Source organism: Oryza glaberrima, chromosome 10 (genome assembly GCF_000147395.1).
Source record: "Oryza glaberrima chromosome 10, OglaRS2, whole genome shotgun sequence".
In the NCBI taxonomy this organism is placed as follows: Eukaryota; Viridiplantae; Streptophyta; class Magnoliopsida; order Poales; family Poaceae; genus Oryza; species Oryza glaberrima.
In genome coordinates, this window is record NC_068335.1 from 11,107,598 (window position 1) to 11,179,437 (window position 71,840).

A 71,840-nucleotide genomic window follows, 5' to 3' on the forward strand; every position below is an offset into this window, starting at 1 on the left:
CCTTTTATGGTCTATAGTGGTTTTTGGGCCAAATTGGTTTTCAAATAACTTTTGAATGATTTGGTTTTTGAAAATGATTTGAATACCAAAAACATTTCAAATCCACCTCTCTACCAACTTTGTTTTGAAACTTTTCTCAAATTCCTCCTCAATCACATTTTGGCCAAAATTAAGAATCTAGTTTCTTCAAAAGATGGCCAAAAGGGCATTTTCATTCAAAATTCATTTTTCTTGCAATGTGTGGCTTGGAAAACACACCTTTTGAAATATTTTCCAAGAGATAGTTTTCAAATTACATTGATTTTGCAAAAGTTTTGACTTATGTTGACTTGGGCATTTTGAAAGAACTACTAGCACTTGTAGTTGATTTGCTCACACATAAAAGGAAGTAGAGCACATGAAAGAGTGCAAAACTCCCCCTTAATGTGACACGATCCATTTTTTGCAAAGAAGAACCAAATGGTAATAAATCCAATACATAAGAGCAAATGAGAGCAAATATACAATATGAACAAGAAACAACCATGGTGCACAATGTCAAGCCACATTAGAGAAATCTATGACATTTAACTCATTCCTCAATTTGCAAAAGCAGGTTTCATCAAGAGGCTTGGTAAATATGTCGGCTAGTTGATGCTCGGTTCTTATGTGGCTAATGACAATGTCACTCTTGGCAATATGGTCTCTTAGGAAGTGATAGTGGATGTCAATATGCTTGGTTCGAGAATGTTGGACCGGGTTATTGGCTATCTTTATGGCATTATCATTGTCACATAGAAGTGGGGTTTTCTTGAAGGTTATGCCATCGTCCAATAAAATTTGTTTCATCCAAAGCAATTGGGCACAACAACTACCCACCGAAACATATTTCTCCTCGGCGGTAGAGAGGGCTACGAAGTTTTGTTTCTTGGATGACCATGACACCAGGGATCTACCGAACATTTGGCAACTACCGGATGTGCTCTTTCTATCCACTTTGCAACCAGCATAACCCGAATCAGAATAGCCAACAAGCATCAACTTAGCACCTTTTGGGTACAACAAGCCAATAGTAGATGAATGCTTTAAATATCTTAGAATACTTTTCACGGCCACTAAGTGACACTCCTTAGGAGCGGCTTGAAACCGTGCACACATGCAAACACTAAACATGATATCTGGCCTAGATGTGGTAAGGTAAAGCAAGCTACCTATCATGGATCGATAAAGCTTTAAATCTACCGGTTTACCTTCCTCATCAAGGGCGAGATGCCCGTTGGTTGCCATAGGTGTCTTGATGGGCTTCGCATCCTCCAAGCCAAACCTCTTGAGTAGATCCTTGATGTACTTGGTTTGGCTCACGAACGTCCCATCCTTGAGTTGCTTGATTTGAAGTCCAAGGAAGAAGCTCAACTCTCCAATCAAGGACATATCAAATTCCCTAGATATCATATCACCAAATTCCTTGCAAAATACCTCATCAACATAAATTTGACACACAAAGAAATCATCACTAATGATTTTTGTGAAAAGGGTGGTGTCAACTTTTCCAATTTTGAAATCCTTTGATAAAAGAAAATCTCTCAATCTTTCATACCAAGCTCTAGGAGCTTGTTTTAAACCATAAAGAGCTTTTGACATTTCATAAACATGGTTAGGCTTTTTAGGATTTTCAAAAACGGGAGGTTGTTCAACAAAGACAAGTTCGGCAATTTCACCATTTAGAAAAGCACTTTTCACGTCCATTTGAAATAGTTTTATATCAAAGCATGATGCAAATGCTAGAAGAATGCGAATAGTTTAACCGAAGTCCAAACCTTCAACTTGTGTGAAATCTTGTGTCACCAATCTTGCCTTATTTCTCACCACCAACCCGTTCTCATCTTGTTTGTTCCTAAAGACCCACTTCATGCATAGCATTAATCCAATCTGGATCACAAAGAGTTTCATCTACATGTTTTGGCTCAAGACAAGAAGCAAACGAGTAATGTTCACAAATCGAAGCGACACGAGATCGAGTTTGAACACCCTTACTAATGTCACCCAAAACTTGGTCAATTGGGTGATCCTTGGAAAGAGCGGTGTGTATCCTTGGTGGCATAGGTGGATCTTGTGCCTTCTCCTTCTCCACTTCAACTTGTGCTTGACTTGGCGTAGCGGAAGTAGATGGCTCATCTTGAGTGGAGGTGGATGGCTTATCTTCCACTTCAATAGACTTGACATGTCCAATTGACATGTTCTTCATAGCTCTCATCAATCCTTCATCACCTGCATCATCCAAATTCTCGTGCCCCTCTTGGGTGCCATTAGTTTCACCAAATTGAACATCGGCGGTTTCTTCCACAATACCTCTGTTCTTGTTGTAGAACCGGTATGCCTTGCTATTTGAGGCACAACCTAGAAGAAACCCTTTATCACACCGACTTTCAAATTTGGTTAGTCTAACACCCTTTCGGTAAATATAGCACTTGCAACCAAAACCTCGAAAATAGGCAACATTTGGCTTTCTCCCAACAATTAGCTCATAGGAAGTCTTTTTTAAAAGACGATGCAAATAAAGCCTATTGGTTGCATGGCAAGCGGTGTTTATGGCTTCTGCCCAAAAGGAATCGGAAACACCATATTCATCAAGCATAGTTCTTGCCCAAATGTACGTTTTTTCCTCTCCACTACACCATTTTGTTGAGGTGAGTAGGTAGTGGAAATTTCGTGCTTAATACCAAGATCATCACAATAGTCCTCAATATTGGTATTTTTAAACTCGGAACCATTGTCACTTCTAATTTTCACAAGAGTGCAACTAAATTCATTTTGGGCCCTTTTTGCAAACTTCTTGAAAAACTCGGCAACAATAGACTTATCATGCAAAAAGAACACCCAAGTATAGCGAGAATAATCATCAACAATCACAAGACAATGACTATTACCACCAATGCTCTTGTAGGTTGTTGGGCTAAACAAGTCCATATGCAAAAGCTCCAATGGTCTAGATGTGGACATGATACTCTTAGTAGGATGAGAGCATGTAACTTGCTCGCCGGCATGACAAGCACCCTTCTCAAACTTCAATTCTTTCAAGCTCACAACTAGATCACGTTTTGAAAGTTTGCTCAATTGATTCATGCCAACATGGGCTAGCCTCCTATGCCAAAGCCAACCCATTGAAGTTTTTGCAACTAAATAAGTTTTCAAATTTGCTTCACTAGAGTTGAAATCAACCAAATAAAGATTTCCATATCTAAAACCTATGAACACACAAGACTTGTCATGAAGACTAGAAACAATAACCTCTTGCGGGAAGAAAGCACATGACAAGCCAAGATCACAAATTTGTGCAACCGAAAGTAAATTGAAATTTAGAGATTCAACAAGAGAGACATTTTCAATTGACAAATCATTGGAGATAGCAATTTTTACCTAACCCAATTACATTTCCTTTGCTATTGTCTCCAAATGTCACTTTCTCTTTTTCTTTCCCTCCTACTTCAAATGTGGTGAACATAGCCCTATCACCGGTCATGTGTTGAGTGCATCCACTATCAAGCACTCAATGGCTCCCACCGGTGTGGTAGTTCACCTACAAAAGAAGATCAAGCTCTTTTAGGCACCCAAACTTGTTTGGGTCCTTGGAGGTTAGAGACCAAAGCTTTGGGCACCCAAATGGCTTTTTTTTACCACCAAGTATAGGGGAACCCACATATCTAGCAACAATACTACCATCATGAGCCTTCCTAAGTATATAATGAGAATCAAACATGCATGTCTTAGAAGGCTTACCACCGGGGCAATCATTCACCAAATGCCCAACCTCACGACACTTGGAGCAATACTTACCATTGCTCTTGACAAAACGGGTGGCACGGTGAGAAGGTCTCTTACCCTTCTCTGGAATGAATCCAAGTCCCCCCTTGTTAAGTGTTGGTATTTCTTAACGACATTACTAGAAATATAATTCGCAGCAATGGTGCAGAAATACTTCTGGTATATTATGGTTACAGAGTTCATCCGCAAGCGCACGGATATACCATTGTAGCATTTCACTCGAGAGTATTCCAAGGGTATCGTTTTTATTTTATCCCGTGGGAAGATCAAGTAGAGAGAACTTGACTAATAATTTATATATTACTTCTGATAATCATATCCTAAGCAGGGGTTAAGATAATCCAAGGGTAGAGTGACCCACAAGCATTAACTACTCATTCTCATGATATATTATCTAAGCTAAGTGGAAAGAAAAGAGAGAGAAAATCTATTCCTATGCTTCTAATACACATAGTATACATACATTCTAGTTAACCGATATACTAGCTAATACCCTCTATCCGATGCCCTCCTGGTACTTTGAGAAGCCACCCCTGACTGCCGACTTCCTTACGACAGCCCGTCATGGCCATACAACCGGGGCTAAATACGGAGGAATACCCTCCCCAGGGAATTAACTTAGAATTATATACACGCGCGGAAGAATACCCGTACTGAGCTGTCACCATCAGTGACCCACCTCTCATCCGCTGCATATAACCCCAAATAATGATATCCTGTAATCTAGACACCACGTCTAAACTACCAGATACTACTCTAATATCATCGTCATGACATAGAGTAATTGCATAAGCAAACACTATACCCGCACCAAAGCATGTCCTAGATAAGCTAGCCGTATATTCAGTATAACATGAACATAAAGTAAAGTAGGCATTCATATACTCGGAAAGTATTCCAATACCATAAATGTATATAGAAGAGTATTCTAATAAAAGTACAAAGCTTACAAAACAGGAAAGGAAAGCTACTAGAGCCATACCCGAACTCTTCCGAAGACTTCCGGACTCCTGATTTCTACTCTATTCCTATTCCACCAGCTAGATACTATTAAACTAAACTTGAGAGAAATGAGAGAGTTCTTGCTTGAGGTGTGTGAGTGAAATGAGGATGAGAACTCCTTTTATAGCCTCCCAATGACGTTTGTGACGGTTGGAAAGGTCAGTAGTACCCACCAACTGTCATTGGGGAGCCATCTCAGCCGTCTAGGAGAACCTTGGATCAAACGGAGCTGCGGGGGGTTCGGCCGAACCTTGGGCTGGGACGACCTGGCCGAATTTTGGCAGGCAGCCTCCTCTTTTGCTCTCATACACAGACTTGTGAATTTTGGCCCAATTCATCATGTCAATTCTGAGTTCTTGGCCCATTCATGCATAAGTCTGATTCTCGACATCGTCCGATTGATTTATCGTCTATGTTGATGTCGATTCTTCTCCACTTTATGGTCATTCTCTGCAAAAGGTTAGTAAACCTAATACTAGTGGAATATTATTATTCTAACATATTTATGCATTGCAAGCATCACTAGTTCTCCTCTATTTTGGTAATATTGATGGTCGAAACTGATCGATAACGACCGTCAACAAAACCCCCCAAGCTTGAACCTTTGCTCGTCCCGAGTGAAGAACGAAAGGAAACAAAGACTTGGTTGTTGATCAGGAGTTGCTACTATGCTGCGTATCTCAAAGATATAGGTGCAAGGTATATGTACTCTCTCTCGGATTAAATAATCTTTGGCACGGTGGCTTACCCTTACCCCTGATCCCACGGGACACTGCTTCTTCTTGCCTTGGGCAGTTGAAAGACAGAACAGTAATTAGAGCACCAATCACCCAATATTTATTCAACTCTTATTCCAGAAGTTTTCAAATGATTTTTGCAAAAGAAACCCAAGTTCCTCAAATGATTCACTCAGTCTCTCCAAGTCTATCAATTTAATTCCTCACCTGTTTTCCCTTTTTGATTACTACTCTAAGGTTTGATATGTGGAGCTCGGTAGGGATCAAACATGGCATACTTGCATTCACATTTTTTACTAAGTTAAAAACTTAGACTAAAGCAGATGACTAATCATACTCAAGATCAAGATCGTGCAAAGTGTGTGTCTAGTATATGATGGAATGGCACATGAAGAAAAATAAAGAAAATGCTTCTCCTTTGTGCTTACTTTCTTCTCCCAAAAATCCTTCTTTTATTGATTAGGAGAGGGCATGGCTACATTTTTTTTTCAAAATCATGCTCATACTTCTGAGAGCATAACTTTCTTTTTTCATAACCATGCCTTTTCCGCCTTTTCTTTTTAGGAGAAGAAAGCTCATGAAAGCATGGAGAACTTATTTTGGTGGTAATATGGAAATGGAGTGGAATGGAATATTTGCTTAGCTCCCGGTGTAGGAGTTTAGCATGTGCATATATGTGGGTGTATGATCTTGATCATAGAGCATGAGAAGTATCTACACAAGTCTCAAGAGTTTGACAAAGTTCAATGGAATGGCAAGTAACCAAAATGTATATGGTTTAATCATGATGGCACATTTTTGGCTCTAGTAGGAATTTACATCAAATGAGGAACTCTCAATTTTATCATTTTGAAAAACAAAACATCCGGAATTCAAGTCAAACTAGTATCAGGATCTTAGTAACTCATATTTACTATCTCATATATTACCACAACTTAGACTCAGATTAGCAAGTGCAGCTCATTTACCTCAGGTTCCCACATAATTGTTGGCTACTTATAGTTAACCTTTGAGAGAGCACTTACCATGAACCCATATATAAGAGATATAAAACAGAGCAACTATTCATCATTTCAACAAAGAGAACTAGCTTGTCTTACCTAGCATGACTCAAACCTATCCTATCTTTTTGGTATTTTCTGTTTTGCAAATTTTTATGTTGTTTTCAAATTTTATAAGATGCAATTGGAAAGCAAATATGCAATTGGAAAGGGAAATATGCAATACGATACAAGTTACCTCAGTGGGGGGAGAGATGCCTCTCCCCCAAGCGTGGCTTTCGCTCAGGGTCCTTGATAGGGATTGAACCCCTAAAAGTGAAAGCGGAAGTACGCTTGAAGGTCATCGTGCTTTGCTGCATCATGTTGTTGATGTTGGTGAACTGAGCATCAGCAGATTGTTGCCATTCTTGCGTATGTGCTATGTGTTTCATGAGGTTTTACTGGATCTCTCTCGTCTGCATATCAAGGGTATCCATTGTCCTAGTGATTTCACCCAAGTCCCAACGAGAGGAACTTGAGCGCCATTCACTTGGAGATGGAGGCACACCACTTGATCTGTAAGGTTGGTTATCCCCCCAATGTATGTCATGAGGCGCACGCCATCGGTCCTCACTGGCACTCGCCTAGTCTGAGACTCCGATGCTGCGGGTGGAGCTTGGGTCCATCCGGGTGCATCCCCAGTTGGTTCCCAACCTACCTCATACATCTGCACGGGTGTTGAGGATGATGAACTTTTTCGTTCATTCCTTGTCATGTTGCACGTCTCCCTGTATGCTCCACCTGCATGAGATTCTTCTATGATCTGCTGGGGAATGGTTAGTTCACGACAGCTGTACAAATGATACCCCGCATTTGGCAACGGGATTTCATTTGTACAACCGGGGAAAAAGTAAATTAAAGATCCATCTTCTCCATGTTTCAGAATATGCCCTTGCACTAGATAAGTCTCATCAATACACAGACGAGCGGCTGAGATAAAAGAAATTTGATCGCTAACGACCCCTAGCCCTTTTGCTATCCGAGTAATTAGAGCAGTGCACTCAACAGGAGCAGAGAACTTTATACTTTCTAACCATTGTCTTATCATACATTTCACAGGAGCAATTTTTATCTTTCTAACCATGGCAAACATGATAATCAATTCATGCCCCCTAATGAGTCTAAGATCACCTGTAGGAAACAAAGTCATAGCAATCCATTTGTGCATGAGCGTAAGTGTAGGATTATGGATATCATTCGTCCTAGGTTTCTTGCAAATTGGAGCACCAGAAAAATCTTTCCAAAACCTATTTTTCTCGAACCCAGAAATTCCTTTCTGGAGATCGATTTTACAGGAATTGTGAAATCCAAGAAGTGTGCTTAAGCCTTTCCATGTAAGTGTAAACTCCTCACGAAAAAAGCGAAAGGAAATTCCATCTTCTATTTCTTTCAAAGTGCACAGAAATTGCAAAGTAAGCAAATGAGAACCAGGCTCATCTACCACAGCAAATCTCTGCCAACCAACAGCTTTCCAAATAGCACGAAATTCAACATCCATACCTATTTTTTTTAGCAGCTCCGGTGAGTATTCTCGCGTGTGAGCATACTCCCGGTCGCTCAGAATGTAGTAGGCTTGTCTCTCCCGATCACTGACAAGGTCGAGGTCGGTGTCGTTTAGGAGTCGTCGCGGAGCTTCGGCGTCTTCCATCGAGACATCGACTGATGAACGACTACTAAACTCGTCATGACGACTTGACGAAGAGTCGGACCCCTTGAACAGACGAGATAGTCGCCTCCTCATTCTGCACAATGGAGCAAGAACGAACTAACTCGGCGGGGGTTAGGAATGACAAGAATTTCACCCGCCGGTTAGTTTCACCAAAGCAACTTGTATATGTGCAACTAAGTGTTTGAATATTGAGGAAAAACTATCAACACTTGAATGAACTTGAGAGCAAACTTTGGAGAGGGAATGGAAATGTGTTGAAATGGGGTGGAATTTCCTCTCCTAGCCGGTTGGCTTAAGTAGTGCACCCACAACGGTCAAAACTGACCTATGGGGCCCACTAGCCGTTGCCTCAAAAAGGGAGGCAGCCGACCGTTAGCCTGGCTGGTTCGGCCGAACCAGGGTGTTCGGCCGAACCCCTGGTGGGCCCAACCAGCCCCACTTTCGGCCGTTGGATTCCAACAGTTACTGTGGTCGTGGTACAGTAAATTTTCGTTGAAAATTTTATTTTGGTTTGCTCTGAAAAATTTATTTGAAGGATTTCCTAAAAATTCAAAAATCCTAAATGCAATTTTGAAATTCAAACATGTGATGATGCAAAAATTCAAATTGTTGAAAACAAATATAAGGTTACATACCAATTTACCTGTTGGCGAAGGTCGCGTCATTTAAAGTCCGATGTGCAAGACTGTACCTCCTTGCAGTTTAGTGTATGGATTTTCTACTCGTCTCCGGAGGTGATGGAGCGGGCATCTTTGGCTTTTCCTTCCACACCTTCCTTGGCTTTGGTGCGGAAGATGGCTTCCTCTGAGTCGGCTGCAGTATGGTTGGTTTTACCGGCGTCCTCCAATAACGGTTCCTAGGCATCATTGTTTCCTTCTCCAGGAAATTCTGCATGAACTCCACCAGGCTGTCCATTTTGGATGAGTCAGGTTGCCCCGGAATTCTCCCAGTTTCATTTGCAGGGACTAAGGATGCCAACTGAACTAGCTGGGTTTCTATCATTTTATTAAAGCTCAGCTGGTTTTGAAAAGCAGAAGCAAAGCATCTAACTTGACGTTAATGTTCTCTAGGATATTGTCATTGGCAGCAAGCTTTTTGCTTAATGCATCAGTGGTTTTAGCTTGCGCAAAAACTAGATCCTTCAAGGAGGGCTGGTTAGAAATGTTATCGTTGTTGTTTCCTCCTTTATAAAATGGGCGTGGTCGGTTCCACCCTGACCTCCTTGTGGACGGTACCCGTTGTTGTTGTTGCCCATGTACATCGCCTCCTCACGGGTTTTCGGGCAGTCATTCCCAGAATGGCCCGTGTTGCGCAGACCTCACATGTAACGTGTGAGTCCAAGGCCTTGACGGTGCATTGTGGCCGTTTCTCCTGGTCATCCAATCGTTTCATGAGGAGGTCCAGCTTGGCAGCAAGCAGTTCCGTCTCCTTGACAGTGTGCATGCCTCGCTGACGGGTCTGGAGTCGTTCCTCGCTCCAACCCATGTTGGAGACCATCTTCTCTATTAAATGAACGGCACCTTGAACCGTTTTAGAGAAAAAAGCTCCTCCAGCTGCCGCATCCAGGTGATTGCGGGACATTGGAGTCAGCCTATTTTAAAAGTTCTGCAGGATTAGCCAGTCGTCCATCCCATGATGAGGACAGGCGGCCACATACTCCTGCAATTGTTCCCATTCTTCCGGAATTGACTCATCCCTTGTCTGCTGGAAACTGGAAATCCTTCCACAAAGGGCATTGGCTTTGTCCATTGAAAAGAATTTCGAGAGGAATGTCGTAGAGCATTTGTCCCAGGTAGCACGGTTGGCATAGAACCACTGCTTCGCTCTCCCTAGAAGGGAGAACGGAAACAGCCTTTGCCTGACAGCGTCTGGACTGACGCCCTTGATGGTGTACGTGCTACAGATCTCCAAGAACTGTTGCAGATGAGCGTTGGCATCCTCATTAGGCTTGCCACAGAACGGGCTAGCCTGCGCCATAGTGATGAGGCTGGACTTCAAGTCGAAATCCACGTCTCCCATGTTGATTTGCGGCCCAATGGCCACATTGTCAGCAGAGGGAGCAGCGAACTCGCGGAGAGTCTTGTTAGCCATAGTCTTGAAGGTCGGTGGCAATGGTACGGCTGGTTTCTTTGTCGGTAGAGTTTTCTGTGGAGCAACGACTCGCGGCCTGACGCTCCGGAAGAAAGCTTCTGGATTTTCTTTGAAGTTTTCCGGCAAGTTGAAACCAGTCATGCACTACCCTATTTCCACAACAAAAGTGAAAACAACCAAGGTTAGCCTGCAAAGGAAAATGATTATATAGAGGTAAATATAAAGTATTAGTTCAGGCAATCTCTATTATGAATCTTCCCTGGCAACGGCGCCAGAAATGCTTGTTGGTATTTCTTAACGACATTATTAGAAATATAATTCCCAACAATGGCGCAGAAATACCCCTGGTATATTATGGTTATAGAGTTTATCCGCAAGTGCACCGATATACTATTGTAGCATTTCACCCGAGAGTATTCCAAGGGTATCGTATTTATTTTATCCCGTGGAAAGATCATGTAGAGAGAACTTGACTAATAATTTATATATTACTTGTGATAATCATATCCTAAGCAGGGGCTAAGATAATCCAAGGGTAGAGTGACACACAAGCAGCAGCTACTCATTCTCATAATATAATATCTAAGCTAAGTAGAAAGAAAAGAGAAAGAAAATCTATTCCTATACTTCTAGTGTACATAGTATACATACATTCTAGTTATTTGATATACTAACTAATGCCCTCTATCTGATGCCCTCCTGGTACTTTGAGAAACCACCCCTGACTGTTGAGTTCCTAACGACAGCCCGTCATGACCATACAACCGGGGCTAAATACGGAGAAGTACCCTCCCTAGGGAATTAACTTAGGATTATAGACACGCGCGGAGGAATACTCGTACTAAGCTGTCACCATCAGCGGCCCACCTCTCATCCGCAACATATAACCCCAAATAATGATATCCCGTAATCTAGACACCATGTCTAAACTACCAGATACTACTCTAATATCATCGTCATGACATAGAGCAATTGCATAAGCAAACATTATACCCGTACCAAAGCATCTCCTAGATAAGCTAGCAGCTTATTTAGTATAACATGAACATAATGTAAAGTTGGCATTCATATACTCGAAAAGTATTTCAATACTATAAATGTATATAGAAGAGTATTCTAATGAGTATTCTAATAAAAGTACAAAGCTTACAAAACAGGAAATGAAAGCTACTAGAGCCCTACCCAAACTCTTCCGAAGGCTTCCAGACTCCTGATTTCTACACTAATTCTATTCTACTAGCTTGATATTACTAAACTAAACTTGAGAGAATATGAGAGAGCTTTGCTTGACGTGTGTGTGTGAAGTGAGAAGAGGAGCTCCTTTTATAGGCAGGTAATGACGGTTGTGACGGTTGGAATGGTCGGTAATTCCCTCCAACCGTCATTAGGGATCAATCCCGACCGTCCATCCAAACCCTGCATCCATCGGTACCACGGGAGGTTCGGCCGAACCTCCTGTTTCGGCCGAACCAGGGGCCGGCCCAACCAGCCCACCTTTCGGCTGGCGGCCTCCTCTATTGCTCCTTTATGTATACCTGTGAATTTTGGCCCAGCTTGTTGTGTCAATTCTGAGTTCTTGGCCCATTCATACATAAGTCTAATTCTCGACATCGTTTGTGTTGATGTCGATTCTCCTTCACTTTATGGTCATTCTCTGCAAAAGGTTAGTATACCTAATACTAGTGGAATATTATTTTTCTAACATATATATGCATTGCAAGCATTACTAGTTCTCCTCTATTTTGGTAATATTGATGGTCGAAACTGATTGATAACGACTGTCAACAGTTCCTCAAATGATTCACTCAGTCTCTCCAAGTGTATCAATATGAATTCCTCACCAATTTTGCCTTTTTGATTCCTACTCTATGGTTTTGATATGTGGAGCTTGGTAGAGATCAAACATAGCATACTTGCATTCATATTTATTACTAAGTCAAAAACTTAGACTAAAGCAGATAACTAAACATACTCAAGATCAAGATCGTGCAAAGTGTGTGTGATATATGGTGGAAATGGCATATGAAGGAAATAAAGAAGGTGCTTCTCCTTTGTGCTGACTTCCTTCTCCCAAAAATCCTTCTTTTATTGATCAGGAGAGGGCATGGCTACCTTTTATATATATATATATATATATATATATATATATATATATATTTCATGCTCATGCTTGTGAGAGCATAACTTATATTATTTTTTTTTCATAACAATGCCTTTCCCTCCTGCTCTCTTTTTTTTTTCAAAATGACTTTTCTTTTTAGGAGAAGAAAGAGCATGAAAACATGGAGAATTTATTTTGGTGGTAGTATGGGAATGGAATGGAATATTCACTTGGCTCCCAGTGTAGGAGTTTAGCATGTGTATATATGTGGGTGTATGATCTTGATCATAGAGCATGAGAAGTATCTACACAAATCAAAAGAATTTGATAAAGTTCAATGAAATGACAAGTAACCAAAATGTATATGGTTTAATCATGATAGCATATTTTTGGCTCTGGTGGGAATTTATATCAAATGAGGAACTCTCAATTTTATTATTTTGAAAAAAACAAGACATCCAGAATTCAAGTCAAACTAGTATCAAGATCATAGCAACTCTTATTTACCATCTCATATCTTGCAACAACTTAGACTCAAATCAGCAAGTGCAGCTCATTTACCTCAGGTTCCCAGATAATTATTGGCTACTAAGGTGGTGTTTGGTTAGATCGTGGCAATGCAAACGTTAATGGGAATGGTCCCGGCGATAACAGAAAACATTGTATCAGTTTACCTACTTTGTTTGCTTTGCTGCTGTAACGTACACGGATTCATTCACGTTGTTTGGATGTGACCTTACAGGAGATGGTTGTCTGGTGGTCACTGGAGTCGAATCCTAACCGCGAGTTTGCCGGTGACGCTCACCGGTGAGGAGATCGGGGGACAATGGGAAAGGAAGAGGCTCACAACGGCGTATCGCGCAGGGTGGAGCTGTCGAGAGAGGGATGGCGCTAGGAGGGGCTCGGGTGTCGAACTCCCCGTTTCGGTAGCTGTTACCGCTCGATTTGGGCCGTATCATCCTAACGCTATGCCAGAATTGGATCCCGCAGTATGCGATTACAGCCCATCTGAAACAAGCATGCTTAACGTTTTCAGTTTACACCGTGATCTGATACGGGCCAAAAGTGGCTGAACCAAACACCTCCTAATATTTAACCTTTGAAAGAGCACTTACCTGTGAACCCATATATAAGAGATATAAAACAGAGCAACTATTCATCATTTCAACAAAGAGAACTAGCTTGTCTTACCTAGCATGACTCAAACCTATCCTATCCTTTTGGTATTTTCTATTTTGCAAATTTTTATGTTGTTTTCAAGTTTATAGGATGCAATTGGAAAATAAATATGCAATTGGAAAGGGAAATATGCAATGTGATACAAGTTACCTCAGTGGGGGTGTTGGTATTTCTTAACGACATTACTAGAAATATAATTCCCAGCAATGGCACTGAAATACTCCTGGTATATTATGGTTACAGAGTTTATCCGGAAGCGCACGGATATACCATTGTAGCATTTCACCCGAGAGTATTCCAAGGATATCGTATTTATTTTATCCCGTGGGAAGATCATGTAGAGAGAACTTGACTAATAATTTATATATTACTTGTGATAATCATAGCCTAAGCAGGGGTTAAGATAATCCAGGGGTAGAGTTATCTAAGCTAAGTGGAAAGAAAATAGATAGGAAATCTATTCCTATAATTCTAGTATACATAGTATACAAACATTCTAGTTATCTGATATACTAGCTAAAACCCTCTATCTGAGGCCCTCCTAGTACTTCGAGAAGCCACCCCTGACTGCCGAGTTCCTTACGACAGCCCGTCACGACCATACAACCGGGGCTAAATACGGAGGAATACCCTTCCCAGGGAATTAAATTAGGATTATATACACGCGCGGAGGAATATCCATACTAAGCTGTCACCATAAGCGGCCCACCTATCATCCGCAGCATATAACCCCAAATAATGATATCCTGTAATCTAGACACCACGTCTAAACTACCAGATACTACTCTAATATCATTGTCATGACATAGAGTAATTGCATAAGCAAACATTACACCCGCACCAAAGCATCTCCCAGATAAGCTAGCAGTATATTCAGTATAACATGAATATAATGTAAAATAGGCATTCATATACTCGGAAAGTATTTCAATACCATACCCGAACTCTTCCGAAGGCTTCCGAACTCCTGATTTCTACTCTATTCCTATTCCATTAGGTTGATACTACTAAACTAAACTTGAGAGGATATGAGAGAGCTTTGCTTGAGGTGTGTGAGTGAAGTGAGGATGTGACCTCCTTTTATAGCCTCCCAATGACGGTTGTGACAGTTGGAAAGGTCGGTTATACCTACCAACCGTCATTGGGGAGCCATCTCAGCCGTTCAGGAGAAACCTAGATCAAACGGCGCTGCGAGGGGTTTGGCCGAACCCAATGGTTCGGCCGAACCATGGGCTGGGCCAACCTGGCCCAATTTCAGTAGGCAGCCTCCTCTTTTGCTCTCATACGCAAACTTGTGAATTTTGGCCCAGTTCATCGTGTCAATTCTGAGTTCTTGGCCCATTCATACATAAGTCTGATTCTCGACATCGTCCGATTGATTTATCGTCTGTGTTGATGTCGATTCTCCTCCACTTTATGGTTATTCTCTGCAAAAGGTTAGTAAACCTAATACTAGTGGAATATTATTATTCTAACATCTATATGCATTGCAAGCATCACTAGTTCTCCTCTATTTTGGTAATATTGATGGTCGAAACTGATCGATAATGACCGTCAACATTAAGGATGCACCGTTGCTCACTCAAAATCTTGTCAAGAGTGTTCTTACCCTTTAAGCACCTCTCCAAACTCTTGTTGAGCTTGGCCACTTGCCCCTTAAGCTCATTGTTCTGAACAACAAGTGAGGCATCACAAATAGAAACACAAGAGCTAGAGCTAGAGCTAGTCATATCCATAAAATCATCTATCACACCCTAAAAATCCTAAATATATAAATTGTTGTTTAATTGGAATTATTAGAAATGATTTTAAAAGCCTTGAAAAGAAGATCTAATTTTAAATAATAAATTCCAATATAAAATGGGGCCAGATAAAATTTCATTAAATACTTTGTTTGATTCTATAATTCCTAGATTTTTCTGGGATTTATTTGAGCCAAGGAAGTATTTTTAATAAATGGAATTGCATTTCATGAATAATTTAAATGGAAAAAGGTTTTTAAAAGTCTCTTTTGGCTTTGGGCCGAAAGTCGGCCCAATCCATCTCTCTCTCTCCCTCGGCCCAAGCCGGCCCGCAGCCGCCGCTCGCGCGCGTGTCCGCCCGCTGATAGGTGGGGCCCGCCTGTCAGGGTCGTCGTCTTCCTCCCGACGAAACCCTAGCCGCGCTGCACCGCCGCCGCCATTCCAAATCCGGCCGTCCCTTTCTGTTCCGGTGAAATTGATTGAGGGGAAAGGATCCCCGTGATCCACTCTACCTTTTCCCTTTTGGAATCATCGTCTAAATCGCTTTGGAAATTCGCGGATTCGATCTCGAATCGGATTCGTCTCTCTCTCGAACCCTAATCTTTCCTTCGCGCCGCCGGTCGCCATGGGCCTTCGCCGCCGCCTTCCAACCCCTATAAAAGGACCCCCAAGCCCGCCGCTACCCGTCGCCACCCTTGCCTTTGTCCGCCGTCGTCCGTAGCGCCCTAGCCCCGTGAGACCTCGCGCCGCCGTCGTCGCCGTCGCTCCAGCCGTGCGCCGCCGTCGCTCCAGTCGTCGCCGTCGCTCGGGAAGACCGCCGTCGTGGTCGCCGTCGCGTCGCCGTCGCGACGCCGTCCTCGTCCGCCCCTCCATCGTTGCTGTCAACCGCCGGAGCACCGTCGCCGTCGTCAAGCCGAAGAGTGCCGCCGCCTTTTCCTCGACGCCGTCGCTGTCCGTTGATCTTCCGCCGCCGTTTTGGTCACCGGTGAGTTCGCTGTGCCGTCCGCTACCCGTAGGTGCCCTCCGTTCGCGTCGTCGCGCCGTCGTTCGCCGGCGAGCATGCACGCCCGAGCCGCCGCCGGAGGTGACGTCACCATTGACGTCATCGTCGTCGTTCCCCGTGGCCCGGTCGTGGACTGATGGATCTTGGCCGTCCGTTTTTGATGGATGGATCTCGGCCGTCCAATCTCGTGAACCGCCGCCGTGCACCCGGTCCACCGCGAACCCTAGCCGCTGACGCAATAATTCCCTTTTCCTTTTCAAAAATAATTCATTATTGCGTCATAATTCAATTAAAATCCATATAAGTGTTTTAATCCGATTTAATCTTTAAAAATTCATAACTAATTCATCTTAGCTCGGATTTAGTTGGTTCAAGTCTCTAAATTTTTCTAAAATTGAGGTCTACATGTTAAAAATATCCACATGTACTGTTCATGCTTGTTTATGTGTTGTTTTGGTGTTTTTGCTCTTTATTGTTTAGGTTCCGACGTTTCCGTAGAGTCCGTTTTCGCAGGAGAAGAATTTGAGGAGTTCCAAGGCCAGCAAGACAAGTCACACATATCCCAAACAACCCTTTGAGCATGTTGATCCCGTTTAAAGCTATTGTTTCTTTTCAACTATTGCATTTATTTTCGAATGTCATTGGGTGGAATTAACCTATTGTTTGTTATAGCCCTTTTTGTTCTTGATTGCTTTATTCCTTGATACCTTGGGTTATTATAACTTGACTAGTTGGGCTTTATATATTGGTTCAGCTAGATATTAGATATGATTGCTTAGCCATGCTTAGAAACTTTAGCACACTATTGGGATAACTTATGACTCACTATTATTTAATGATGGCTCATGATGGTTAATCATGATTGGTTAATTAATTAAATTGCCAACTAAAACCTGATAGTGGTGGGTTGTGAGCACATGGTTTTGATGGTCGTGCTCATGACAATTAAGGACCGGTTCACGAGTTTCGGTTGTGAAACATTAACCGTGCCAACCATAAGCCAGCGTGGACAACGGCTTTACCTTTTGTATAGCATGGTTCATTGCGGAGCACCAGACTGAGAAGTGGCGGAGATAAGCCTACGGGGGTCGCTGGGGAGTCCATGCCTTGTTTATAAGGGGGTGATTATGATCCAGGAATGGTGCGCTGTGGTGGATTGTGTTGTGCGAGGGGTACTGTCACATCTCCTTTCCGAGGTACCGTGGTGGTATCGAGGCGCATGGTGACATGTCGTGGGGCTGTGTCTTGTGGGTACAGTGGTACACCTCTGGCCAGAGTAAAACTATTTGAATAGCCGTGCCCGCAGTTATGGGCGGGTCTAACAATGTCTTTCATGATTAGTTTCATCACTCTCACCATCAGTAAGAGATGTTATCTTAAAAGAGCCCTTTGCCATAAGACAAAGTGGAGCAAAGAGTGATGGAGCCTCCTTGATAGCAACCACGGCCATCTTCTTCTTCTTAGAGTTTGCATCATCATCACCTTCTTCTTCGGACCCGGATGAGGCGGAGCTCTCCTCATTTGAGTCCCACTGCCCAATGAAGGCCTCAATCTTCTTCCCTTCCTTCTTGAGCTTCTTCATAAGCTTGTAGCCCCCACTCTTCTTCTTGGATGACTTGTCTCCATTATCATCCTTGGAAGGGCACTTGTTTGCAAAGTGTCCCTTCTCACCACACTCAAAGCATCTCAAGTTGGAGAGAATCTTGTTGCGTCTTCTATTTCTTCTTCTATTTGAGTTGGAGCCTCTTCCTCTCTCCTTTCTTCTTCCCAAGAGATCATTGAACCTTCTAGCAAGAAGGGCAATCTCTTCCTCCAAGTGTTCATTGGCTTCATTCACCTTGCTCTTCCCCCTTGTCTTCAACTTCGGCTTGGAGAGCAATGCACTTCTTGGATGGTGAGGCTTCCTCCATCTCCTTCTTCAACTTGTATATGTCATTGGTGTTGATCTTCCCCAAGAGTCTTGCGGGTGTCATCCTTGACATGTCGGAGTTGATGAGCATGGTGACTAGGGTCTCATACTTCTCCGGTAGAGCCCTAAGCATCTTTTGAGCAACCTCAAGGTCAGTGTAGATTGCCCCAAGCCCCTTTATTCACAATGACATTGAGCCTCCCATACATGTCATTCACACTCTCATGAAGCAACAAGGAGAATATCTCATATTGGATCTTGAGGAAATGAAGCTTGGCATCCTTGTACTCACTTGTGCCCTCATGGATCTCCACAAACTTGTTCCAAATCTCATATGCGATCTCAAGGTTGCTCACTCTATCGAACTCCTCTTTGCTCAAAGAGTTGAACAAATCATTCATAGCTTGGGCATTGAGTTAGAGGTTGCGGTGATCAATCTCCGTCAAGGGCGTGCCGGTGATAGCAAAGCCTACATCCACAATACTCCAAATATGGACTCTCGTAGCTTTGAGGTGAGTAGACATTTTAATTTTCCAAGTGGAGTAATTTGTGCCATTGAACATGGGAGCCTTCTCTACATGGTTCACCTCGTTCGATATCTTCTCTCTAGGCGGTGAAGCCCAATCAAAAGAGACCAAGCTCTGATACCACTTATAGGATCGAGATGTCGACTACAAGTAGGGTGAATAGGCTATTTAAAATTAAATGACACAAAATCAAAACTAACCTAAGTTGCTAGGCTCGGTGAGGGACAAGTCTAACTAAGCAACTAAGTTATGTTTTGCAATCCTAGGGTGAAAGTGGCTCAAGTATATCACTAGGAAAGTAAATCACACTTCCTAATTCTAGTTTTGCAATCCTAGGGTGATATGATCTCAAGTATGTCTCTAGGAATGTAAATTACACAAATGTAAATGCAACAAATAAATGAGACAAGGAGACAAGAGATTTTTCACCGAGGTTCGGAAACTCACCGGTTTCCTACTCCCCATTGAGGCGAGCCAAAGTCCACCGCTCAACCACGAAGCCACCTCACACCCACTTCGTCAAGGGGTGCACAAGGCGGGAGCTGGCCCACGGAGGACTACCCAAGCCTCGATCACTCGGGGTAGTTCTTCCTTCACTCCGAAGGTGGTGAACTCCGAACCACTCACAATCGGCGCCGGGCGTCCTCCACAACCTTCTCGGAGAGGTCACCGGGCAACTCCTCCACAAGCCGTCTAGGAGGCAACAACCTCCAAGAATAACAAGCAATGATGCGGCTCGCAAATGATCAAGTGCATCACCAGCTCTACAATGAAGCAATGCACTTGACTCTTGGCTAAATCAACCCTCAAACACTATAATGGATGAATACTAAGCTCAAATGTGTGTGAGAGAGGTGCAAGGGGTGTATGCAATTGAAGTGGGTGCCAAGAGAGACCCCTTGCTGCTGGTGGGGGAGTATTTATACTCCCACCAACCAAAACTAGACGTTGGGAGCGAAATCCCCCAACTCAGTGTACTACTGGTCTGACCGGAGGTGTGTGGCCGGTTAGACCGTGGTACTCTGCAACGGCTATAAAACTAGCCGTTGTAGCCTTGTCAGAGGGCCCCATCGGCTTGGCCGGTCAGACCGACGTTGAATGGTCGGTCAGACCGGCCTCGGCTCGGACAGACCGCCCTCAGCTCGATCTGACCGAATACAGCTCTGGCGGTTCTGTATCGCCTATCCCAGAGCACACCGTCCTGGCCTCCAGGGGGCCGGTCAGACCGCACAATTGCCGCTGGTCAGACCAGCCTTGTGCACCGGTCAAACCGCCCGCTTGGGGCCGGTCAGACCAGCCTTGTGCACCGGTCACAATTGCCGCTGGTCAGACCAGCCTTGTGCACCGGTCAAACCGCCCGCTTGGGGCCGGTCAGACCGGCTAGGGCACGCCGGTCAGACCGCCACTATGTGGCCGGCCTGACCGCCCCTGGTCAGGCCGAACTCAGTGAATGGAAGGTGTGTGTTGTGAAATGTGAGCACAAGTCTAGATGCATAATGACCTAATGTGGCAATTAAGAATCATGTCTTTGCTAGGTCATTACACCTCTTGATAGTACGGCAAAGCTATAAATAAACTAGTACAATTTTGATCGCCCAATGCCTTGATCAATTTAAAATGAAAACACTAGTTTACCGTCTTCTCTTCCTTTTTCATTGCGCCATCAATTTTAATCCATCGGTAGACATCCATGCGCACACATAATGTGAACCTAACTTAAAATATATAGCTCAATAGAACGGTTAGTCCACAATTAACGCTTGTCATTAATTACCAAAATTAACACCGGGAGCCTAAATGCTTCAGCTTTAGGCTGCCTACCTCATGTATAAACAGAGAGGGAGTGTGAGGCTTCCCGTATCACTTTTAAGAGCAATTGAGTTGATAGTTTAGTTAGGGTTTCGAGTTTAGTCGAGATTTTTGTAAGGAGTACGGTTGTTCTACTTTGTAAACACAGAGAGAAGAAATAAAGTTGTCATCTACTTTGAGAGTTCTTCAATTTGTATTTTCTAGGGTTCGGCGGTATAACCGGCAACTCACTGGCGGTCAGACCGGCGACATCTCGGCGGTCAAAGCGACAGTGGTTTTAGGCGACGACAGCTGATCAGGCGGTCAGACCGGAGATACAACCTCGGTCAGACCAACGGCTTTCAGGCGGTCAGACCGGTGCAACACCTTCGATCAGACCGCTGTGGAGATTATGGATACTCCATACCCACATGGCATGTATATCCGACTGGGTATAGGGGTACCATATATAGATAGAATATCCTTAAGGGGCTCGGGTTATATTCCTAACTTGTGTATCAAGGAAATACCTGGGATCCTAGTCGGTTACGATTGTATTTTATCTTTACTTACCTATTCCGTTAGGAATATGGGCTATATGTTGTAATACGGACTCCTCTCACTATATAAGGAGGGGTCTAGGTGCCTCTTGGGGCATAACTTTTCTCTCAGATCATACGATCAATAACACACTCGGCGGATCAATCTCCGGACAGGATTAGGGTAATACTTCTCATTGAGAGGTCCTGAACCTGTATAAAATTCCTTGTCTCCAAACCCATCCACTTTTCCTGCTTGATAGCCACCCCTTTTCGTATTGCCGAAACCTTGTTTCGATAGTTGGCATGCCAGGTAGGGGTTGCGTCTAGCTTTTCGCCGATTAGTGCGATGGGATTCGTCTCCGGCATCGACGATTTCGTCTTCCCTCCCGGGCAGGCGTTCCAGTTCGGCAGCCTCGACTTCATCACCAACAACTTCGGCAAGATCTCTCTCCTTGACTCGAATTTGAACCAGTCAGGAAGAGACGAGGTCTCCGCCCCGTTCGGTCTCCCGAACTCGGCCGAGATCTACTCCAAGATCATCTCATCCGAGTTGGCTTCAAACCACTCGGACAAGATCTCATCTACTCCAACACGACCTGATCAAGATGATAGGGCCTATCCTTCAATCCTGATGAAGCTCCTTGACGATCTGGCTGCGGTCTTCACCACAAGGATGTCTTCTCCCCGTAGGTCTAGACGGGATCCGGCCTCAGCCCCGATCCAATCTAGCTTGAGGGAAGTCGGCGTCATACTTCAGCCTCTCGGGACAGTTTCGACGGAAGAATTCGATGGCTACCTCAGCTCTCCTAGTGTCGACTCACGGCCAACGGAGATCCTCGACTACGACGACTTCGGCTATAACTACGACTTCAGCAACCTCGATGACTTTGACGAAGCCTACGAAGACAACTACACGCCTCTCTTTTTCAGCGTTTTCATGGCTGATAACGAGACAGCGGAGCAGCGTCAAGCCTGGGAAGCAAAAGAACAACGCACACGACAGGAAGCCGAGCGTCGCCGACTGGAAGAGGAACGACAAGCATAAGAGCGAGACCGGCTGCAGCGTGAGCAACAGGAGCGCGAATGGGCTGCAAAGGAGGCTGAGGACCGGCGACAACGCGCCTTGGAGGCTGGGCGGTGAGCACGCGAACTTATCGGACAACAAGACGTTGAGGGGACAGCGGTTTTTCGCACCCTACATCAGAACGCGGTAGCAGCAATCACCATTCTAGACACTCTACTTCAGGAGGACGCGCCCAAACACGTCATCAACATCTTAAACCAGACAAAGACCATGATCGCCTCCTCGGTCCCACTTAACTTCGCAAGCATCCGTACGCCGACTGGCAGCCGAGTTCCACCTCTTCAATCTCAAGATTATCACCAACCAAGCCTCATCGTCGCCGCCTCAGGGTCTAATCGTAGGAGCAAGGATCATGTTGAACGATCTGTTCACTCACCTGCCAACAGACACAGAGAGCGTCGAGCTGAACAGCCTCGCTCTCCACGTCGCAGGCATCCTGTCGATCTTCGCGAGACAATCAACCGGCGTTGCGCAGAAAGAGGCTATATTCCACACCGTTCACCAGACCGCTATGATGACAATGTAGATGGAGTTGCAGTTTTCACAAGTGACCTGCATCGAGTGGATTGGCCGGCCGACTTCAAGCCGATTGGGATCGAGAAGTATGACGGCAAAACAAATCCTGAGTCTTGGCTCACCGTCTACGGTCTCGCAATTCGCGCAGCAGGAGGAGATAGCAATGCCATGGCAAATGATCTGCCGGTGGCTTTAGCAAATTCTGCTCGATCCTGGCTTCACGGGTTACCCCGTGGTACGATTGGATCTTGGGCGGAGCTTCGTGATCACTTCATCACCAACTTTCAGGGCACCCACGAACGTCCTGGCACCCACGACCTCTACAATGTGATCAAGAAGCCCGGTGAATCCCTTCGGGATTATATCCGACGCTTTTCTGAGCAACGCAATAAGATCTCTGACATTACCGACGATGTCATCATTGCCACTTTCACTAAGGGTGTTCGTCATGAACTCTTAGTCGGCAAATTCGGACGCAAGCCTCCCAGGACAATCAAGAAGATGTTTGAAAAAGCCAATGAGTACGCCAAAGCCAATGATGCTGTCACCGCGTCCAAGCAGTCGGGCAGTAATTGGAAGCCCAAGAAAGATGCACCAGCAACAGGGGGGAGTGGAAGTACCAACCATAAGGACCGCACGCGTAAGCCCGAGGACCTTGTGGCAACTACATCACCTTCTTCTCGATAGCGATCGCGCATCAATACCTTCGACAAGATCATGAATTCTCAGTGCTCGCATCACCCGAATTCAAATCATGCGGCCAAAGATTGCTTCATCTATCAGCAGTTTGCAGAGCAATACGCCAAGAAGGCACGGAAGCCGACTGATGGAGAACAAAGCACTTCAAAAAAGAAGGATGATGACTATGACGGATCGACTGGTTTTCAAGACTCTCGCAAGGAACTCAACCATATTTTCGGTGGACCCCAAGCTTACGAGTCCAAGCGGAAGCAAAAGTTGACTAAAAGGGAGATTAACGCCGTCCAGCCCGATACACCCCAATATCTTCGGTGGTTAGAGACAGCAATCAAGTTTGACCGCTCGGATCATCCTAACCGAGTGGTCCAGCCGGGATGGTACCCCCTGGTACTAGACTCGGTGGTTCGCAACGTCAAGCTCCGACGATCCCTCATTGATGGTGGCAGTGCACTTAATATTCTTTTTGCCAAGACTCTGGACGATATGCAGATCCCTCGGACTGAGCTGAAGCCGAGTAGTGCGCCCTTTCACGGAGTCATCCCCGGGCTGTCTTCTACTCCACTCGGCCAGATCACCTTGCCGGTCACCTTCGGCACTTGGGAGAGCTTTTGTACAGAAAATATCTGCTTTGAAGTTGCTGATTTCGAGATAGCGTATCACGCTATACTTGGACGCCCGGCGTTAGCCAAATTCATGGCAGTCCCGCACTATACTTACATGATGATGAAGATGCCAGGACCCCGAGGAGTCATATCTTTGCAGAGCGACATCAAGCAAGCCGTCATCTGCGATAAGGAGAGCTGTGAGATGGCCCAAACGCGCGAGATTACACTTGCTCGGGATGAGATCCGACTGGCTGCATCAACCGCAACCGAAGGAGAAGTGCCTACACCCAAGGTATCAAAGACCGGAGAAAGCGACGCCAAGACCAAGAAAATTCCCCTTGATCCATCTGATCCTACCAAGACTGCTGTAATAGGCGCTGAGTTAGATTGTAAATAGGAAAGCGCGCTCATCACCTTTCTTCAAGCTAATAAAGATATTTTTGCGTGGAAACCATCTAATATTCCTGGTATTCCTAGAGAGGTGATTGAGCACTCCTTAAATGTTAAAGAAGACACTAAACCCATCAAGCAACGACTCCGCCGTTTCGCACAAGACAGGAAAGATGCAATCAAGGAGGAATTAACCAAGCTGTTAGCAGCAGGCTTCATCAAGGAAGTTTTACATCCCGACTGGCTGGCAAACCCGGTTCTGGTTTGGAAGAAGACAGGACAATGGCGTGTGTGTGTTGATTACACCGACCTCAACAAATCATGTCCTAAAGATCCCTTTAAGTTACCTCGCATTGACCAGGTAGTTGACTCAACGGCCGGCAGCGAGTTACTCAGCTTTTTGGATTGCTACTCGGGTTTTCATCAGATCAGCTTAAAGGAATCTGACTGCTTGAAGACCTCATTTATCACACTTTTGGGGATTATTGCTACATCACCATGCCCTTTGGATTAAAGAACGCTGGAGCAACCTATCAACACATGGTCCAGAGATGTTTTTCAACTCAGATTGGTCGCAATGTTGAAGCTCATGTTGATGATGTAGTTGTCAAGACCAAGCAGAAGGATGATCTGATCGCCAATCTAGAAGAGACCTTTGCTAGCATCCGTGCCTTTAGGATGAATTTGAATCCTGAAAAGTGCACCTTCGGAGTACCGTCAGGGAAGCTGCTTGGCTTTATGGTATCCCGTAGGGGTATACAAGCCAGCCCGGAGAAAATCAATGACATCCTTAACATGAAACCGCCAAGTTCCCAGAAAGATGTTCAGAAGTCGACTGTATGTATGGCGGCACTCAGCCGGTTTGTCCCACGACTCAGCGAGCGGGGGATGCCCTTTTTCAAACTATTGAAGAAGACCGACAATTTCCAGTGAGGACCCAAGGCCCCGCAAGCCTTTGAAGATTTCAAGAAACTTCTCACAACTCCACCGGTCCTAGCATCACCACATCCGCGAGAGCCATTGTTATTATATGTGTCGGCGACATCTCAAGTTGTGAGCACGGTCCTGGTCGTCGAGCGAGAGGAGGATGGCCACATTCAAAAGGTTCAACGACTGATTTACCTCATTAGCGAGGTTTTGACCGACTCCAAGACATGATATCCTCAGGTACAAAAGTTGTTATATGGTGTTTTGATTACCGTTAGGAAATGATCCCATTATTTTCAAAGTCACTCGGTCACGGTGGTCACATCGTTTCCACTCGGAGATATACTTCATAATCGTGAGGCAAACGGGCGGATTGCAAAATGGGCTCTGGAGTTGATGTCTTTAGACCTATCCTTCAAGCCACGTACTTCCATCAAGTCCCAAGCTTTAGCGGATTTCATTGCCGAGTGGACCGAGTGTCAAGAAAACACGCCTGCGGAGAAGCTGGAGAATTGGACTATGCACTTTGACGGGTCGAAAAAGCCTTCAGGCACTGGAGCAGGGGTCGTTCTGATTTCCCCGACTAGAGAAAGATTAAGATATGTACTGTGGATACACTTCTCTGCATCACACAATGTGGCGGAGTATGAAGCGCTTCTTCATGGACTAAGGATTGCAGTATCTCTAAGGATTCGGCGTCTGATAGTTCGCGATGATTCTCAGTTGGTTGTCAATCAAGTTATGAAAGAATGGTCCTGTCTTGATGATAATATGGCTGCTTACCAGCAAGAAGTGCGTAAGCTGGAAGACAAGTTTGATGGCCTAGAGTTAACTCATGTGCTTCGGCACAACAACGAAGTAGCCGATAGACTAGCCAACTTTGGTTCTAAGCGAGAAGAAGCTCCTTCAGATGTTTTTGTTGAGCACCTTTATGAGCCAACAGTACCGAGGAAATATGTAACCGAGACAGCAAGTACCCAAGAAGTAAGCATGATTGACGCCGACTGGTGAGAGCCCCTCATCAAATTTCTGACTAAACAAGAGTTACCTCAAGACAAAGATGAAGCCGAGCGGATCTCTCAACGCAGTAGGCTTTATGTTATGATTGAGGATGATTTGTACAAAAGAAGTCCGTCAGGTTTTTCGTAACGTTGTGTTTCTTTGGAAGAAGGAAGGAAATTGTTACAAGACATACATTCTGGCATTTGCGGGAACCACGCTGCAGCACGAACGATTGTTGGCAAAGCTTATCGACAAGGGTTTCTGGCCTACTGCGGTATCTGATGCTAAGTTCTGCGAACATGTGAAGGTTGTCAGTTCTTTGCTAGACAGTTTCATCTACCAGCTCAGGAGTTGCAAACTATCCCTCTCTCCTAGCCTTTTGCAGTTTGGGGGCTTGATATGGTTGGCCCTTTCAAAAAGGCCACCAGTGGTTTCACTCATTTTTTTGTAGCTGTGGATAAGTTCTCCAAGTGGATTGAAGCTAAGCTAGTCATCACAATTACCGCTGACAAAGCTCGAGATTTTTTCATCAGCATCGTTCATCGATTTGGAGTACCTAATCGTATCATTATGGATAATGGAACCCAATTTACTAGCGGTGTGTTCAAGGATTTTTGTGAAGACTTCGGTATCAAGATTTGTTATGCATCCGTAGCGCATCTTATGAGCAATGGGCAAGTTGAACGCGCCAATGGCATGGTACTTCAAGGCATCCAAGCACGAGTTTTTAACTGACTGCGTCCCTACGCCGGCAAGTGGGTTGATCAGTTGCCGTTAGTACTTTGGTCTCTGCGCACTACACCCAGTCGGGCTACGGGGCAATCACCATTCTAGTTAGTTTATGGTGCGGAAGCAATGTTGCCAAGTGAGGTGGAATTTGAGTCCCTGCGATTTCGCAATTTCAAAGAGGAGTGCTATGGAGAAGATCGAATGGATGATCTCAACCGACTGGAGGAAGCCCACGAGGCAACCTTGATCCAGTCAGTTCGGTATTTACAAGGGTTACGGCGCTACCACAATCGCAATGTTCGATCACGCATTTTTAGTCGGAGACATGGTCTTGAGGAAAATTCAATCTACATGAGATCTGCATAAGATATCCCCTTTATGGGAAGGACTGTTCATATTCTCTGAAGTTACTCAGCCAGGTTCTTATCGACTCAAGCACGAAGATGGTTCAGATGTCGACAATTCTTGGAACACCGAGCATCTTCGTCGTTTTTATGCTTAGACATTATTTGTGTATACTTTTTCCTCTTTGACTGCCAACATCAAGTTGTTTCTTGAAGTTACCAGTCGGGGGCTATCATAATAATAAGGCAAAATTTGCTACATGACACTCAAAAAATGCGGTCTCTGCTAGGGGACATCTCAAAACGTGAATTTGCCCTATGACACTGGAAAAACATAGTAATTTGGCACAGGACACCACGAACATTAAAACATAATATTCAATTAGTTGAGGAGAGAGAAATCACATAAAATGTCTATTCTACCCTCATCTTCTTCTCCCTTTTCTGTTTCTTCCTCCTACACAGGTTGTGCGGAGCAGCCGTGACGAGCAACGATGAGGGGCAGCCGCGACAGGCGGTGACGAGGGGCAACGTCATGACCGTCGACGAGGACTGAAGATCCACGGCGAGCCGCGACCGAGACGGATGGTTGGGTCTCGCGGCAGAGGACAACGGCTGAGAACCGACGAGGTTTGATGGCTTATCGCTGCAACCGACGAGGTTTGATGGCTTATCGCTGCAACCGACGAGGTTTGATGGCTTATCGCTGCTCTTTGTTTGCTGCGTGCTTGAAGTTAGCTTGCTGCTGCTGCTGTTGTGAGCCTTTGAACAAACGGACGGGTTGCCACCAGCGAGGATGTTGGCTAATTCGCTGCTCCTATTGCTTCATAAACAGAGACAAAATGCTACTGCTGTTGCTGTTGCTTCATAGTCTGGCGACGGCTCGTGGCAGGGGACATGGAGGATGGGTCGCAGACGAATGATTCAAGGACGAGGCGCCGAGCGGCGGTGGCAAGGACGCCGTCGCGATGGGCAAACGGACGACTTTGCACTTGCTGCTGCTCTTTGTTGTGAATGAATGGATGGAGTTGTCGCCCGCGGGGAGAACACACCGCGACGAACTGCTTTGGAAGATGGCGGGGGTGGACAAAGCGACGGGCGTCGAGGCCGGTTTTGGTGCTGAGTCGACCGGATTTAATCCCCGTCAACAAAGATTGGTCTCAGGGGCAAAAGTGTCATTTTGTGAAAATTCTCTCTCCGGAATAGCGAAAAATTATAAAATAATACGTATAGTGTCTATCAGCAAATTACCATGTTTTTTAAGTGTCCTCGAGCAAATACAAGTTCTTATGGTGTTCCTTAGCAAAGACCACATTTTTCGAGTGTCCTAGAGCAAATTTTGCCTAATAATAATGGAGTATGATTTTTATCAATTCAATTTGCTTACTTGATTTATCATTGCCTTGTTTGATTTTTTGGCTTAATTAATGAGGACTGAGAGTTTTTTGACAACTTTTGCGAGTTTTAGGCTCAATAAGGTTCGACAAAAACTTTTAAGAAATCAGCGACTAAATTTAAGTTATCAAGCACAGCATAAATATATCAGTATTGTACAAATTGAGCCTCCATCATCAAAGATTACATCATTTGGAATCAACTAGACTCAATTTTCTCATCATCAGACCCAGTCAGACCAAGATTGGTATCTTGAAATCTCTCTACAATGTCTGCAGCAATCTTGTCAGCAGCCTTCTGGGCATCATTAATGAGGTCAAGAGCATCTTCTTCGCTTGTTCCATCTACAAAGCCATCAATGGCATCAATGTCGATCTTCGAATACAAGGACTTAGTCATCGCCAGAGCCATGCTTGCTCCCATGCTTCCAGCCTCCTTAATATTCTTGAAATATGTGTCCGGAGCAGCTCTTAGTTTGTCGAAGACTTCAACAGCATCAATTGTACTCGGACCATTGTTATTGTAGAACATGGCTTGGATCAGCGGTGTAGCAGCATTGGCAACTTCATCTCTAGCCCCTTCAAGTTTTTTAATCATGGTAATCAAGACATCAAACTAAGCCTCAGATTTAATTTTGCGATCTGCATGAAAGCAATTGTGTTAGCATTGAAGATGCAAAGACAAGTCTATTTCTGGAATTCCGACTGCAATTACCTTCGACATCTTTGATGGCCAAGTCTCTTTCCTTTGTGAGATCACCCTTGTCCTTTTCAAGAGCTTTGATCCATTTCTCCGGCTCGGTGATCTTGGCAGCTTGCACTATTGTACATCTTGGCGGTTAGTTGAGTACAAACACCAACTCAGAATGAATTGAGCAAGGACAGATGTTACCTTTTGACGAACTAGTCAACTCGAAGTTGGTATCTTGAAGCTCAGCAATCCGATTCCTGAGATCGTGTTCAGTTTTCCTGGCTAGTTCCCTAGTTTCATGGAGTTGAGCTCTAGTTGCTTCCAAAGTTCCAAGATGAGGGACCAGTTTCTCAAGGGTTGCGGTTTTTGCTTCGTTTCGAAGATGAATTCTCTGCAATACAAGTTTACTCAATTCAGTCGATTTGCCGATTGGATAAGTAAAACTATATGCAGGATACTTACATTTACAAGACGAGTAGCTTGAGTAAGTGTCCTTTTTAGTAGGGCTACTTCCTCGTCTACTTTCTGCTTGTCGATAACTATGCCTTGCAGCTGCATCTCGTCATCCAACCATTTGACTAAGATAGGTGGTCGGGAGTTTTCAGCCGATCGGATCCGAAGGATTTCTTCTTCGTCGCCAATTACTGGGCCTTTACATGCATACAGAGAACGATAAAGCAATCGGAGAACACTTTCAAAATATAAATATGCTAGGAGGTTCATTACCTGTTATGATTTTTGGCGGTGGACGAGTAGGCCCTTCTACCTTATCAAATGAGCTGGCTTCTGGGCCAGCATCGGTATTATTCAGGGGAGGGATGCTAGCTTGCTCCTCTGTTTCAGGGATATCCTTATTTTGATCGTTCCCCGGCTGATCCCCAGTCGGGGGCTCTTGATTAGCACTGGTTTCGGCACTGGTTTCCAGTCGGGGGCTCGTTTCCGGTTTCTACATTATCAGTTGCCGACTGACTGCCAGCCGAGCGGTTTTCTTCAGTTGGCCCAGCTTCATCAGCGGTAGCAGAACCAGTCTCCTTATTAGTCGGATTGGGGTCTTTTCCAGATGGATCGATGTCAGATGGTTTTCTGAAGATTGAAGATGTACTATCAACATTATATTGAATGATGCTTGTTTGAAAATAAAGAAGAGATTATAAGCTGACTCATACCTGGACGACTTTCTGATCTTGGGTATCGGACGACTGGATGTCTTCTTCTTTGGTGGGTTAGCTAGTTTTGGCTGTTTTCCAGCCGCCTCTTTGTTGCCGGCTTTTTCAGCGTCATCGCCCTCATCGTCGCTTAGGAGCAGTTTCCACTTCCTGGAGCCTATTTGATCAGTTGGCTTTGGGTTGCTTGATTGAGCAGATGGTTGAATTTTTGGACCCCCACTAGCTTGACCAGGTAGTTGGCGAGGAGAGCGGCGCTGAGTGGTTGGAGGGTCGGACTTCATCAGAGAAAATTCCTACATATGACATTTCAAATTTTCAGCTAGCATTGCAAAAGATGGAAAAGGTTATGCGAAAGATCGGATGATTCAATACTTACCAGAGGAGGAGGGTTGAAGGCATGATAAGGCACCACTGGAAGTATGTGCGAGTAGTCAACTACAATGCTGGATGAGAAAATTTTATACATCCTCTCTTTCATAATCTTAAATTCAAGAGACTCTGGATCTTCGCGATTGGCATCATTCTTGCCATCAAACTCAAAGGCAGTACGGGATCTTTCCTTGATAGGCACCAACTGGCTCTTGATAAAGTGCCGAGTGATTTGTTCCCCATGCAGACCCCGTTCCTTGAGCTTCAGCATGCGATTCAGCAAAGTGAAGGCTTGAGCAGCTTCATCTCCCATTGGAAGCGAGTTCCATGTATCTTGATATGTTGGAGGAAGACAAGAGTACTCGGGAAGTGTTGGTTCAGGATTTTGTACATAAAACCAATTTGCATGCCAACCCTTATTGGATGTTTTGAAAGGCATGGAAAAATATTTTTGGCTCAAAGTGCCCCTCAGTTGAAAACCGGCTCCCCCAACGACGCACGGCTTGCTCTTGTTTGGCTGGGGCTTCAGGAAGAAGATGCGACGGAATAGGGCAAAATGAGGCTTAATCCCTAGAAAGGTCTCACAAGCATGAATAAAGTTTGCGATGTGAACGATGGAGTTGGGGTTGAGATGATGCAAACTAATTCTGTAAAATTCAAGAATTCCCTTGAAGAATTTCGAAGTTGGGAGAGAAAAACCACCATAGAAGAAATGAGAGAATACCACAACCTCGTGTGTGTCCGGGGTCGGGAATGCTTCGCCGCACGCCAACCGATGATTTCCTTCACCGGAAGAACACCGTGCGCCACCATTTCCTTCAAGTTCTCTTCTGTTACATCGGAGGGTGCCCATTGACTCTCAAAGCTTTCTCTCTCCTCCGCCATGGATGTGAGATGGGTGACGGGATCTGGAGCGAGGGCAGCAGCGAATGAAAGGGGGATTGTAGTGGCGATTGTGCGGAAGATTTTCACAAGCCCATGAAGCTTCGGGAGAGGTGGATTGATGTGGATTTGCTAGCCCTAATTTTCGCCGGCGTGGTTGCTGTACTGTAGCAAAGAATGGGGAAAGGGGAGGAAATCTCGGCGGGGAAGACAAAGCGGCGTTTTTTTCAGCAGTTCTTTCGCTGGGGTATCAGAAAATGCTAATGGGCCTGGGCCTTACTAGTATTTTCAGCCCAATGTCATTATCGGCGTGGCTGGTTGTGATCCTTAGGGACTTAGGCATATATTTTTGCTTTGGCAAGAATTGCTCACGATAGAATAGCCCAATGCTGTTAAAATCCTTTTTGACGCAGTTAGATAATTAGTTAGATAATTCTTTGGAATTACTACGATGCAAATAAAAAGGTACCCAATAGAAAAGTGTTATACTAATTTTGTTGTCTTTTTAGGCCACAAAGCTATTCGGGTTTTATTGAGGTGATTACTTTAAAATGGTCATTCTCTTGGCATGTTATATGCTTAATTCAATAATGACATGGGTCATAGCTTATGCTATTTGGACTTGTCATTTATCATTTTTTATACAACTTTTGATAAATCCTTTAAGAGTTTTTACTCGGATTTTTTATCATATATGTTGATTAACAAATCTTTAGAGTGTTTTTACTCGGACCTACTTGTGCCTTTTGAACATACTCAAGTTATATTATTACTTCGGTAATTCAGTTCTAAATCCACTCAGATGGATGTTTAATATACCTTGACTATATGTTTAGTTTTATTCAACTAATCACATAGTCGGGGGCTACACCTAATTAGGTGCATCTAGTCGATGCACCTGATTTTTTATTTTAGCCCTTCACAGTCTTTGATTCAAGTACTCGGGAGACCAAGGCAGGAATAATTGAAGCACTCGGATTATCATCTTGAAGACTTCAAGAGAAGATTATTTCGTCGACTATAAAGGTCTCAGGGGTTACTGTGGAGATTATGGATACCCCATACCCACATGGCATGTATATCCGACTGGGTATAGGGGTACCATATGTAGATAGAATATCCTTAAGGGGCCCGGGTTATATTCCTAACTTCTGTATCAAGGAAATACCCGGGATCCTAATCGTTTATGATTGTATTTTATCTTTACTTACCTATTCCGTTAGGAATATGGGCTGTATGTTGTAATACGGACTCCTCTCACTATATAAGGAGGGGTCCGGATGCCTCTTGGGGCATAACTTTTCTCCTAGATCATACGATCAATAACACACTCGGCAGATCAATCCCCGGACAGGAGTAGAGTATTACTTCTCACTGAGAGGGCCTGAACCTGTATAAAATTCCTTGTCTCCAAACCCATCCACTTTTCCTGCTTGATAGCCACCCCTTTTCGTATTGCCGAAACCTTGTTTCGACACCACGATCCGTCAAATTTGAGGGTAACTTTTAATAACGCAAAAAGTTTGGGTTTTTGGGTATACCAACCATTCACCCCCTCTGGTTGGCTTAATTATTGTGTTTTGATCCTACATAAAGCCCTATGCCATATATATATAGTTGTACATGGATATATATACTTCCTCTACATTTAAATAGTTTAGTAGAAATTAAGATTCGAGAAGGAAGAAACTATTATCCCAACACCAATATGGGTGCTTACAAAATGGGAGGTTGATTGGGTGCAGATACGGATCCACCGCCCGAGCAAGCCCAGCAGATACACAATAGAATTTTCTTTTTTGAATCACAAACGGAAATTTCATGTATATCAAACAATTTGGTACAATAGGATTTGCCTGGATCCTTCATTGGTACAATAGTATTACTCTAAACAAACACTCTTAATTTTTTGGAACACCATTACTCTACTAAACAAACACTCTTAATTTTTTGGAACGCATTTTAAATCGTAAAAAAACACTTGCCATAGGATCGAGGCAGCGGTTTTCATTTTCTGGAAGGAGGGCCAATTTTGTCTTTTAAAAGATTTCCATCTTTATTAATTGTGTTAAAAATTTCCTTAAGCAAATTACCAACCATGACACACAAACAACTTTAAGTATGATGTAGTTTTTTTTCTATAAGAATCGATGGTAGGAGATCTACCGGATATTATAAGAAGAGAATTGGCCCTCTTTATAAGGAAACCAGGCCCAAAAACCATACAACTGCACAGTTTGCTATAGAAAAACCGGCAAAACCCTACACATAAGACAAAGCAAAAAGCCTGTGGCAAAACGACTATAAACCACGAAAGTGACCGAAGGAAGAGCAAGACCTTCAAGGCGAAGCCTCCAAGGAGGGAAGCAACAACAGGAGCCGCTGCAATGCCTGCCCATATAATGGACTAGTTTTTCACCCAAAGTGGGAGAGAGTCAACAAAGCAACATCCTCAATGAGGATACGGCACCCACAGGCGTCGATGTCGCCGATCCTAGAATACTAGGCAGGGCTTTCGCCCGAGACTCCCTCGAAAGGTGCAGGACCTTCCAGGAAAACAGAGTGAAAGTGTTGAGTGTTATCGTTGCCTAGCTAATCAGCTAAACCCGATGCAGTAGCTCCGAATCTGCCTAAAAACTGAGACTCTAGTACAATAGAGGGCAAGCAGACCGCTCCTAACTCGACACTATGACAGGTTCACTAAGACATAGGGCACTTGAAGCACCGGTGAGGCCAAAGAGCCTTGACCACAAACAAGTTGGACCATCTTCACGGACGAACACTTCTCCTCATCCACCGAAAGACTCCACGACCATGGCCTGGAAGCATACCAGCCAATAGAAGGGAGCAGCATCAAGAATGGGGGTCTGGCTAGACGAAAGAGGAACCAAAAGTTGAAGACATGGGCATCAGAGACATCGGTGTCATCCATGTTTCCAATGAGATTCAAGAGGAGCTCTATGGCGGAGGCCACATCTCCATCAAGGGCCGTCGGGCTTCGGGGGAAACTACCCCTTGCAATTGCGACAACCATCTCCAACTTTACCACCAGCATAAAGAGGAGAGCTGGGGTGAGCAGAGCAGCAAAGCGAGGAAGGAAGGGAGCAACAGCAAAGCAGAGCAGCAACTAGCTTCAAGGAAGCAGAAGCAAGGGAGGAAGAGACAGGAAGGGATGTTAGAATAGGTGTCGAATATACTAGTCCTATTTGGTTACAGTTGGACTTGGAATTGTAATAGGTGTTAGGGGGTGGAGTTAAAGTCGGACTCTGTAACCCGGCATCTCTCTTAAATAGAGAGGAGGGCACCACAATGTAACCATGGCGACTACAATGTAGCATTGACACGCAAGGAGATGATGGCGGCATGGCCATGGACTTGTAGCGGCTAGAAGCTATATTGGTTGGGGATGAACGCCCATAATCAGAGCCCCGGGGATGTAGGCTTCAGCTGAACCTCGTTAACAAATATCGTGTGTTCCAGTGTTGTCATCTGGCGTGTCTTGGGTGATCAATGACTGAAGCGATCGGAATGGTTAGTTGTCGTTCCGCTATATCAACTAACTTTTATAACAAGGGAGGTGGAGGTGGTAGCAGTGGTGGGGGGAGGGGCTGAGGCCACGGCGGCCAGAGAGAGGTCGGCTTCACCCATGCGCCGGTGACGCCAATGCGCCCAACTACCGACGGCCCTACTGGACAGAGCGATGGTGGGCGTCCCCTCGCATGCGCCGGCTTCCACGGCCTCGCGAGCCATCTCGCGCCACGCTGCCTCCACCACCGAGTCACGCTGCGCCACCTCCGCCGCCAGAGAGGGGGCTACGGCGGGTGCCGCCTACCTCCGCCAACGCGTGTGCCGCCCTCGCGAGCTGTCCCGCAGCACTGGATTTTTCACATTTGGGTCCTTTTGAAAAACTTATTTTGCAAATAGACCCCTGGAAAAACTTATCCCAGAAATAGTCCTTTTTGGGGCGCCAGCCTCTCTGGCACCGTCCCCTTGCCGACGTCGCGGGGCGATGCTGGGGTGGCGGGGGGGTGGGGGAGGCAGCGCCAGCCATGCTGGCGCCCTCCTCCTGTCACCTCAGCATCGCCCCGCCACGTCAGCAGGGAGACAACGCCAGAGAGGCTGGCGCCGTCCCATTGGACGACGGCGCCAACCACTCTGGTGCCCCAAAAAGGACCATTTCTGGAATAAGTTTTTCTAGGGGTCTACTTGCGAAATAAGTTTTTCAAAAGGGCCAAAATGTGAAAAATCCAGTCCCGCAGCAGGCCCCTCCGCCGCCGGCCACGCCGTCTCCGTCACGTTGCCACCACCCGCTTCAGCCGGATCCAGCCTAGGGCAAGCCAAATCTGGCAACAGCATTCGCAGATCTGCCTCCTTGGAGGGAAGGCTCGCGCGCCGCCACACCCTGCCGCCAGCGTTCGCCGCCTCCCCCGTGCCTGAGAGGAAACGCCACCGCAGGAGAAGGCCCCGCCGCGGCCCTCCTAGCTCGCCGGCTGGCTTTCCGGCGGTGAGCTCCGGCGGTGGCGAGATGAGGGAGGGGTGGAGGGAGGGGGCGGCGACGCTGGGTTTCGCCCCCCGTGTCGCCTGCGCGTGGGCGATGCAGGGGTCCCCTCCAATACGCTCAACCCCTGGGTTAGATGACATGCATGTATGGTAAGAGCAAGTCTAGTAGTACAGCCCAATGCTTACTCCAAATATTGCCACATCAGTATTCATAGTATAATGATAAAAGCATTGTTCTTAGTTTAAACTATTATTTTCCTCCTAGCTTGTGCCATGTGCTCTCTCTCCTAAGATAAGTGGCACTGCATGGCATTGAATTACTAGTATTTCTCAAGCTTGTCTTGGAGCGTGAGCCGACTTTTAAACAGTCGTCCGCTGTTATCTTCTCTCTCCTTCAGCTCATTATTAAAATCGATATATTAGGTTTATAGCTAGTTATTGTACCTGCTCTAAGTATGATGTAGTAAAATCTGCCAATTTTAAAGACACTTGCTATATAGGACAGAGGTTTTAGTTTTAGTGCAGAACAGATGTATATGCAATTTGGCATGCATTATCGATCAATTAGTTTAGAGCCACAGCTACTTGCGCAATCGATCGATCAAAATTAAGTCTCTTTGAGGCACACACATGGAGACGGCCATCGTGAGCGCCGTGCTGAGCTCGCTGGCGCCGACGCTCTACGCGCTCGCGCGCGACAGGTACAGCCTTGAGGAGAACGTCCGGCGAGACGTCCAGTCCGTGAAGGCGGAGCTTGACATGATGCTCGCCGCCATCCAAGTCCACGCCGCCAGCCACGGATCCGGACCCGTCGTTCAGGCGGTGTGGGTCGACAAGGCGCGCCGCCTGGCTCACCAGATGGAGGACTGCGTCGACCGCTTCGTCTACGACCAGCTCACCGCCGCCCACGGCTCCTCGCGGCACGCAGCGCCGCTCGGCTCGCGTCCGACGTCAGGGCTGTTAGGATACACGTAGGCTACGATAGCATAAAACAAAATTTTCTATCGCGTAAATCAGGAACTATGCAAGTATTAGATCATAGATCGTTACCACTCGACGCGCTGCGCTGCGGAAGAAAACGCTAAGAAGTCGAAGGAACTCTCGCGAAGTAGCGCGCGTTGATGTAGAGGAAGTAGTCGATCGCACCGGCTCGACCTTCTCCTCCTCGTGCGTTCTCCTCGCCATACTCTCCCACGCCGATCAGCACCGCAAACCAGCGACGCCTCTACCGGTATCCACACGTACAGGGACGAAACGCCACGCGCAGATGTGCTAGCACCTGCGCGCGGCTAGGGTTTTGCTCGGAGAAGGAAGTGACGGCTAGGGTTTCTCACGTGATGCAATACCTCCGCCGGTCACACCCCTCACGAATATATAGGATCCATCACTCGGGCCTCCAAGGCCCGTAGGACTCCTATTCGGATCCCTATCCGAATTAAGCTCATATTGGATCTCCATCCAATCCCCTTATTCCGACCCATTAAGCGTGCGACCCTGTAGGTTCATATATACTCGGTTGTAACCCGAAAACTCCTTTTCGGTCCACGCGTCAACAGCGGCCCCTAGCAGAACGTATTGACCCACCGGGCATACATAAAGATCATATCAGCTGAATCTCTAGTGTATACTTGTATGAACCCCTTTGCCTCACGATATCGATTAAACTCAAGGCTAGATATGTGCCATCTTCTAATAGCTAATCATTCACTCGAACTTGTTGATAGATTATATAACTTGTGATTGACCCCTCAATCACCTTTGGCATGGCCATGCACTTCCATAATCTATAACATCGAGGGGCCCAGAGATATCTCTCCATAGGAGGGGCAAATCCCATCTTGATTATTCATATCCCACTACATGTTTCATAGCATACCTGAAAACTACTTTTATAACTACCCAATTACGAAGTAGCGTTTAGCAGTCCCTAAGTAAGCTACTACACATGTTGGGAACCATGATAATCTCATGTCTAAGGATTCAACACCAACACTAAATGAGATCACTGATGACACAACACATATCATATGGCTCTTACAGTGTCCCATGTTGGGTCTATTCAACAACATGTTCACTAACATATGTCCATATTATTAATTTGGTATCTCTATACCATGATCCATGAGACATAATCATTAATTAATACATGTGCAGATCATCTAAAAATATTTGTTCCACATATGATATTTGATCAGGGATCCTTTAGAAATAGCAACACATAACATAAAGAGTCTCATAAAAGAATCACATATTCATTAACCAATAATGAGTTTATCTATTTCAAGGAACAAAGTCGAATAAATATGTAAAAATAGTGTGTGATACAATCATCTCTATAATTGCCTCTAGGACATATCACTAACAAGGGCGCTCAGGGAGGAGTCGGCCCGGCTGTACGAGCTCAAGACCAAGTACGCCGGCCCCGTGGCCGCCGCCGGACCACCGTCAGCAGCGAAGAAGTCTTCTACTATGTCCGAGCCGGTGCCAGCTCTCCGACGTAACCTCGTCGGCATGGAGGCTCCCCGGAGGGAGCTGCTGGAGATGGTGGAGGAGGAGGAGGAGGAGGAAGCCGAGGGCGGCAAGAAGCGGCGGCAGAAGGTGATCTCCATCGTCGGGTTCGGTGGCCTAGGGAAGACCGCGCTCGCCAAGCAAGTGTACGACGACGTCGGCGGCGGGCAGTTCAGCCCGATGGTTTGGGTTAGCGCGGCGGAGAAGACCGCCGAGGAGGTTCTCGAGGAGATACTGATTAAGAAGTTTGGGTCGCAGGTTAGGGATGACGACGACGACATGGCCGACGTTGAGCATCTAAGCTTGCGTCTCAGAACACACTTGCGTAACAAGAGGTGAGAACTACTTCCATCATTCGCTAAATACATGCATATGCTGATATATATGCATAGTTAAAAGGGACCACCTATATATTTATAGACAAATTTTCTCTTAAAAATTTGACAGATGTAATTATAGTACAATCATAGTGTAATTACACTGTAACGTATATGTAATTACACTGTAATTTGCATGTAACTACAGTGTAACTTATATGTAAGTTTCACGTAATTTTGAATCGTTAGATCTATTACAAGATTTATTTTGGTGAGGAAGAAAAAAATCACAGCACACATATATGTGAAAGAATTTATTCCTACAACCTCCATTTTACCGAAATAACATGTTACGGAGAGATTTTTGAAAGTTACATACAAGTTATATTATATTTACAGTGTAATTACATGCAAGTTACAGTGTAATTACACTACGATTATACTGTAATTACATCTGTCAAATTTTTTGGGGGAAAATTTGTCGACAAATATATAGCAAAATTGTAGTTAAATAAAAAGGAGATGCTATTTCTGAACGAATTTTGCTACCCCTGGCCCCACTCTCCCCTCCCCCTCCACACCCCACCACCCCACAAGTCATTGTCTCACCGCATTTTTTATTTTCTTAATTTTTTATGAATTTGTTCAATGTTTATTAAAATTCAGTCAAAATTTATTAAAATTTCAAATAATTTCGGTCCAATAAGCATGAAAATTCATGAAACCGGAAATTTCTGTGACACCCGCTACTAGAAAAAAGCATTTTGCAGGTGGACAAAATAGGTTTTCACAAGCGATTATCCACCATCCATGTCGCAACTTAAGTCATGTGAAAATCACGTATTTTCATAAGCGGACAAATGGCCGCTTAAAAAATAAATTTTCGCAGGTGGCTATGTAACACGTCGATGACCTCTTCCCCTCTAGCCATATCTTGGAGAGGGATGGGAGGGGATAAAAGAGGGGGGAAGGGGAGTGGAGCCTCCACTGCCGCCCCTCCTCCATGTTGTCGAACGCTGCAGGACACGGCCGATATGGGGTGCTGCCGACCTCACCTCCGGCCGGATCTAGGAGAGGGATTGGAGGGGAGGGGAGGAGCCGACGCCCTACCGCCGAGGAGAGGAGTGGAGGGGAGGGGAATCGGGGAGGGGAAGCGGTGGAGGGTAAGGGAGGAAGAGGTGTGGTGAGAGAGGGGACGGGAACCGGTGGAGGAGAGGCGTGGGTGAGGAAAGAGGAGAGCGTGAGACTTAGTCATTGTGAGCTCCGCTCGATCAATAGGGTCCTGATTTTAACAGGCGGACGTCTTTAGACCTGCCTGTAGAAATTGTTTTTCGTAGGCGGAGCTAGATCTATGTGGTCTCTTGGTACTTTTACAAATGGTATATGTGGGAATATTTTAACATGCCTGGAAAAATAAAACCTAGTGTTGGAAAAAATGCCTTTTCTAGTAGTGATCGAAATTTCAAAATTTTGGTGAGAAACAAAATGGGAAACCGTGCTAAAAACTGAAGTTACAACCTTGCAAATTCATATGCATCGTGATCTATGTGCGATTGCAAACTGAAGTTACAATCTTGCAAACTGAAGCTCCAGTCAGCTTTCCCTCTAAGTGCGAAGATCAGTGACGGTAACTACCTATTAGGATTCAGCGGTGCAGGCAGAGACAGAGCGAGAGCCATTAGGGCAAAGGAAAAAGAAAACTGAAAGGACGGTTTATTTGACATTTGATAGGAAACAAACCTCACAAATCTTCCGAATTCTAGACCATTGGATCGTTTCTGAGATTCATGCAAGCATCTCCCTCTCCCCTCCCTCCTCCCTCACTCGGTCTTGCCATCGCTATTCACCTCAACCCAATCTCCACCTCCTTCCCCATCACTACCCCACCGCGCTGGAACTCCTCCTACCCTGACCTTAACTCTGAACCTTAAACCGTAACTCGCCAAGTGAGTCAGGCTACCATTGATCGCTGAATCTAGAGGAAGAGTTAGGGCACAAATCTCCAAACAAATTAGACGAACCAATTGGAAAAAATAACCTCAAGTCTCTCTTTTCAGGAAACAGATCCACTACAATACTGCCCTCTGACATGTAAGCAAGTTCACATCTCAATGACTAATGTCAAAGTATAGTAATGCAAATGAGACTCATCCCTCTACCAGACATAAGAGAGGGGCAAACTAGTCCTCCTTTACTTTCGGCTTATTCTATGAGGTCGACACGACAACTACTACAGGCCCCATCGTTTGGCTTTTTCTTTAATAAGCCAAAACGGCTTATTAGAGAATAAAAATGAGTTTTTAGGTAAAACTTTTATATATGTGTTCTTGGTGACTTAAAAGTCAATGCTGAAAAGAAATTACGTTGAAAATATCTTAAAATCAGTCTCAAAACTAAGTTTGAAATTTTAAAATTTAGCTTTTTCTTTATCTGATTAGGCCATCGTATGAGAGCCTACACTAAAAGAAAAGTTGTATGGCCTTGGTGGGCTCTTGCGCTTCTCGAGTTCCTGTCACTGGGTCAGCAGTAAGCCGCAGCAGCCGCCGCCGGCGCTAGTTGACGGATCCTCGCTAGCCGTCATGTCCTGCTAGGAAGGATCTACGGCTTGTTTGGCAACTCGAGAGAAGGGGATTGGGAGTTTACACGAGGGAATTGATGGTGAGATTAAGATGGGAATTTGATTTTTAATCCCAATACCTTGTTTGGTAGAGGTGGTGGAAATTGATAGGGATTTTAGTTGGAGATTAGGTCATTAATTAAAACGGATGGCTAAGATTTGTTTAGGCAAATTAAAGGAGGAATTCCCTCTCAATTACCACCCCTACCAGGTATTGAAAAGGAGGGAGTTTCTTCCTCAATCCCCCATCCCATCCTATCAAAATTCTCATGTCTCCCAACCAAACAAAGCAGTTAATAGCCTCATCCCTCTAAACTCATAATTACTCCTAACTCCCTCCTAGGACTTAGGTGAGGGAAAGATCAGGCGGCGATGGCGTGCTGCTCGCCGCTGGCCGAGACATGGGGACGAACAGGGTAACTTGCTTCCTTGCACTTCGATCTCTTTTCTGGTTTTCTGTTCTATCCGTTGCCATTTTAGGCTGTATTTTTTTTCTTTCTCTCGCTGAAATAGCATGGATTGGTGTCACGGGAACTATAATACTTTTGGGTATTGTGTTGGCCCTGTTCCTCCTTTGGTTGCTCCACTGGTGGCTGCAATTTCTCAGAAATTTAGTGGAAACTCACCTTGACGATCTAGGGAAATGTGGGAGCACTACAAGATGAGAAAACGGCTCTCATCAGAATTAGTCTTAACACAACACTGTATTGTATTGTTTTGGTTGCACGCTACCAATTCGTCAGGGCCAAAGATTGTGATAACAGCATACACATGTGGTTTCAAGCTTTCAAATAAATGTGCATATCCATAGCCTAATTTATTCATTCTGCTATCATAATGTTTGTAACTTAGTGATGATATAGCTAAGGCCTGGTTCGTTTAATCTCTCTCATAGGGGGGATTGAGGGGGATTTGAAGGGGATTTACTTCACACCTATTGTGGTGTGGAATTATTCCCCCTTAATTCCTTCCAATACCTCTCTCTTCGGGATTAAATGAACAAGCCCTACATGAGGAAGCTTCCTTTGTTGCAAACTATATAAGAGAGATAAGAACTAGCAGTTTTCTTAATTTCTAGAATCTGATCTCTCTAAGAGTAAATTTCGCTCTTTTTTTTTCAGGGAAGAATAAATTTCACTTATCTGCCAAAAATCCTATACTTCCCTATACTAAGGCGTACTATAGTAGAATATGACCCATTTGATCAAAATCATTTGACAGCCCATATTCATCCTAGGGCAGGTAGTTGTATTTCCTACTGTTTTGAGTATGATATTGGCAGCAGTAACCATTGAGAGAAGATGGACCAAACTAGTACAAAAATAACCTGAAGAAAGCAAATTTGGTCATTTATGCTGCTTCTCTGTCACTCTTGGTTTGCAATGATGCTACCTATCATGCAAAGCAGTAAAACATGCTAGCTACCTGATAGTTGACCAATTTCGTAAATGAGATTTTGAGTATGCTGCACTTTTGAGAGGAGAAAATTATATTGAGTCTGGTGCTTTTTCCCTGATACCATGCATAAGCATAAGCATTAGGGAGAGAGACAGAGCTTTTCTTTTGCTGGGCAAGATGGTGGATGCGACAGTAAATTAGGAAAGGAATGGTAGAGTCACGGACTGGGTTGAGGATTATTTTGGTTGAAATTACTTCCTCATCTATATCCAAATCATCTGCTCCTAAAATTCCCACAAATTTTAAAGCTGAGTTAGGATTGGATGATGATTATTTACCCTCCATACTTGCTTTATTAGGATGTATGGAACAGATATTTCAGCTTCCTAAATAGATAGGATCCACCTTACTAGGGCTAGATGTTTTTCAGAGAACTTCTGGCATACTTCCCTTTTCTTCCTAGAGACTATGAAAAAACCATACATTTTTAATGCGCGATAGATAGAAGTACTTGCAAAAATTATAGAGACAAGCATGCACACAACAGACCATGCACAAACGATGGAATTGGACAAAACCGATGACAAATGACATGTAGTCTCCCATATGTATTATTAGTAGTAAAAGTAACAATATGGGTCCCACAACAATACTAGGGTCAGTCCTTTGTGGTTTCGGTGCTGTGATGTAAAATCTAGTTAGTTAGAGGAATCATTAATAATTAAATAAATTTCACAAAACTACATACTAAATTATTATAAAACTATAAATTTAAGATGATATATATCACAAAACTATAAATTTGACACCAAATTTATCAATGAACTATATATTTAAGGTGAAGTATCCTAAAACTACAGGTTTAATAATAAATTTATCACAAAACTATGTTTAGCGTCAGTTCAATCACCAAACTTGAACGTTTATAACTAAAACATAACATTAGTGCCAAGGATTTAGATCCAAAACCTATAGTTTTGTGATACTTTTATTACTAAATCTGTAGTTTTACAATGCTTTGCTTTAAACCTATAGTTTTGTGATAAATTTATTGTTAAATCTATACTTTTATATACTTCTGTAATAACTCGGTAAAAGTATATGTAGTTCTATAAAATTTACTCTTAATAATTCAAGTAAGATTTTGCCGTGTCGTTTAATTCTTATGGATGTAAGATTGTTGCTAGCTTTACTTTTCAGCATTGCTTTGCTTCAAAATACATAAGTTGATTTATGTGCTAGAGCCAATTCCATTTACAATTTTCCTCTTTTCTTGGTTTCTTTTCTTGTAGGTATTTTATTGTGATTGATGACATGAGGGAAGAACTGTGGTGTGATACAGAGCATGCTTTCCCTGCGGACGACGGTGTCAGCAGCAGGATAGTGGTGACCACGAATATCCAGTCCATAGCTAATGCATGCAGCACTGCAGAAGGTTATGTGTACAAAATGGGGAAACTCAACACTGAATATTCAAAAGGTTTGTTCTTCCAAAGTGCTTCTATTGAGGATTGATCACCAGACATGGAGAGAGGTTCAGAACAACTTCGGAAGAAATGCGATGGTCTACCTCTAGCTCTGATCTGCGTAGGCCAGTTCTTGCTGTCAGAAGGTACAGTAACAGGGCCCACTTGCAGTGATGTATGCAGCAACCTTGGTCACCATCTGGAAAACAAGAGCAACAGCAATGCCCTGGCAAGAATGCAAAGGGTACTAACCAGGAGCTACACCTGCCTGTCTGGTGATGCTGCCAAAGCATGCCTGCTATATCTTGGCATGTTTCTAGGTATGGTAATTTTACCCTCCTTAAGTAGGTACTGAAAGTTACACTATTTTCTAATGACAAACTTGGTACCTCCAGGTACTAGATACCTTAAAGATACTAAAATTTTTATCTGCATGTACTTTCTCAACGATCGTAAAATTTCTGCTCCAGGTAACCATTCGATCAGGAGGAAGAGGTTGTTGAGGCGATGGTTGGCTGAAGGGCTTGTCAAGAGACAGCCTCACCCCCGGCTCGGTGACAGTGCAGTCGAGAGCTTCAAGATGCTCATGGACCAGAATATCGTCCAGCCCGTCGATGTGAGCAACAACAAAGGGGTGAAGACATGCCAACTGCCTGGGATGATGCTCGAGTTCATCATGCACAGGTCCATATCAGAGGGTTTCATCACCATATTCCGCGGCGAGGATGAGATGCTCCTGCTGCCTGATCAGTACGCCGTCCGTTGTCTCTCTGTCCAATGTCGTAGCACCGCTGCTGCAAATATCGGACTTGAGAGAAATGATCTCTCTCTTCTCCGGTCTCTCACGGTCTCTGGTGAAGTATGCCGAGATTTTTTGGACTTCAAGGAATACAAACTGCTGCAAGTCTTGGATCTGGAAGAATGTGACGGCTTGATGGATGGCCATCTCGATGGCATATACTTGCTAATAATTATTTCTCATTTTCTAGAAATATATGATATCAGTAGGGTTAAGTTATTTGTTTACGATTTTCCTAGAAATATATGACCTAGGAAAAGTGCATGCGGGAGAGGAGGAAGGAGCCGGGAGGAGAGGAAAAAATAGACTTGAATGCTAGGATGGTAGATAGCGGGTGGAGTGAGAAAATTGGCATGCATGCTCTTGAAAGGCCCGAAACAAGGTCTTAACTAGGTACATTTCATGTCGTAAATTTGAGTTAATGATCATGCACCTTTTTACCAACTTTGGATAGAGATTCTCGAATACAATTTAATAATTGGGCTGGAATATTATTCTATTATCTTAAAAAAATTATTTTTATACGGTACTTTTAGTCCGCTTAAAAAAAGTTATCGGCTAGAATATTTTAAAGAGTAAATTTCACATTGCACCATATATTTTGACCAAAGTTTCACAATGGGCAAGGGCCAAACCAACCTTTTCACTTAACACCACGTATCTTTGCACTAGTTGGCACTTTGGACTAGGGTTGAGCACATTAAAAGAAGCAATGAATAAAAATAAAATAGAAAATAGTTAATTACCACTCACACTAAAAAGAAAGAAGAAAACATAAAATGTTTTGCCTTTTATAGTTATCCATGTGTAAATCATATGAAGTTTTCTCACATTCCCTTTGCTCACCTCTAGTGCAAACTGAAAATTTATGTAAAGATGTATGGTGATAAGTGAAAACATTGATTTAACCCTAGCCCCCCATTATGAAATCTTGGTCAAAATTTGTAGCCCAATATAAAATTTACTCTATTTTTAAAGTGGCGATGCAAAAGACATGTCCTGACATCACGGATGATGATGGATTTTGGCACGCAGACATCACGGATGATGCATCCAGCAGTGACTACAGTTCAAATCGAGCAGCATGTATCACCGGCCTCATTTTTTTTTTCTTATGCTTATGCTTAATTATCAGTTAAAGTTTTAATTTTTGACCCTAAATTTAGATTTAATTTAAAGGTTTTTCAATGAAATTTATTTTTCAGCCTTTGCTTTTATATCCCTAAAAACACTTACATAAAAATTTTATTTATAAATTATTTTTCGTTTGCAAATATGCCGGGTCCGGTCCCGTATGTCAACATCACCATTATTGCCGTGATCGATCAACCACCCAAACACTCAGCAAAAACACACAACAATCCAAAACACAACGTGTTTTAAGATTATTATTACCCTATCTGCTTCTCTCCCTGACCACTAGGACGAGCTAGCTGAGATTGCCGGATGGGACGAGCTGAAGCTGCTGGGCACATGGCCGAGCCCGTTCGTCACCAGAGTGGAGCTCGCCCTCGCCCTCAAGGGCCTCAGCCAGGACCTCGTCGGCATGAGCGATCTCCTCCTCGCCTCTAACCCGGTGCACAAGAAGGTCCCCGTGCTCATCCACAACGGCAAACCCATCTGCGAGTCGCGGATCATATTAGAGTACATCATCGATGAGGTCTTCCCCGTCGACGGTGCCGCCCTCCTCCCCGCCGACCCCTATGACTGGGCTGTCGCTCGCTTTTGGGCTGCCTACATCGATGACAAGGTATCTATAAGTAATAACTCCCAATGTTCTAAAATAAATCTTTACCTATATATAAATCTGAACATGTAGCTGTACTTTAGGACGAATGTAGCTGTATTTTGAGACGAAGGGAGCGAGTAATTTGTGTCAGAGACTCATAGTTGGTCCAAGCATTTTTAATCTCTCGTGTAAATGGTGATAATCAGTCATGTGATTTTTTTTTATTTTTTTTAGAGAAGGGTAATTTTTACCCAGCCGCTATATCCAACTGGATAAATGTAGCCTTTTTAAATTGGGAACTTAGCCATCAAACAGGGAACTTAGCCCTCAAATAACCCAATATGAAATTGGGTACTATGAAGATTTGAACTCAGGACTTTGAGATATTACTCATGTCATTCCAACTATTAGGCTATGTGCCCTTTCGCAATCACTCATGCGATGGCTAACAATGTGCATGCAGTACATTTTGTTGCGCCATGGGCGCCGATGTTCAAGGGGAAGACAGAGGAGGAGAAGGCGGAGGGGATAAAGCAGATACTCGCGGCGGTGGAAACACTGGAGGGAGCCTTGAAGGGTTGCTCAAAGGAGAAACCCTTCTTCGGTGGCGGCACCGTTGGGCTCGTGGATATCATGCTGGGTGCCCATATCCCTGGGGTGAGGGCGACCGAGGTTCTCACCGGTGCCAAGATCTTCAACGCTGCAATTACCCCCCTTTTGGCCTCATGGACGGAGCACTTCGGTGAGCTTGACGCTCCCAAGAAGGTGTTGCCGGATGTCGACGGGATGGTTGAGTACGTCAAGAGGAGGCACGCACAGTGGGCTGCCGCTGGTGCTGCAGCGGCGGCGGCTTCAAAGAGCTGATTGGCCGGCATTGCGACGTACTTTCTCCGTCTCAAAAAAAACAAATTCTAGAGTTTGATTCTTTTTAGGACAGAGGAGTCTAAAACTCCCGTTTTTGCTTAATTTGGAGGAAATAATGTGCTTGTTGCTGAAAAGTAGTGGAGACCAGACAGATTAATTAGTTGCTTATTTGACTTGGTTGTGAGTGTAGAATAAATGTTTCTGTTAGTCGCTTGATGACTTGGTACGTTGTGAGTTAGAAAAGAATTATGCAAATCATTTTCTCTCTTATTCTCAACTCTAGCTCAGTTTTCTTTAGTCTTTATCACCGTATCCACCACCTAGTTGGAGATTTACAGGCCTTAAATTGTAGGCAGAGCCACTGGCCGTATGTGTTTTGAGCGCCTGCGAAACTGATTTTCATAGAAACGTGGCCACAGTTTGAGATAGGAAGGGGAAAGTGTCACAAAGATCAGAAGACCCACATTTAAAATAGGGAAAAGTCCATTTGACACCCTCGAACTTTTATGCTTGTCTAAAGTACACCCCCAAACTACGAAACCGGGTATAATACACCATCTAATTGTCAATACCGGATACTTGACCCCCTTGGGCTGTTTTACCATGGTTTTTGCACACGTGGATGACACGTAGGATGCTACATCAACCCTTCACCACGTCAGCGCTTACGATTATGTGGGCCAAGCCCATATCGCTGGGTTGTTTTGATCTTACTTTTTCACGAGCGGCGGCGGTAGCGGCACTGCGAAGGCAGGGTCGAGCGGTCAGTGGTGCGCATCTCCGACAAGCAGCTGTGGTCGTCGGCGGAGGAGGTGTCGCAGGAAAGTAGCAGCTCCAAGCCGTTGCGCGCGGTCGTCGGCGGAAGCGAGGAAGAAGCAGCTCCGACACAAGCGCGATATAGACCTCGACCTGTCTCTAGTGACTTGTGTGTGATGCTTCTCCTGTTTATCGTAACTACTAATAAACTCCCTCCATCCTAAAATGTTATCTTTGACGTCGTTGACTTTTAAAAAAATGTTTGACCGTTCGTCTTATTCAAAAAATTTAAGTAATTATTAATTCTTTTCCTATCATTTGATTTATTATTAAATATACTTTTATATAGTTTTACACATTTCACAAAAGTTTTTGAATAAAACGAATGGTCAAACATGTTTAAAAAAGTCAACATTTAGGGAAGGAGGGAGTATACTATTACTAATCTCGGCAAGCTATTACGTTGTGCTGCTAGCTACTCATCTTTGCAGTCATGAGCATGTCAATCCCAAAGCTAAAGCTGTTCGGCTTCCACACCTCCAAGCAGGAGACGACGGATTAGCACAAGCACGGCTAGGAGCAGGACAGGAGTAGTACTCGACTGAGCGTCTGAGCCGGAGAACGCGCCGGCCGGTCTACGGCAACGGAGACGGAGCTCGATCGCAGAGGAGGAGCTAGGCAGCCAGCGATGACAGAGCTAGCTCGTAGACAATCTGATGGAGGCGTGCCCGCTGCTCATTGAGTAAAGCTCGAGCTTGCTTCCGCCAAGCTCGACGAATGGGTGCGCCAAACTCGCGGTAGTCATGGCGCTCGAGCTCCTCCCCGCGCATGTATCTTCGGCGAGCTCCGCCTCTCCACTCGGAGTTGCTTCGTCCCTGCGCCGCTGCCTTCGCCGGAGAACGCCGCCCCCACTGCCGCCTCCACCACCACCGCCGTAGGTGCTGGAGCTCGATTTGGTTGCGCGCTTGCGGCTGTCATCCTCTACGGCGGTGGAATGGGTATTGGAGGACGGTGTTTGCAGGCGGCGAATCTGCAGCTCCGTCAGGGACGAGATGTCGATGGGTGTGCGGTGGTCCTCGCTGGGCAAATGGATGAGCCATGCGCCCATGCCGAAGGAGAGAGAGACAGTGGAGAGGAGGAAGGAGGACCGGACTGATACATGGGACTAACTAATCTATACAGGTGGCATCCTAATGTGCAAAAATAGTGTAGAAAACCACACGAGGGTGTCTTTTGCACTGTATTGAAAGTTTGAGGGGGTCAAATGTCTGTCTGGTTTTAAAGTTGTGGGGTGTGCTTTAGACAAGCTAAAGACTTAGAGGGTGTAAAATAGACTTATCCCTTTAATTCTGAGAGAGTTCTGGATGTTGGTGTCGGCTGCCGTAGTGTCTCTAGCCAGTGTTGGCTGAAGGAAATCTGTTATTTTGGTTTGAGTTCTAACTTGTAAGCTGGAATCCCCGGCAAAATGCTATATTTGCTTCAATAGAAGCAGGGTCATTGGCCGAAGGAAATCTGTTATTTTTGTTTAAGTTCTAACTTGTAAGCTGGAATCCCCGGCAAAATGCTATATTTGCTTCAATAGAAGCAGGGTCATTGGCCGAAGGAAATCTGTTATTTTTGTTTAAGTTCTAACTTGTAAGCTGGAATCCCCGGCAAAATGCTATATTTGCTTCAATAGAAGCAGGGTCATTGGCTGAAGGAAATCTGTTATTTTTGTTTAAGTTCTAACTTGTAAGCTGGAATCCCCGGCAAAATGCTATATTTGCTTTCAATAGAAGCAGGGTCCTAGTGACCTTTTCTCTAAAAAAAATACTCCATGTATTAAAGGGATGTAAAGCGAAACTTTATTACAAGCCAAACTAAAATTCACTTAGAAATTACTACCTTCGTCTGAAAATATTAGGTATTACGTGAGCTCAACCATTAATTTCTTTCATAATTATCAACAACTACGAAACGAACTCAGTATGGAAAATACTTTCAAGTACAAATCTAATAACAACACATGTTAGTTCAGTTATTAATCAAAAGTTATATTAGGTTGCCTATTATTTTTTTTAAAAAAAAACATGGGCTCGTTATATACGGATGGAGCACAGAAGAGTGTATTTTGAAGTTCAAAAAACGTGAATTTCAACTTAAAAATCGTGAATTTTTAATCTCGAATATTGTGGATTGAAACTACCCGGGAGAATTAATAGTTCATTTCGGTTATGAAGAAGCAAGCATACAAAGTCCTGATTTTTAAGAGGTGACGGGAGAAGCGCCTTGACGAGCCAGTTTTGTTCCTGCAAAACTCGCTCAGTTCACAAATATTACAAGTATTTTTACGTTATTTATAAGTCGAGATTAAGGTTTACGAGAAAATACTGTGGACTGAGGAGAAAATTATTCTGAAAATGTGACTATCTCTATGATCTATAGCATATATGTTCGGTATGCCGTCCACAGTGCTTGACATGCCCTTTTTTTAAACTGTTGAATCAGTTGTTCATTGGCAACTGTTCTGAGTCCTCTAGTTTTTCCTTCTCTCTGTACTTTGGACTTGCTGCTACTTGTATTGGGTTGTTGCTGATAGAGTTGGAGTTGGAATTTGAGAGTTGGGCTTGCTAACATTTTCATAGAAGGAATAAGGGGCAATTACGCAAACAACATTTTGTAGTAATCATTTCCAGAAAGCGAACTCTGTTTTAGGTTGACAACTGACATGCACCCATGTTTTGGTATGGTAAAATTATAAAAATTTCACAACGTCATAGATGTTGGAAAATGTTCAATTGGCAAAAGTAAAGATCATCCTATTAGTACAAATACAACACAATTTATTCTGTAATGTAAATTTCACTTCTTTTTATTTAATAGTGCAAATTTTATCTTTTTTACACAAATTTCTGCAAATGCAAATGTTCCAGAATGTTTTACATCGATGATTCTTTAGTTTTAGGGTGTGCACACATGAATAGACACAAATAACTGCACATGTAGCTAGATGCAAAATATCCACTTCAACTTTATAACCAGTAAATGTTTTACTTTCATCAGCGTAATGTGCTTGTAAGAAAATTCACTGCAACTAGCTGAGAACTTCCCTTTCCAAACTTTCAAGGATCCTAATGGAAGCATTTTTTCACAGGCGAGCACACAAGCGAACACTACAATGGCTATGTCCATAGAACATTTCTTGCAGGAAAAAGGTTAGTTCTATTTTAGATTAGATGGGCCATTTCCATTCTGTGATTCTAATTCTATTGCATATTTGTTTCTAAGCTACATTTCTACACTCTGCAGACATCTTGATCAAATATTGCAACTTTGCAAGAAAAGAAGTGCATATACAGAAATACCATGTCCAGGGCAAGTGTGATTAATTAAGCTAAACACCGAAGTACGGATTTTTTAAAAAAAATTGTGTATGATTCATATTTCTGCAACATGTGTTTCGAAGCTATAACCTCGCAGGCATCGTGATCAAATGTACCAAGAAAGTATGTGCAAATATGGAAATACCATGTCCAGGGTAAGTATGATACTCCTTCCGTCCCAAATTAGTTGTTTCTTTAGGACTCAAACTTTGTTACAATGGAATACTACTTATCCCATCAGTCACTTCTAATTCAAAATTTTCTCTTTTCTACCCTTAACAATCATCCCACATCCAACCATACATCATTTAACAAATTTTATCTTTATATGCGTAGTGCATAGTATTCAGTCGATATAAGATTGATAGGTCAATAATCAAAATAAGCTGTAGATGATACCAAACCAATCAGTAATTAATATAGAATTTTATTAGATTAGCATGGAGTTTTTTTTTATTATTTTGCAACTAATATAAGGTTTTCAACCTATTTATCCTAGAGTAAATAACACAACTCACAGCAAGATAACATTAAAGAACAGAGACGTCATCTGTCATATTCTCATTATTTCCTATCAGGTCAAGTTTAATAGTCTATGCACATGGAAATCGTTGATGGTTACACATTGAGATGAAAAATCTATAGAAGCACAGAGGCGGTGGCGATAAGCAGAACAGTATGAGGCACTCCCCTGTTGGATAGCATTTTTCTAAGAAGTTTTCTCCATCAGGTGGATTGGTGCCAAGATGTTCTGTTTACTAGTTTCGACAATGCAACCATTCATCACCATCTCTTCCAGCATGAAGTGCACCTTCTCCAGATGGAACATAATGTCGAGCTCACACTGTGCAGACAAAGAAGAAAAGATAAGAATCATCAGTTCTAGTCATGTAAGGATATTCACGATGATAAGAAAATTTTGTTGGGATTAGGCAAGCTTACCACATTGCCAAAGTGACGGTCCATAGTTTCAACCAAAAGATGAATGAATTCAAGGATAGCTAACTCATTCTGCCAAAACAGACACAGTTCAAACATATTCAGTTACAAGGACGAAAGCAAGAAAATGGATGTGACGATGGTTAGAACTCTTGTGTATAGCTACAACATAATCTACTCATCACAAAATTTGAAATGCAAGTGCCCATCTCTCTTGTAAGTTGAAAAATGAAAACAATAACGGTTTGGAGGGAGAATCCTCTTTCTTAGATACATAAATTGTTTGAGTAGAAACATATTAGATGAGAAAATGAACGATCACCAATTGCAACAAAATTCATAGATAAGCCAGGTGGTTAACAACTAACCAAAGGGAGCAGGCTCAATAAAGAGACATTGTAAAAAATTAATCCCTACAAAATGGGACCATACTAGAATATAATCTACTGTCAGATGCCCAGGGCACTGTTTGGTGAAATGAAAACAGCACCTACCCTCATGCCCCCTCTAGCCTCTGCTGTTGTGACCCACTATTGTAATAACCAATCTGACAGTACGGGCATAAACAAACCACTGCACCCAATTAATGAACCATTGCACGTGAGTATAACTGAACAAATATTAACGTAAATGAACCGACATGACTGTAGATCAAGGCAGTAGTCACTTTTTTATTGATATACATTTTTAGGGGTTCTGGAATGGATGGTAAGATCATTTCTCCTTATTTCAAACACCTATCTTTCTCTCTCCCTCTCTCGTCACTCCCTACCTCGCATCGTTGATTCTGATGTGCTTGATCCTGGCAATGTGCCAAAATGAGGGGAAGTTGTGTTTCTGATGGGAGGGCTGACAATCCATCATTAGATCATTTTGTCCACCTCACCCGTGCTTTGTTTAACTACCACTGAAGACATCGTAGAAGATCGATGTTCAGGAAATATCCGTCAGACTAATCAGAGGTTAGCAGTTCCAAATGCGAAATAGAGGGGTTCTTTATGAGATAATTTGATGCTTTCAGGCAACAAAGCTTTTGCCCAAATTGTATCAGCAATGTAGAATACAATCAATGCTTGCTCCAATGTCTGCTAAAAGAACATGTATAAAGGCTGCCTTTTATGTTTATTTGAACTGAACGTTTGCAGATTTAATACATGCACAGTCTGAGTACACATGAGCTCGACATTGCAAAGTTTCTAGAGTTAACTCCAGAGCTCCTTTAGTCGATGTAATTAGTAATATTAGTCCTTATATGATGCTCTTGCGACCTTGCCAAACAAGGAAATTTGAAACTATTATGATTCATCAAGTAAATCCAAATAATTTGATTTCCAGTAAATAGCAAATCAAACTTATGGATTTACATTAACTCTTAGAAGCCAAAATAAGTGCTGTTGACCTCCAGTTAGATTTCCGCTTCAGACGCACAGAAGTGTGCCAGGGGGGAAGGGGAAACTAGTAGCAAAGATTGCTTGAGACACTAGAAACAAATCGGAGCTCAACAATACAGGATTGAGACATGGTGCAAACAATAATAGTGGAAATTAACCAAGTACAGATATGCCATAGAAGGACAGGTCAATAATGATAGGACACAAGTTAATGATGACATTGAGCGAGCCAAATATACATGTAAAATTGCAAAATCTATCCCTTTTAGACTCAATCCTAAGCACATCATTTGTGTTTGGGTTGAGCAAAGACAGATGACAAAGAGCAAAAAAAGAAGCGAATATTAGGGAAGGACCTAATATCAAATAATTAAAAAGTGTGAGGCTTTGAACCCAAGTCGTCTAGCCCATCAGCTTATGGAGCTAGCCAGAAGACCCCGGATGACAAAGAGCAACCACACCTCTACAGCAAAGACGGATTTTCAGCCATTGACACGTCGTCTATACAAACCAATTCTACCTTCATATCAGTGCTTATTAATCGGTGCTGCCTAAAACTGAATCCATGAAGATGATGGGGAGAGAGGAGGACGATGAATTCACACGCATTACCTCATCGTTGTCGACGCCGACTAGGAAGAAGAGGGAGGCGTAGCGCCGGTACACCACCTTGTAGTTGCGGTGCTCCACGAAAGAACACTGCAAATTTTTGATGCACCACACAAATCCAATCAGATCAGAGCGGATCTCCTCTGTCTCTCTCTCTCTCTACCAAGAACCACACAAGATTCGGCGGCGGAGAAAGGAGAAAGGAGAAAGGAGGGAATTGGGACCTGGTGGTCGGTGCGGGCGAGGCACTTGCGGACGATCTCGCCCTCGAGGGCGCGGCGCTCGTCGACGGAGAGGTGCTCGTAGTATTGCGCCACCCGCGTCTGCCCCTGCTTGTTCACCATCACCACGAACCGGATCCCCATCCCCTCCTCGATCTCCTCCTCCTCCTGTTTCTTCTCCTCTCTCTCTCTCTCTCTCCTGTTTCTGTTTGTGTTGCCGGCGAGAAATGTACTCGCCGTGTGGTGGCGGCGGAGGCGGCCCATTCCGGCCCAATCAGGCCCGGCCCGCATGTCGCGACTGCATCCCTGGGACCACTATTTTATCTGGGTATAAGTTCATCCGACATCCCTGAACTTTACGTCGAATCTGTCTAAGGTCCCCAATCATGCAAAAAAAAAAAAAGTCCCGAGGCAGTATTGATCTAATTTTTCTCCGGTTTCGCTGACGTGGCATACGGTGAGCCCCACATGTCAGTGTCCTCTAGGTTAGCTGTTGTGGTGGGCGTCGCGGTGAAGGAGGCGGTGAACGCCTCCATAGGCTCCCGCGATGGGTGAGCTCATGGGTGCGCCGTCGTGGTCGTGGCAGAGACGGCGGCGAACGAACTCCCAATCATGCTGGATTGTCTCTGCCCACGGATTCGGCGCTGATGGCGGCTCAGCAATGGGCACGAGGCATGGGGCGGAGACGCAGTGCAGGGACGTCCGGGCAGCGGTAGGCAGAGCAGCCAGTAGGGACATGTGGGCGGAGCAAAGCATGACCGGCGATGGTTGTGGACCGCACAATGATTGGGAAATACGCCAACGAGATGTCGTCGCAAAAAGGACTAGGCTCGGAGTCAAGGATTGGGGATGACACCGATTAGGCTCGGAGGCAAGGATTAGGGACGACGGACGCCGTCGCAGAAAGAGAGGAGGCGCCGATGAGAGAGGGAGTGCGGCGAGCTCCCTTCACCTTCTCGGTGGTCATGCTATGCCTACTGTCCCCTGACTGCTTCGCTCGCCGCTGTTCCGTGCTCTGCTCACTACGACACTAGCCCGCCGCCGCTTCATCTGCCGCTCGCTGCCACACTAGCCTGCACTGCCGGCAGCCTCGCTCCCTGAAGTAGACAAGAGAAGAGAAGAGCAGAAAGAAAATAGAAGAGAAAAAAGAAGAAAAAAGAGATGCGGTCCCTACTTTTTTTTCTTCTCACTTATATGTGGGCCTCATAATTTTTTTTTTTTGCTAAACTAGGATGCCACATCAGTGTAACCAGAGATCCATACCGCTATAGGACCTAAATTGCACAGTTTTGTATATTTTAGGAGTGGGTATTGGGGATTAGGGATGTCATACAGACTCGACATAAAGTTGAGGGATGGCTGGTGAACTTATTCCTTTTTTGGGAAATATGAGTGAAAATCATTGTACAACTGAAAACCATATCTAAAAGGAATAAGTCCACTTTGACTCCCTTAACTAGTGGCTGAATCTGATTCTTATCCCTAAACTACAATTCTGGATATTTCGATACCCGAACGGTTTTGGAGAGCGGTTTCGCTGACGTGGTTGTGTTGACCTGTCTTCGTCCCATGTGGCGTTGACGTGACGTTTATGTAGCAGTAGAATTTATAAAAACATGTGAGACCCATTTTTCATCCAACAAAAAAATTGTGGGACGCACTAACATATGGGGCCCATATGCCGTCCTCTCTCTTATTCACTTCTTCCCCCTCCTTCTCTCTCCCCCTTATCTCTCTCTTACTTTCACCCTTGTGCGTTTGTTGTATTTTGTTTGTTTTGTGGTGGTGATAGATTTCTGCCACTAAAGATCATGTCCTTTTTATATAGCTTCCTCCTCTAGCCCAAGCCATTGCTGCAAAGTGAAAGGAGGAGGAAGAGAGGTGCTGCCAAAATTTTCTGTGAAAATATTTTGGTGATATGATACAAATCGAAGGGAACTAAAAGGTTAGCAACTTCATCCTCTATTAATGTATGGTTAACACATTACATTTCTAGCTATGTTTTAATACATCATTCCTTCTCAAAAAGTTATATCTAAAAAGATGAGAGATAACAAATTTTTAGAGAAAATATGGGTACTTCTTAATATTAGAAACATTTGGATAAAAATATTTAAAAAAGACAACAAAGGAAAAATATAGAAAATGAAGACAAAAGAATAGGAAACAAAGTCGATTTAAAAGCACTAAAATAGTTAGAAATAGGTAGAGTGCATTAAAAATATGTTTACAACTTCAAAATAACTCTTAAAAATAATTAAAATAAGGATAATACATGAAAAAATATTTGTACAATTTTTTAAAACTGGTAGAATTTCATGTAATTAACCATGACTTCGATTAAGTCCATTTAAAACTCGTTAAAAATCATTATAAATAAGAAGAATTCATTAAAAACGTGTACCGTCAGTTTTGAGTTTAATTATGATGTTTTAAATTATTATATGATTATTTAATTATTTTCACTTTTGTGGACTTACTCTACATTTGTTTATTTGATGTAGATGAATCGGAAATGGATGTACACCATAGACTGACGGTCGATGGAGTTTATTGATGGCGTGCATTATTTTTGAGTGTGCCAATGCCCACGAACCTAAGGGTTTTATATGTTGTCCATGCAAAAAGTGCAAAAACCAGAAGAAGTATTCTTCATCAAGAACTCTTCATATCCAATTGTTGCAGACGGTATTCATGCCTAGCTATAATTGTTGGACCTCGCACGAAGAGTTAGGAGTCCCAATGGAAGAAGATGAAGAAGAAGGCGACAACATTCCGGACTGGGCTCAATACGATAGATTTGTAGAAAATACAATAGGCGAGGCGGAAGGAGTTATTGAAGAAAACGACGGTTCGGATGATCTTGGTCAGATGTTGTATGATGTAAAACAAGATTGCGAAAGTGAAAAGGAGGTCCGGAAATTGGAGCGTATGTTAACGGACCATGAAACGTCCATTTGGAGAGATGAGCAGCGGTCATAGCACTTGGCCTGTGACCAAGTGCTATAATTTTTAACCTCTTTTTAATGTATTTTACTTATTTTTTATGATTTTTTTAATCTTTAATGCAGTTAATTGGGCCACGGTTAATTACTAAAGTTTTTAACCTATTTTTGATGCAATTAATTGGGCCATATTTAACTTATTCTCATTAATTTTTAGTCCCAGATGTTATCCAAGGCCGATACCTAAAAAATTGGAAATAGCGGGAACGGATTTTTAGTCTCAGTTGGTAAGAACAACCGGAGCTAAAGCTATTTTTAGTCTCGGTTGTTCATACCAACCGGAACTAAAAATCTAGTTATAAGTAGATCGAGACTTAGCAGTTTTTCGCAATCATCTTCTCACCATCATCGTCATCGCCGAGTGGAAGCCCCACGAAGATGCCTAGAGTTGACGAGCCAAAGAAAGCCGCTCTCAAGAAAAGAGCGTATGATAGGACTGACGAGGAAGTGAAAAGGCAAGTGAAGGAGTTCTTCAAGTCACAGAGTCCACAGAACAAGACTCCAATAGACCTGGCAACTAAGGTCTTTTTTTAGAAGATGAGCGAATTGGACAAAAATGCCTTAGCATAAGACTAGACCACTCAATTCGCAAATCTTTTGAGAAGAGGACAAGAAAGACAAAGAATGTCCCCTAGTTTGGAATGCAAGATAAACACGCAGTTGACCCCTTGCAAACTGTTGATGAAATTACTTTATTTATGGCAGATACATGTCTTATCAAAGAGCAATTGATGGGGAAAGCGCCTATCAAGAAAGACACGGAAGAAGATCTAAAACACCCATACGCAATCGGCGCACCACTTGTCAAGCCAGAGCTGGTCAAGGAACTAAGTACACAGATGTATCGATTCCATAAATGGTACATGGATCAATCAACTCATGGTAGGGTTATGTTCGCTGAAAGAATTAAAAATGAAGACTTCTGTGGGATGTACGATGTGGATCAAGTTCAAGGATGTGTACAATGTATACCAACAAGACGCCCTTGACGTCTCTCTTGTCAATTGCTGGGTTCTGTAATTAAGTGTCGTTTAATTTTATTTCATTGATTAGTCCGTCGTATGTAACATCAAAGATTTAACGTCTTTTTTTGGCTGTGGAATGGAGATTCAAAATTGTCGTAGGGGTGGATACTTCAAGTGTGGATTCATGGACCCATACATAATCAAGGAGAAGACTGTAGATGATTTCACAGGAGAAACCGAGGATAACATTTACAAATTCCTAGTGCAACTACATTATAAGGAGTTCATATTATTGCCCTACAACACGTGAGTTTTTACCGCCTTTTATACCAATTTCCTTCTCATATTCACAAATTTTTTTACTGCCTTTTATACCAATTTCATGTAATTTGCATATTCCACTATATTCATGTATTAGACTATATGCGTAATGAACAGGAAACATTCGACACAATATTCGGCATGATTAACAGGTAATGTCATCCACTACTGTCATTATGATAGACACTATCGCTACTATGTAGATTAATTATAGTTTGCAACTGTATGGCGTTGGCAAATTTTCGTTAAGACGTCCGCGGGCATTTCAAGGAAGAACTGGTTGTGAGTATGGACTTTCTGGTACGTATCGTCCAAAATTATATACTCCCTCCTTCCCAAATTGATCATCATATATGTTTATTCACCGAAACCAAGGATAATTTAAATCACATCGATCAAGATCACCATACACACATTCTCCCATAATGCATACATTGATTGGAAACACTATGTCAATTACACCTTAGCATGCACACATTCTCCCATGTTACATTAATTGTATTATGATGAAATCCGTGTACATGTGGTTATATGATGATTAATTTGAGAAATTTTAAAATCCATTATATGATGATCAATTTGGGAAAGAGGGAGTATTCTATAATAGAAATATTTCATAAGCTCCTTTCTCCTTTTGTGTTTACGAAGAGGGGACTAACTTGTGTGGCTACTATATGTCTATGATTTTATTCATTGCATAGCACAAGACATTAACATCGCCTCGATCTTACGTCAAGCCCTAGCACCATCTAATCTTGCGACAACCACATGGGATCATCATCTCCTCTTGCGGCACCTACCTAGCGATCCATGCGCATCGTGCCTTTAAATATGACATGTCCTATACCTAGGGTGAGTAATTCAATCCAACATAGATGTTTGGGTTTTTTACCCTAAAAGAATGATGAGGACAACATGTTATTCATAAATAACAATTAACTGCAAACGACTCCATAAAGAATCTGATCCATGAAGAATTTGACAAAAAGAAAAGAAAACAATATTTCACCATGAAGCATTGCATTAACTACAAATCCATACTTATTATTGTCCAACAGAGTGTGCGCATTCTTTGTGAAGGAAAGGTCAAGTGCAATGTTTGCATACGAACCGAATACCCGTGCACAATAAATAACAAAATAGCATCATATAGATTATATAAACCCATATTTTTGCAATTCGATGAAAACATTAAAAAAATATTGTTTTGCATAATAAGATGGATCCACTAAGAATTTTTGTTATTCTTTGCATACCTCAATCACTTTTAAGCTTGGGAAGCATGCAACAAATTTACTGCTGTTACCGGCATACCATTGGCCACAGTCGTTTCAGGAATTACCGCAATGGAATGGTTGTTAATCTAAAATTTGAAACAAAACTAGAAACATATACAACTACTCTAAATGTAACTTTGCATGTCGAGCTCAAATAAGAGAGATACTGGGTGACTTTTATCCTCGGTCGTAATAGATGGATGTGCGACACTTAGAAGATTATCAATTTCTAGGTCAAAAGATAAACTATCAGAATGTATGCCCTAATGGATTAAATAAACGAGCTTTTGTTGGCACGCGCGCTTTTAGAGAATAGCTGACAACACTTTCATGCTATCGCCCCTCTGACCCAATCATAGATGATCTTTTGTTAGCAGCGGGAGTCACACTATGTAATGAACCTAAATTTGACATCGTGTTCTCAGCAAATTGCCTATCTATTCTCAATGGGTACACATTGGTTGCAGGATTACACTTCAAAAGATACGCATGATTTCAAAAGATACGCATGATTGGTGCCAGAATTGGTAGAATGCAAGCAAAGCACTAAATGGAATACATGGATGATCTATCGAATGGGTGTGTCCTGAAACTTTTGAGGTTAAATGAATACCTCCAGCTAAAACATTTTACAAGACAATGTCTAACGTAAGAATGTTATGCCATGGTGCTTACTCTGCTATCAACCCATTGAGATCCATAAACAGCAAAACGTTAACTGGAAAATACATGGGACTCCAAGTGACAGGGCCCGTTGTCCAGCTCAAACTATTCAAGCATGACCTCTTAAAAAACTTCATTCTAATTCTATTTGAATTTTATTAAGATTTGTTTTGCTCATTTAGACATTTTTAGGTGTATAAATGATATAACATAAAGAATACAATGTTAAAACCTAAATTTTACAACCATGATAGTTTCTAAACGAATCATTCTAATCCTAATTATTTTATTAAATCTTGTTTTTGCTCATTGAGTCATTGTTAGGTGGATAAATGATACAACATCAAGAATGCAAAGTTAAAACCACTTAATTTAATGGTGAATCTCTTGGATGACATTGAGTTTTGTGGCCTTTAGATTGATATGAGTTTGGTTATCTTGTATGTAGGCTTCTGAATGTAATCTTTTATCTTACGATTTGGATTGGAAAAATGATAGCGTAGGATTTTTCCTCCAAAACAAAAAAAAAAGATACCGAAAGTCCTAGAGCCAGTAGCAAATTAAGTGGTTCTCTTTTACATTTACTAAAATGTTAATTTCCTCCATTATTTGCCGAGAATGTGATATTGGAAGTGTTTTCTAATTTAAAAGTTGAAGCTAAGCTAGTGGTCACGGCGACCACGAAAAACATTGGTACCATTATTTGATTTGCGTGTTATAGTAATGGGTGTAGTTTGCATTGCATTGCCTTAACTTATTGGGAACATATAAATAGAAACTGGTATCCGTTGTAGAGGGAGGTGAATAGCATGCTAATTATCTTCCCATTGCTCATTTTTGCTGGGGGTAAAACTGGTATAATAGCAAGCTAATTATCTTCCCCTTAATACTCGCTCATTTTTTTTCTCAAATTGCTCCCTTAGACCATAGCTATAATCAAGCTGGAGATCGAGAAGGAAACCTTGCTCGCTCGTTAGGAGGCTTTATCCTCTTAATTTGCTCGAAAGCCACATGAGGTTGTCTCTTCCGTCATTGCAAGGAAAATCAAAAGAGTAGAAGAAAAAAAGCACTCCACGTAAAATAGAAGGAAGGAGGCAATACCCGTACGAAATTAAATTGCGTTAATTTAAATTGCAAGAAAATAAAGTGCCAGAACTTGAAATTAAATTGTACAACTCAAATCATTCTAATTATAAAGATTTGAACAAAAAACACTCAAAGATACACCTTCACATGAATTTTGAATTCAAACTCTCAAAAAACCATTTAGGCAATCTCTCACAAAGGGACACAAGCGGCACCTCTAACACTAGCATCCACCTCTCTATTTATAGCCCAAGATAACTAAAATACTTCACAGACAATGTCCAATTTGCCCTTAGGGAGAAACCCTAGCTCACCCAAAATCTGAGCCATCCATTCATCGTTAGCTTCAAAGGAAACCATTAAGATGGTTGCCAACCACACTGAGCATCAACTCACCACACCAAACCAAAGAAGATCCACCACCACCATGTCACTAAGTCACGCCTATTAACGCCAAAATTTGGTAAGGTTCTTTAGTGATTCGGTTAAGGAAAGAGGTCGATCAACCAATGGAAGTTTATCTAGAAGCGACCTAATGCAAGAAGGAATCATGAAGACCATGGCATAGCAGTTTAATTCTATCTATTAATTAGACAGGATTTATAGTAATTTCCCTTTATCTTTATGAAGTTTTGTCTAGTGTCCAATCAAGACTTGTATTTTTTCCGTTTATATTTAGAAACATGTGTCACGTCCAATATGGACTAGTATTTACCTGTGGGTATAAATATATACACATGGGGTCATTGTAATTTATCTCTCGATCAATATAAATCTCCGTGCATCGCCACTCTGTTTTTCGGGGCTTTTATCACCGGCGGAACTTGGCACCTGACGTAGGGCTACATCACTTTGATCTCCGGTGAAGGGGTAAGTCCTAAGTTCTTTCGGCCCTGGCAATTGTATCGGCTATGTTGACATTGTTCAAGGCTGCATCGGTTCGATCTACTGGATTGCTCTGGTTCAGTTGGTATATTTGTCTACCCGATATTTCAATTCTATCTTTAATTGCATCGTGTTTAGGGATGTATCGGTTTATTCGGGACTGTCTCGGTTAGGTCCTATCTTCTGTCTTAGTTGATATATCTCTACAATCACAATGTTGTTTTAAATAGATTTGTTATATCTATCACATTAGTATAAATATATCGACTTATCTAACTTATTTGATCAAACATAATCTAGAACTGTCTTGGTTGGATCCGATCATCTATATTACTGTTGATAATCTAAGTCTTGCTAAGTTTATAGATTTATGCTACATTTAATTAGAGTGCAAGCCAATAAGTTATGTTTATATCGGACTTCCAGCCGATCATCAAGCTTACATTTAATATTTTGTATCAATATTGATCAATTGATTCATTTGGAATCTACTTCATCAAATTATCATTGGTTGATTGGATTGTTTGTTCAAATTCTTCCATTTCTTTATCTAAGTGTCAAATCTACATCGGATATATAGTCGATTGTTCAATACCTATCGACATCGGCTAGTATCGCTACGTCGGTTTATTGGCCGATTGGATCTTTGATCATCAATTTATCTATCTTATCAGTTATAGGATCAAATTGACTGGCATGTCCTGAACCCGATCGATAGGACCTGCACTGGCGATAAGCAGATCTCACAGGTCTTCGTGTGCCACGATGAAATTTGACGTCAACATCTAAATACTAATTAATTTTGGTAGATAGAAGTACATTATTATAGCTGACGGCTTATGGGATGCTAATTATGGATCATGAATTAAATTGTGGAGATTGCAGCGGCATCCAAATAGAGGAGATTCATTTTTTAAGATGAAACGACTGATTATGAATGCGTTGAGAAAACTATTTTTCTCAGTAGATTTTTTTTTTTTGAGTCTTAGCTAAAAAAATCTTCCTCATTATAGAATACATGCTTACTTTATTTTAACTTGTATCCATCGGACTATAATTCTTTTAGAAAATGATTTACATCTTCAGCCTCTACCAACAAGCATACGGCCAATATCAGACTACACAATATTGAAGGCGGCTGAAGGTTTCATAAATTCGGCTAATAAACAACACATGGAAGAAATTGCCGGGAACTGTTTTGATGAACTTGTAACTAAATAGAAATTTGCAGGATGTCTTCGGAGCATTCACTGAAATCCACTGACAGAGTGCGCGCATCGTTTGGATCGTTGCTACTCTCAATGAACTTCTCAATGGCAATTGAAAGGGAATTCAACTTGTTTCCTTTTGTTACAGACTTGCACCATATGTTGACTTTTCTCAGGTTCTTCATATGGCACATCAGTTTCACAAAACCATGGTTATTGGCAGCAATAAATCCCGCCAGAATTTGCAGGTTGCTCTTTCCCGGCTCAATTTTTTTTTTGTATTTTATTTGATACACTGCCTGGAAGTTCAAACTTTCCAGAGAGATGAATTAACTTAGGAAGCACGAGTACTTCGACTGAGATTATCACCACCTCTACCTTATTTCTCCTGAAATCAATTGTCTCCAAAAGTTTTAGTCCAGCAATCGTCTTTAGAAGTGTGGTAACAGCTCCCCCAATGCTCACATACTTGAGCAGTAACAGCTTACAAATGCTGTCGAGATAGCCATCCATAAAGCCGTCACATTCTTCTAGATCCAAGACTTGCAGCAGTTTGTACTCCTTGAATTAAGTCCAAAAAATCTCGGCATAGTTGACCAGAAACCATGAGAGACCGGAGAAGAGAGAAACCATTTCTCCCTAGTACGATATTTGCAGCAGTGGTGCTATGACATTGGAGAGAGAGACAACGGGGTCGCGTCCTGATCAGGCAGCAGGAGCATCTCATCCTTGTCACAGAATATGGTGATGAAACCCTCTAATATGGACCTGTGCATGATATCTCACCCCTTCGTTGTTACGCACGTTGATAGGCTGAACAATGTCCCAGTCCATGAACATTTGAAGTTCTTGACTACACTGCCACTGAACCAAGGGTGAGGCAGTTTCTTGACAAGCCCTTCAGCAAACCATCACCTCAACAGCCTCTTCCTCCTGATTGGATGATTACCTGGAAACATGCCAAGATATAGTAGGCAAGCTTTGGCAGCATCACCACACAGGTAGGTGTAGTTCATAGTCAGCGTCCTTTGCGTTTTTGCTAGGACATTATTGTCCTTATTTTCCAGATGGTGACCAAGGTTGTTGCAGACATCACTGCAAGTGTGCCCTGTTAGTGTGCCTTCTCACTGCAAGAAATGGCCTATGTAGATCGGAGCTAGAGGTAGACCATGGAATTTCTTCCGAAGTTGTTCTGAGCCTCTCTCCATGTCTGGTGAACAATCCTCAACAGAAGCACTTTGGAAGAACAAATCTTTCGAATATTCAGTGTTGAGTTTCCCATTTTGTACACATAACCGTCTGCAGTGCTGCATGCATTATCTATGGACTGGATATTTGTGGTCACAACTATCGTGATGCTGATACCGTCATCTACAGGGAAAGCAGGCTCTATATCACACCACCGTTCTGCACTCATGTCATCAATCACAACAAAATACCTACAAGAAAAGAAACCAAAAAAAGGAGGAAAATTGTAAATGGAATTGACTCTGGCACATAAAGCAACTTATTATGTATTCTCAAGCAAAGCAATGCTGAAAAGTAAAGCTAGCAACAAACTTACATCTCAAAGGCTCTGTTTAGTACTCTGATGGCTTTACAACAGAATTTAACGACACGGAAAATCTTACTTGAATTATTAATGATTCCTCTAACTACCTAGATTTCACAGCACAGCACCGAACCCACAAACGACTGACCCAGAACAACACTGAACCCACAAATGACTGACCCTAGCATTGTTGTGAGGCCTATATTGTTACTTTTACTACTAATACATTTGGGAGACTTTATGTCATTTGTCATTGGTTTTGTCCAGTACAATAATTCCATCATTTGTGAATGGTCTGTTATATGCGCGCTTGTCTCTCTGTGTATGTGTAATTAGTCTTTGCAAGTAATTATATCTATTGCATATTAAAAATGTATGGTTTTCTCATAGTCTCTAAGAAGAAAAGAGAACTGTGCCAGAAAAAACATCTAGCCCCAATAAGGTGGACCTTGTCTATTTATGAAGCTGAAATATCTGTTCCATAATCTATCTATCTATCTATCTATCTATCTATCTATATCTATACTAATCGGGCACTTTCTACGCATAACCTTATGTCTATCATTGTCTCATTAAAAACTTTGTATGAAAAAACCAGATGGTAAAAACTCACAAAAGGAAAAAGAGTACAATGAGAAGCGTTTTAACAAGGTCCATCATTCAGAGAGTCTCCCTCTGAAGCTTGCAAGTCTCTGAGCAGTCTCATACCAATTCCCTTAACACATCTCTCGAACGAGGAAGTAGGTAGAGATTTGGTGAAGAGAAGATGTTTATTTCTCCACCTTGCTGAAGCTCATGGGGATAAAACAACTTAGGAGCAATATGTTTGGTGATAGTCGAGCGAATGTGCGACTTAATATCCTAGTATACCGGATCTACCGTCGAAACTCAAAGAACACAAACCATTCCGTTGAAAGTAGATCAGCTTTAATTTGTTACATTAAATTATATTTACAAGGTGCATCTAGAGCACTTAGGCTATTCCCAACCCAATGACTAGAATGGTGTCCATAGTATTAGATAAGCTGCCACCTAGGATGAAAGATGATGTGGCAAGTGAATAAATGAGGAAAGAGAAGGAAACTATGTTTGGCATGAGACATGGTTTCTACACAGCATCCAAGCCATCATGTGAGATAAGTATCATTAAATTTAAGAATGGAAGAGTGATGTTTGCATTTAAAGAGTAGTGTCTGGTACTAGTTTCTTGATGATGTGGAGTTTATAAAAACTATGTCTAGTGTCTTTGGTTGGACTGGCCTTATACGCTCTTGTCTTAACTCAGGAACTAGAATATACACCAATTTTTTCGATGTACTTTGAGGTTTATGAACCTCAACCCCTCGTCTATCGCAACCGACGTACGCACTTCATATTATTCGTCCTATATATATATATATATATATATATATATATATATATATATATATATATATGTCAGATTGTCTCACGATGTTCCGAGCTGCCGCGCGCCATTCATATTCCCCACCATGCATCACCTCCATCATCCCGATATTGATTAAAATCGGGCGACCGGGGGAGGTGGGAAAAATCGGTCGCTCCTCCTCCCCCCATGCGCGCGCTCCCCTCTCCTCATCTGGACCCACTCAATTATCCCTCCCCTTGTTTCACAAAAGATGTTTCACCAAGTTTACTTACAATGTACAATGTTTCACTATGTATAGATCTAATATTGCAGTGAACTGAAATAATCTATTGTAACAAAAACCCACTTATGTTGGAAACCCCCTATCAAGGGAATTTGGTTTATTTTTTGTTCCACCGAAAAATGTTTCACCTAGTGTACTCACAATGTTTCACTATATATAGATCTAATACTGCAGTGAACAAAACATTCCATTGCAACAAAAAAACCCACATATTTTGAAAACACCCTATTAAGGGAATTTGGTTTATTTCTTGTTCCACCGAAAAATGTTTCACCTAGTGTACTCACAATGTTTCACTATGTATAGATCTAATGTTGCAGTGAACTGAAACATTCTTTCGCTATTTGTTGAAACATTGTTTTTATATAAGGTGAAACAACACCCAATTTAAACGAGTGAAACATTTTCGATCTACTTAGTGAAACAATTCCGATATACTTGGTGAAACATCGTGCAACATTTAAAAATAATTTAATAATGAGCTAAATTTTTTTTCCGTCGGAATATATCCATGTGTGGTCTTGTTTTGAAGATTTAATTACAACAAATTTAATGGTGCAATCGGATCATGATTTGGATAAGTAATTTAGAAAAAAAATAGTTTAAAGTAGTTTTGCACATAAATCGGACGCTAACGTCAGCGTCCGATTTTTCTTGAAACCGTCGGGCGCCCGAGCCGTAGGCAGCCCCCCATCATCCTTGACGTTTTAATTTCCCCTATTTCTAATTAATGGCTAGGTCGTTTTCTTCACCATTAATTGTTGGATTTCTTCATCATCCCCCTTCTCAACAATCAACATGGCGCGGGTGCAGCGCCGGCTACGTATCATGCATGGCGGCATCCCGGCCGGTTCCTCATTACAACTATATCACCGGTTAATGGTTTATAATAATTAAAAACTTAATTACTCACTGTTGTTAATGGTTTTCTCATTTTTCTCACGGTAGAAACGAACACCTCTTAATTCCCTAATGTATCTTGCCAGATTTTAGTTAGTAGATCGATGCCTTCTTTCTCTTTAATCCCTTGTTCCTATAAAGTTATCCCCTACTAAGTGCAACTATGATCCTAAAGCTTAAACCTAAATGATTCACGTCATTATTAATTTACAGCCCTTAGATCGGTAGATTAGATTGCATCTGCACCGTTGGATGAACAAAACTCAGGGTCGAACAGGCCTATGTGAATATACCGCAGCCCAGGAGACCCAAGTCAATCTAAGACAGCCCAATAAGGGATTTAGGGTTCGGTGTGTCTCATCTCCTCCTCACTTCCTCTTACTCTTAGCAGAGTAGCAGCGGCATAGTGCGGCAGACCCTAGTTTTCTTATATGATTGTGTGCTTTCACTATGTAACACTACTCAGTCCAAATCTGTATCCACGGACGGGATTCGCTCTATTCCTGTCTGCATCATTACAAACAAACAGTTCGCCTATATATATTTGAATCAACCTCTCGATCTTAAATATTATATATAACCCATGGTCACGCTCACGGTCGCACCGAATATACTCTTGAACGTAAACAGAAAAAAAAAAAACTGCGTCACACTAACGGCGCCGACACTTACTCTTCAGTCTAAGCAGGAAAAGAAAAAAACACTAAATAAGTACTGTTAATTAGCTAGTCATGGATCGTTTAATTGTGTCCCAGTGGGGTAAAATATATAGGCAAATTATGCACGACTTTTTAGGATCCACGAGCTTGTTGTCGGAAAGACCCCCAATATAATGGGGCCAACGTGCATGGTATATACGTACTTATTCATATCGATATATATATATCTTGCTGCGATGATGCCAAAAAAGTTCAGTTAATAAACAAAGTCCATATGCGCACATCTCTTTTGCAATGCTGCCAAAATTCATAAATATTTAAACAAAGTTCGTATAGTTACTATAGTATGAACATCTCGTTTGGATTAGTTGAATGGTTGCATCGACCCTATCTTTCTTTTTTCCGGCCGACTTGTATTCATGCAACCTCGTGTAGTATATACTAGTACCCTCTTAATAAGTTTACCTTTCACATGTCCTAATAAAAAAAACTAGAATGCCCTTCACTTAGTTAATTAACTAAACTCAATGAAATTACCCCCCTTATCTCTACTTCCATTCTAACACATTCGTTCACTATTTTTAGAAACTCTAATACATACAATTGCTGAAAAAATAATTTTGAGACTAACAAAAACATGTAAACTTATTTTGAGACTAACAAAAGGAAATGTATGGATAAACTTGGAGAGAGTAGTTGGGACGGAGAGAGTTATTAGGAAGTATAGTGTGTGTGTATATTGCAGTGATCTGTTGTGTGAGCATAAGATTCTACCAATCTAGTACTACTACTAAATACTCCCTCCGTTTCTAAATATTTGACACCGTTGACTTTTTATCACATGTTTGATCGTTCGTCTTATTAAAAACTTTTGTAAAATATATAAAACTATATGTATGCATTAAGTATATTTAACAATGAATCAATTGATAGGAATAGAACTAATAATTACTTAAATTTTTTGAATAAGACGAGCAGTCAAATATGTTTAGAAAAGTCAACTGCGTCAAATATTTAGAAACGGAGGGAGTACTAATTAAGATTTAAATCATACCCTCCGTCCAAAAAAAACACAGCCTAGGATCGTTCCTAATACAAGAATCTGGAGAACACTATGTCCAGATTCGTTATACTACGAGGGATCCACTACTACAAAAACTCTAAAGGGTGCCAGTTGGGAAACCCTCTTCGGTGCCAGTTTTCTCAACCGGTACCTAGGAGGCGGCACTGATTTCCCAAGGTCAGGTGCCCATGAGCCAAAAAAAATCGGCTGATGCATTGAGCCATAAAACCGATCCAATCTAATACCCAAATCCCAAAATTTCATCAAGAACAACACATCAACATCAAGAACACATTCATCAAGAACATAGTCACACACATTCATCAAGAATCAAACACATTCATCAAGAATGAATCGGATCAAGGAGGAAGCAGCCTTTATCACCATCGCCACTTCCGGATGGAGAGGAGGAGGGCGCCGCCACTACCGCTGCCGCTGCCGAGGAAGCCGCCGCCGCCACCTCCCCTCCCGCCAGATCTGGCGGAGGGAAGGGCGCCGCCGCCAGGCCATCGGACCGCCGCCGCCTCCCCTCCCGCCGCCGACCCGCCGCCGCCGTATCCGCTTCCGCCGTCGGATAGCCGACACCACCTCCCCTCCTGCCAGATCTGGCGGAGGGGAAGGCGTCGCCCGCCGCCGTCCGCCGCTGCCGCCTCTCCTCCCGCTGCTGCCGCCGCCCGCTGCCACAGCCGCCTTCTTGCTCGGAAGCGCCGAGAGAAAGGAGAGGGAGAGAAAGGTCACGGGTGAGAGGATAAAGTTGCCCCCTCACCTCCCACTCGGCGAGTGGATAAGGCCGTCTCTCGGTTCGGCTCGTTTGGTAGGGTGTCGGTTTTCTAAAAAAACGGCACCTTTAATATATTATAGGTGTTGGTTTTTAATTAACCAACACCTATAATATATTATAGGTGCCGATTTTTTTTAAACAAAACCGACACAAAATATAATAGGTGCCAGCTTTTATTTAGAACCGACACCTATAATTACTTAAAGGTGCCGGTTTTTTACGATTTCAACCCGCGGAGGTGGGAAAAGGCCTATAGGTGCCGGTTTTAGCACTACCGACACCTATAGTGGCGACACCTATTTGATGTTTTATAGTAGTGGTCACATCCCCTACTAGATTGTATTGTTTTTTGGACGTAGAGAGCAGTGTATGTCTAAATTAGTACTCCCTGCGTCTAAAA

General features: G+C 43.0%; 3 protein-coding genes, 1 non-coding gene and 1 pseudogene across 4 annotated transcripts; 3 read left to right on the forward strand and 2 right to left on the reverse strand.

Moving 5' to 3' along the window:
* The first annotated feature begins 9,876 nt into the window (after positions 1-9,876).
* LOC127753564 (small nucleolar RNA R71) lies at positions 9,877-9,983 on the forward strand. Its single transcript, XR_008012621.1, has one exon. It is a non-coding gene; the product is annotated as a small nucleolar RNA R71 (small nucleolar RNA).
* Positions 9,984-37,059: 27,076 nt separating this feature from the next.
* LOC127785831 (disease resistance protein RGA4-like) lies at positions 37,060-45,783 on the forward strand. Its single transcript, XM_052313207.1, has 5 exons — positions 37,060-37,349; positions 38,796-39,272; positions 44,562-44,704; positions 44,792-45,055; positions 45,206-45,783. Exons 1-5 carry the CDS (start codon positions 37,060-37,062, stop codon positions 45,781-45,783), a joined length of 1,752 nt encoding a protein of 583 aa, XP_052169167.1.
* Positions 45,784-46,961: 1,178 nt separating this feature from the next.
* Positions 46,962-48,387, forward strand: LOC127752786 (probable glutathione S-transferase GSTU6). Its single transcript, XM_052278195.1, has 2 exons — positions 46,962-47,294; positions 47,727-48,387. Exons 1-2 carry the CDS (start codon positions 47,081-47,083, stop codon positions 48,125-48,127), a joined length of 615 nt encoding a protein of 204 aa, XP_052134155.1. The 5' UTR covers positions 46,962-47,080; the 3' UTR covers positions 48,128-48,387.
* A 4,347-nt stretch (positions 48,388-52,734) lies between these two features.
* On the reverse strand, positions 52,735-55,606 carry LOC127785733 (AP-4 complex subunit sigma-like). Its single transcript, XM_052313133.1, has 4 exons — positions 55,409-55,606; positions 55,188-55,274; positions 53,188-53,256; positions 52,735-53,089 (listed from the first exon to the last, which is right to left on the reverse strand). The coding sequence occupies exons 1-4, from the start codon at positions 55,547-55,549 to the stop codon at positions 52,955-52,957; spliced, it is 432 nt and encodes a 143-aa protein (XP_052169093.1). The 5' UTR covers positions 55,550-55,606; the 3' UTR covers positions 52,735-52,954.
* Positions 55,607-64,820: 9,214 nt separating this feature from the next.
* LOC127785832 (disease resistance protein RGA4-like) lies at positions 64,821-66,023 on the reverse strand (annotated as a pseudogene).
* Positions 66,024-71,840: the final 5,817 nt, after the last annotated feature.

Excerpts from the sequence above, each read along its gene's own strand:
- LOC127785831 (XM_052313207.1), top strand. The coding sequence starts at position 37,060 with ATGGAGACGGCCATCGTGAGCGCCGTGCTGAGCTCGCTGGCGCCGACG. Across the intron at positions 39,273-44,561 it reads ACACACTTGCGTAACAAGAG|GTATTTTATTGTGATTGATG; the intron begins GTGAGAACTACT and ends CTTTTCTTGTAG. Across the intron at positions 45,056-45,205 it reads ATATCTTGGCATGTTTCTAG|GTAACCATTCGATCAGGAGG; the intron begins GTATGGTAATTT and ends TTTCTGCTCCAG.
- LOC127752786 (XM_052278195.1), top strand. The coding sequence starts at position 47,081 with ATGAGCGATCTCCTCCTCGCCTCTAACCCGGTGCACAAGAAGGTCCCC. Across the intron at positions 47,295-47,726 it reads CGATGACAAGGTATCTATAA|TACATTTTGTTGCGCCATGG; the intron begins GTAATAACTCCC and ends ATGTGCATGCAG.
- LOC127785733 (XM_052313133.1), bottom strand. The coding sequence starts at position 55,549 with ATGGGGATCCGGTTCGTGGTGATGGTGAACAAGCAGGGGCAGACGCGG. Across the intron at positions 55,275-55,408 it reads TCGCCCGCACCGACCACCAG|TGTTCTTTCGTGGAGCACCG; the intron begins GTCCCAATTCCC and ends AAAAATTTGCAG. Across the intron at positions 53,090-53,187 it reads ACCGTCACTTTGGCAATGTG|TGTGAGCTCGACATTATGTT; the intron begins GTAAGCTTGCCT and ends TTGTCTGCACAG.